The 72,089-nt window shown below is 41.0% G+C and overlaps 1 long non-coding RNA gene and 1 gene segment (V, D, J or C); both read left to right on the top strand.

The window, feature by feature from the left end:
• Positions 1-29,290: 29,290 nt before the first annotated feature.
• Positions 29,291-47,576, top strand: LOC140494438 (Ig heavy chain C region-like). The segment is given in 8 exon segments: positions 29,291-29,393; positions 29,522-29,833; positions 30,383-30,397; positions 30,618-30,653; positions 40,771-41,076; positions 44,164-44,475; positions 46,397-46,705; positions 47,161-47,576. Coding segments are annotated over 8 exon segments (1,731 nt in total).
• Positions 47,577-50,310: 2,734 nt separating this feature from the next.
• LOC140494367 (uncharacterized) lies at positions 50,311-51,046 on the top strand. Its single transcript, XR_011963928.1, has 2 exons — positions 50,311-50,447; positions 50,587-51,046. It is a non-coding gene; the product is annotated as an uncharacterized lncRNA (long non-coding RNA).
• The last annotated feature ends 21,043 nt before the right edge of the window (positions 51,047-72,089 follow it).

Here is a 72,089-nt window from a genome sequence, read left to right as displayed (position 1 = left end):
ACACACGCACACACGCATGGTCTTTCCCTCTGTCATGCACAGACATGGTCTTTGTCTGTCTGTCTGTCTCTTTCTCTCTCACACACAGGCATGATTTCTCTCTCACACACTCGCACACACACGCACTCGCACACACACACAGGCATGTGTTTTTATCTCTCTCTCTTTCTCACTCACTCATACACACACTCTCAGGCATAGTGTTTCTCTCTCTCTTCTCCACACACACATATGGTAATTCTCTGTCTCTCTCTCTCTCTCACACACACACACACACACACACACACACACACACACACACACAGAGGCATGGTCTTTTTCTCTCTCTTTCTCTCTCTCTCACTCACTCACTCACTCACTCACTCACTCACTCTCACACACACACACACTCTCAGGCATAGTGTTTCTCTCTCTTACACACACACACAGATATATGGTCTTTCTGTCTGTCTGTCTCTCTCTCTATCTCTCTCTCTCTCTCTCTCTCTATCTCTCTCACACGCACACAATGAACTATTATCTTTTATTCATTTTATGGGTTGTGGGTGTTGCTGACTGGCCAGCATTTTATGCCTCTCCCTAGTTGTCCTTGAGAAGGTGGGGGTGAGCTGCCGCCTTGAACTACTGTGGTCCACCTGCGGTGGGTTAACCCCCAATGCCATTAGGGAGGGAATTCCAGGACTTTGACCCAGTGACAGTGATGGAACGGCATTATATTTTCAAGTCAGAATAGTGCATGATTTGGAGGAGAACTTGAAGGTAGTGCAGTTCCCACACATCCGCTGCTCTTGTTCTTCTAGATGGAAGTGGTTGTGGGTGTGGAAGGTGCTGTCTGAGGATCCTCGATGAATTTATGCAGTGCATCCTGTAGATAGCAGCAGCAGTGTGTACTGAGCATGTGTAATGGAGAGAGTATACACTTGTGGATGTGGGCTGCTTTTCCTGGACGGTGTCAAACTTCTTGAGTGTTGATGGGGCTGCACCCATCCAGGCAAGTTGGGAGTATTCCATCATACTTCCAACTTGTACATTGTAGATGGTGGACAGGCTGCGGAATTCCTTGCTGCAGTATTCCTAGCTTCTGACCTGCTGTTGTAGCTACTGTGTTTGTGGTAAGTGCATTTGAGTTTCTGGTCAATTATAACCCGCACAACGTTGATATTATGGGATTCAGTGATGGTAATACCATTGAAAGCCAAGGGGCAGTGGTTGGATTGTCTTTTATTTTTGATGGAAATGTTACTTGCCAATTGTCAGCCCACACCTTGATATTGTCCAGATATTGTAGCATTTGAACATGGGCATCAGAATCTGAGGAATCGTGAATGGTGAACATAGTGCAATCATCGGTGAACATCCCCACTTCTGACCTTGTGATGGAGGGGAAGTCATTGATGAAGCAGCTGAAGATGGTGGGGAAAAGGACACTCCCCTGAGGGACTCCTGCAGAGACATCCTGGCCCTGAGGTGAATGACCTCCAACAACCACGACCATCTTCGTATGTGTCAGGTATGACTCCAACCATCAGAGAGTTTGCACCCATTGATTCCAGATTTCCTATGGCTCCTTGAAGCCACATTCAATCGAGTGCAGCCTTGATGTCAAGAACTGTCACTCTCACCTTCCCTCAAGCATCCAGCTGTTTTGTCCATATTTGAGTCAAGGCTGTAATGAGGTCAGGAGCTGACTGGCCCTGGCAGAACCCAAACTGGGCATCACTGAGCAGCTTATTGCTGAGCAAGTGCTGCTTTATCGCACTGTTCATGATACTTGCCATCACTTTACTGATGATCGAGAATAGGCTGATGGGGCGTTAATTGGCTGGATGGAATTTGTCCTGTTTTCTTTGTGTGTACAGGACATCCCTGGGCAAGTTTCAGCATTGTTGGTTAGGTACCAGTGTTGTAATTGTACTGCAACATTAATAAGAGACAAAGCTTATTTCATTTTAAAACCCTTAGTCTTAATCTATTATTACGCGACAATACACGCAAATTGCATCAACTGTAACCATGCATTACTGCATCCTGTTTCTGTCCATTTACTCCTGCAACCAAATCCCTCCAATTTACATTATCCAAGTTGTGACAACACATCAGCAATTACATTTTCTCATCCTGCCATGTGTTATCATTTTCAAATTGAACGGCTGCAGTAATAAGCTCCATGTAAACCATATGGAAGTACAGTCGTTACATTTCTCCAAAAGCTTTATTGGGTTATGATCAGTACAGACAATTGTACAAGACCCATTACTGACAATATAAATGTTGGAACACCAAGCTCAAGGTCTCGTCAATCATGGAATATTTCTGATAAATATTCAGTTTCCTGATGAAATAACCAATGGGGCATCCTATCTTCTCATCGTCGTCTTGTAAGAATACAGCACCAACACCCACATCAATAGCCATCTCGAGTAGCTTTGTGTAATTAGGTGTAGCTAACACTGGGGCAGTGGTTAACACAGCTTTCAGGCTGGCAGATGCCTTCTGACATTCTACTGTCCGCTAAAATACCCAGCACTTCTTCAATTAGTCAGTCAGTGGAGCAACCACACTACTACAATTTTGTACAAACTTCTGGTAAACTTGTTCACAGCCAAGATCATAGTCCTGCTATCTTTGTCAATGTTATGGTTGGGACCATATGTCCATGCATGACAACATGGCCCAGGCACATGACTTGGACTTTGGTGAATTCACACTTAGCCACGTTTATCACCAGCCTGCTTCCCAAAGTCAATTAAATAGTTCCAAAAAAGGCTGCAAATGTTCCTTCCCTGTGTGTGACTAAAAGATCACAAGTTTGTCGATGTACATCATACAATTGGATAACTCAGGAATGACTTTATTGGTTACCCTTTGAAATGTGGCTGGCACATTTTCCATACCAACTGGCATGACTTTAAGTTAGTAAAGTCCGTTTAGTGTTACAAAAGCCGAAATAGTCTTCACTCCTTCGGATGAAGGTACCTGCCAGTATTCTCTGAGCAAGTACAAATTACAAATCTAAGTTGCTTGTCCTACCTTTTCAATACAGTCTTCCCAATGTGGAATTGGATATGAATCAGACTCTGCAACCGCATTAACTTTGCAACAGTCTGCACACAATCATGGGTACGATCTGGCTTTGGCACCATTACTATGGCTGAGCTCCAGTTGCTGCAACTCACTTTGATGCTGTTGTTTTTGGAACATCCGTTCAGTCTGTCTTTGAACATATGCCTACTTTCTTTGATGTATGTGTGTCAGGATATTGCATAATTGGAGCCAACTCCCCCTCTCAATTTAATCATTCACAGTTCAAATATGTGGTCATTAAACTCTGACTCACTAATTTCTCCTTATTTATTTTCAGTGGTCCTCTCAGCTCATGCCCCAAAACTCAGTGATGTACAAATGGAATTCCTTTATCCAGTCGTTTGGATTGTCTTGACAATAAGCCCTCGATATGGTCTTCTCTAAGCTCACGAATGGTCTTTAAAGTTTAACGCCACCTTTCTAACACTCCCTTACCATGCTTGTTGGTAAGCAGTGGATAAGCTACCCTTACCTTCCATGTATTGGATGTAAAATTTGACCCTTGATCTGATTGTATCTCTGTGGGTGGTCTTTATCGAGTTAAACACTGGGGTAACTCTTCTACAATCTTTCGAGCAGTGGTATTGCACAAATAGAATGGCCTGTGGATATCAAATGGACTCATCTATCATTGTTAACAAATACTGATTCCCACTTTTTGTTTTGTGTAGGGGTCCTACTCAATCGAGCAAGACCCTTGTAAAAGGTTCCTCAAATGCAGGGATGGGCATTAAAGTTGCCGGTTTTATTATTGCCTGACGTTTTCCGGTTACATGACACGTATGACATTTCTGGCAATTTTCATCTCCACCTAAATGAAGTCCAGGCCAGTAAAAATGTTTTTGTATTTTTCCAGGAGTTCTTCTCACTCCCACAATGACCCACAGGTGGCTGATATGCTACCTGCCACACCTCCTTTCTATAAGTTCCTGGTAATGAATTTCTCCCATTTTCCCATCTGCCTGAATGTCTCATCAAGACATCATGTTTAAGTTAGTAACATTTGGGAATGCACTCAGATTCTTCTACCGTGTTTGCTTTTCAATGCAATTGCTTCAGTTTTTCATCTTTCTTTTGTAGCTGAGTTAATTTCTCTGAACTAAAAATATCCATTTGTTCTCCATCTGTTCTTGTTTTGTCTGAGCCATTCAATCAATTGTCGTCTCTGATAATTCTGCTTCAACTTGCTTTTCTGTACTCTTTGATTTCTTCTCCTGTTTCAACTGGTGACTTTATGACCTTGTTATCTCTCCGTTAATGTTTTCCAATTCTTTCATGATTCACATAACAATGATATTCATTGTATTTATTTAGAACATGAGATAATCCATCCAAACGTATGTTGAATTATTGTGCTCTGTTAGAATGATGATGAACTTATTGATTTTTACTGCCCAATTCCAACAGCAGACCTTGTCCCAACAATAGTCTTCACTTCTGACCGAGAGGTCGGTGTTTCGGGCAGGACACTCCATGGAAGGCTTATACCCGAAACGTTGACTCTCCTACTCCTTGGATATACTGCCTGAGCTGCTGTGCTTTTCCAGCGCCACACTTTTTGACTCTGATCTGCAGTCCTCACCTTCTCCTTTTCCCTCGGTTGTCTGGTCTGGTCTGAAGTAAGCTGAGAGGTACAGATGCACTTGCAAGGAGTTTTGTGGTCCTGGAACATGCAAAGGGAGGAGTGAAAAGGCTGTTGTATAGAGACTTGCAGGGGTTATTGGGTTTAATTGAGATGTGTGCGAGGGTATCCCAGTTGGAACGCTGAGATTTGGAGGTGACATGACAAATTCTTGAATTCTGTGTCCTCTCAAATGGAGAGTTCCTAAATCATCCAACAAGTGTGTCTTGGACATGTCAACAGAATGGAAGCATGTGACGTGTGAATTTACTTCCTGCATGGTGAGATTCCTACAGCCAGGCAGCTAGTGATGGACCAAAGGGTCCGCTTCAGAAATGCTGAAGAATGGTATGACAGCCTTGAACATCGACTATACATGGAGTGAGTCCCTATTGGCTGAGAGAAATGAATGGGAAGATTTCCATTGGTTTGACATGAGCTATCAGGGTGACCAGACATCACCTTAGGCGCTAAAACTAAAGGCATAAAATGACACGCTGTAAGTGTTAGTGAGAAATTGGTGATAAAAGCTGTCTGTTATGAATTAATATCTTCGTCAAGCAGCAAAGTTACATTGCATGGAGGCACACAATCTGAAATACATCAGAGCACCTTCCAGCAACTGGAGCATGCTGGTGGCCTCTGACAAAGAAAGTAGTTTCAAGGAAATACGATGTGCTTCAAAATGCCACGGACACACAAATGTACATCAGCGCGTGCGCGCGACACACACTCATACTCACACACACACACACACACACACAAATACAGACACACACAAGCAATCACAGAACAAAATGACATCTTGTGTTAAGAATGAACAAAGCTGCACCTCAACCATCACACCTTGACTCTTGGGAGGAGCTGTGTCATTGAAATTTGAGAGGTTACGTCTCCACATTATTTTTCGGGTGGGGTGCTGAGTGATATTTTGAGGTAAATAGGAAAGCACTAATAATGCCCACGGTTTTCTCAGGGCAATACCCTCATAAACATTGAAGTTAGGAGCAGGAGAAGGCCACTCAGCCCTTTCAGCCTGCTCTGCCATTCATCATGATCATGGCTCATCATCCAGCTCAATAGCCTCGTCCTGTTTACTCCCCATTACCTTTGATCCTATTTGCTCTAAATGCTACATGTAGCTGCATCTTCAATACATTCAATGCTTTGGCATTAACAAGTTCCTGTGGTAATGAATTCCACAGGCTCATCACTCTTTAGGTGAAGACCTGTCTCCTCATCTCCATCCTACATGATCCACCCCGAATTCTCAGTCTGTGTCCCCTGATTCTGGACACACCCACCATCAGGAGCATGTTCCCTGTATCTACCCTGTCTCGTCCTGTTAGAATGAGATCCCCTCCCATTCGTTGAAACTCCAGCGAAAACAATCCTAAGCTAGACAACCTGTCCTCATATGTTAGTTCCACCATCCTTGGAATCAGTCAGGTAAACCTTCGCTGTACTCCCTCCAGAGCAAGAGCATCCTTCCTCAGAAAAGGAGACCAAAACTGTACACAGTGTTTGAGGTGTGGCCTCACCAAGGCCCTGTACAACTATAACAACGCATCCCTGCTCCTGTACTCGAAACATCTCTCAATGAAGGTCAATATAGCATTTGCCTTCTTTACTGCCTGCTGCACCTGCATGCGTACCTTCAGTGACTGGTGCACAAGGACATGTGGGCCCTGCAGCACACTCCCCTGTCCCAATTTGCAGCCAGTCAGGTAGTAATCCACCACCTTCCTTTTGTTTCCAAAGAGAATAACCTGACATTTATCTAAAATAAACTGCATCTGCCATTGATTGACCTGCTCACCCAATCTGTCCAGATCATGCCATAGGGTCTCTGCATCCTCGTCACAGTTCACCCTCCCACCCAACTTGGTAACATCTGCAAACCTTGAGATGTTACATTTTATTCCTTCATCCAAATCATTAATATATATTGTTAATAGCTGGAGTCCCTGTGGCATCCCACTAGTTACTGTCTGCCTATTTGACACGGGCCCCTTCAGCCCTCCTCTGTTCCTTCTCTGCCACCCGGTTTTCTATTTATCTCAGTAGACTTACCCCAATCCTTTGTGCTTTAATCCTGTACAGTAATCTCTTAAATGGGGCATTGTCAAACGATTTCTGCAAGTACAAATATACCATACTGAGCAGTTCCCCTTTGTCAACTCTGATAGTTACATCTTCCCAGAATTCCAATAGATTTGTCAAGTATGATTTCCCCTCCATAAATCCATGCTGACTCTGTTTGATTTTGCCACGGCTTTCTCAATGCTCTGTTATAAAGGATAAAGGATTTGAGAATTTTCCCCACTACTGATCTGAAGCTTACTGGTCTAGAATTCCCTTTCTCTGTACCTCTCTTTCGGAGTGTTGGAGTGGCAGTAGCTGCCCTCCAATCTGCAGCGACTGTACCAAAATCTAAAGAATCCTGACAACCAAAGCATCCACTATTTCTAGAACCACTTCCTTAAGTACTCTGGGATGCAGATTTATCAGGCCCTGAGGATTTATCAGGTTCAATCTCTTCAATTTCCCAGTGCCATTTCTCTACTAATATTGACCTCCCTCAGTTCTTCCCTCTCACTAAATTTTGCATTCTCCAGTGTTTCTGGTACTTGATTTGTATCTTCTAGTCAGAGAGTCCTAAAACACAGAGACCTGTCGTTTGGCCCAAAGTGGTCCATACTGATCAAATTGTCCACCAATGCTAACCCCATTTCCCTGCATTTGGCCCACATCCTTCTAACTCTTTCCTATCCATGTATTTGTCAAAATACCTTTAAATGTTGTTAACGTACCCACCTCAACCACTTCCGCTGGCAGTTCATTGCATACACGTGCCAGCCTCTGTGTAATCAAATTGCCCCTCAGGGTCCCTTTTGTACTTTTCCCCGCTAACCTTAAACTAATGCCATCTAATCCTCGATTCCTCAACCCTGGCAAAAAAGACTGAGTGTATGCCTCTCATAATTTTGTACAGTTCTGTAAGGTCCCCTCTCAGTCTCCGAGACTGCCAAGAAAAGAAGTTCTAGCTTGTTCAGCCTCTCCTTATAACTCAGACCACTGAGTGTGAGCAACATCCGTATAAATTTCTTCTGCACTCTTTCCAGTTTAATAACATCCTTCCTCGAGCAAGGTGACCAATACTGTACACATGCTCCAACTGCAGCCTCACCAACCTCCTGTACAACTGTCCTTTTTTTGTGAAGACAGAACTAAAGTATGTATTCAGTTACTTAGTCCTTTGTTACACATTTCCCCATTTCCATCTGTAGGACCGACATTTGTCTTCACCAATCTCTTTCTCTTCACGTACTGTAGAACCTTGTAGCGTCAGTCTTCATGCTCCCTGCAAGCTTACTTTCTTTTTTACTGTGTTTTCCACATCTTAATCAATCCCTTGGTCCTTCTTTGCTGAATTCGAAATTGCTTTCAAACATCAGGCCTATTATTTTTCTTGGTCAATCTCTATGCTTTTTCCTTCAATTGGATGCTATCTAATTTCCTTTATAAGACATGGATTGGCCTTGTTACCCATTTTGCTTTTGTACCAGACAGGAATAAATAGTTGTTTCAGTTCCCCCATGATTTCGTTGAATATTTGCCAATGCCTATCTACTGTCACACCTTTACGCAACTTCCACTAATCTATCAACGCCAACTCATGCCTTATATACCTTCATAGTTTCCTTTATTAAAATTCAGCACCTTGTCTCCAAATCAGCTGGCTCACTCTCCATCTTGATAAATAAGTTGTATCATGTCATGGTCACTCTTCCCCAAGGAGTCTCAGGCAGCTAGATTGGCAATGATTCCCTTCTCATTACACAGTACCCAATCTAGGATGGCCTGCTCTCTAGTTGGTTCATCCATATGTTGGTTAAGAAAACCATCATTTATGTAGGCCAGGAATTCCCCCTAGTAGACATTGAGGCTAATTTGATTTGTCCAATCTGGATGCAGATTAAAATCACCATGATCACTGATGTCTCCATATCATAAGCTTGGTTAATTTCCTGCTTAAGGAGAAAGTGAGGACAGCAGATGCTGGAGATCAGAGCTGAAAATGTGTTGCTGGAAAAGCGCAACACGTCAGGCAGCATCCAAGATGTAGGAGAATCGACGTTTCGGGCATGAGCCCTTCTTCAGGAATGAGGAAAGTGTGTCCAGCAGGCTAAGATAAAAGGTAGGGAGGAGGGACTTGGGGAGGGTTGTTGGATATGCAATCGGTGGAAGGAGGTCAAGGTGAGGGTGATAGGCTGGAGTGGGGTTGGGGGCGGAGAGGTCAGGAAGAAGATTGCAGGTTAGGAAAGTGGTGCTGATTTCGAGGGTTGGGACTGAGACTAGGTTGGGGGAGGGGAAATGAGGAAACTGGCGAAATCTGAGTTCATCCCTTGTGGTTGGAGGGTTCCCAGGCGGAAGATGAGGCGCTCTTCCTCCAGCCGTCGTGTTGCTATGGTCTGGCGATGGAGGAGTCCAAGGACCTGTATGTCCTTGGTGGAGTGGGAGTGGGAAGGGGAGTTGACGTGTTGAGCCACGGGGTGGTTGGGTTGGTTGGTGCGGGTGTCCCAAAGGTGTTCTCTGAAACATTCCGCAAGTAGGCGGCCTGTCTCCCCAATATAGAGGAGGCCACATCGGGTGCAGCGGATGCAGTAAATGATGTGTGTGGATGTGCTGGTGAATTTGTGGTGGATATGGATGTATCCCTTGGGGCCTTGGAGGGAAGTAAGGGGGGAGGTGTGGGCGCAGTTTTGCATTTCTTGCGGTTGCAGGGGCAGGTGCCGGGGGTGGAGGTTGGGTTGGTGGGGGGAGTGGACCTGACGAGGGAGTCACGAAGGGAGTGGTCTTTTCGGAACGCTGATAGGGGAGGGGAGGGAAATATAAATCCCTGGTGGTGGGGTCCATTTGGAGGTGGCGGAAATGACGATGGATGATACAATGTATACGGAGGTTGGTGGCGTGGTAGGTGAGGACCAGTGAGTTTCTCTCCTGGTGGCGGTTGAAGGGGCGGGGCTCAAGAGCGGAGGAGCAGGAAATGGAAGAAATGCGGTGGAAGGCATCGTCGAATTTCCTGTTTAATACTATTACAACAAGACCACTGCAGTTTGGGGGTCTCTGTATGACACCCACTAATGTTTTTGTCCCTTGGTATTTCACAGCTCCATCCACACAGACTCCACATTGTCGAAGCTAATGTCCTAAAAAGAGATGAACAAAAATACGTGACCAGGAATTGAGATATTTCTGCTCAAATATTGATCTTGGTTTGATGCTAATTAGCCTTGTCGACTTTCAATGAATTGCTTCGTAAAATCTGGGACCACCAGCAAAAGGTGATGAGCTAGAACATTTGTGGAATTGTTTTCTCAGTAAATGAACATAGATACATTTTGTTGAGTTTTTCACAGTAGATGACAGTGCTTCTCCAGCAGTTGGAAGTGAGGGCTGATCGTAGATCCTTCACCCAACACCTTTACTTATAAAAAGTTAAGGCACACAAAAGATTGACTGAGGCTACTTAGTTTAACATCATTTATTGAAAAAAATGGTCGAGTGTTTAAAAAAGGATGTTACAGCAGAAAACTGAGAATGGCTTTATAAAATGGAAATCTTGCCTGATAAAACTATCAGAATTCTTGGAGAAAATGGAGGAAACTGTGATTGTAATGTGTTCTGATTTTCTGTAGGTGTTTGATAGCACCCATGCATAAGATTACTGAATAAGAAAGGAGCCTTGGCTTTGGAGGTACTGTATTAACATGGAGAGTGGATTTTTGAAATCTAAATCAGAAAAGTTTGATTAAGAGTTTTATTTTACAGAATGTCAATCTGTGGAGTACCACATAAATCTGTTCTGGGGACAAAAAAAATTACAAAGTATTTTGATGACTTAGAAGAGGAAAGTGAGTATATTGTAGGCAAGTTTGCGAATGACTCAAAAATTGGAGCAGAGACAAGTGGTGAGTATGACACAAAAAGAAGTTTGCGGAGGGATGCAGATAGGACAAGAGAGTGAACAAGGAGCTTTGTATAATAATGTAATGTGGATGAAATAAATGAGAACAGACATAAACAGTGAAGTTATGCATTTTAACAGGCAAGATAGAGATTGAATTCAGAAATCTACAGGGAGTCCACATCTCCGAACCACAAAAAGTTAGCTTTTAATTTCAACTTTCAATAAAGATGGCAAATGTCCTCTTGGGGTTTGTTTAAAAACTACTTAGATTAGGAACAGTCAGAGCAGCTAATATGTAGCTGAGGAGCTGCTGCAGGAGTTAGGATTCCCATTTTTCAATCATTGGGATCTCTTCAGGGATAGAAATAATCTGTATAAGAGGGAGCTGAATTGGAAGGGGACCGATATTATTGTGGGGAAATTTGCTAGCAGTATGCTGAAGATTTTAAACTAGTAAGGGGGATGGTGGGAACCAACAAGATAGTGAGAAAAGAGGGATGTTTGAGGTGAGATGCGGTGAGCAATTCTAGGGGTCAAGGCAGACAACAGTTTGGCAAGAGCGAGGTAAGACTGTTAAACTGCATTTACTTCGATGCAAGAGGCCTGACATGTGAGACAGATGAACATCGGGCATAGATGGGAATGTGGGACAAGGATATCATTACCATTACAGAAATGTGGCTCAGGGATGAACAGGACTGGCAGCTTAATGTTCCAGGATATAGATGCTATAGAATGTATAGACAGAGGAGCAAGAGACGAGATGGAGTGGTGTTTTTGGTTAGAAAGAACATTACAGCTGGATGTAGAGAGGATATTTCTTGGAGACTGCCCAGTGAAGTTATATGGATGGAACTTAAAAATAAGAAAGAGGTGGGATTGTAAAATCGGCCTCCTACTAGTCAGTGGGCAATTTACAAGCGATTATGCTATCTGTAAGAAAAAAGGATAATGGTAGGGAATTTTAACTTTCCAAACAGAGTTTGGGGGAGTGTTAAGATCTTGGAATGTGGAGAAATTGGTTAAGTGTGTAGAAGAAACCGTTGTTATTTAATATGTGGATGCACCTACTAGTCAGTTCACAATACTTGACCTTCTGTTGGGAACCAAGGCAGGGCAAGTGACTGAGGTGTCCATAGGGGCACGCTTCAGGGAAAGTGATCATAATTCTATTGGTTTAATAATAATGATGAGAAAGGATAAAATTGATTTAAAAATGGAAGTTTCAAATTAGAGTGTGGCCAGTTTCGATGGTATTAGACTTTGAGAAGTTGGTTGGTGGAGGTTATTCACAGGTAAAGGGACAGCTGAAAAGTGAGAGGCCTTTAAGAATGAGACAATGAGAGTTCAGTGATGGTATATTTCTGTTTGTGTGAAGGGCAAGGCATGGGAAAAGCTCAATGATGAAGGAAATTGCAACTCCTGTCCAGAAAATGAAGGGGGCATTCATCAGATATAGACAGCTGGGATTGAGTAAATCCTGAGAAGGGTTTAGATTACTTACAGTGTGGAAACAGGCCCTTCGGCCCAACAAGTCCACACCACCCCGCCGAAGCTTAACCCACCCATACCCCTACATCTACATTTACCCCTTACCTAACACTACGGGCAATTTAGCATGGCCAAATCACCTGGCCTGCACATCTTTGGACTGTGGGAGGAAACCGGAGCACCCGGAGGAAACCCACGCAGACACAGGGAGAACGTGCAAACTCCACACAGTCAGTCGCCTGAGGCGGGAATTGAACCCAGATCTCAGGCGCTGTGAGGCAGCAGTGCTAACCAATGTGCCACCGTGCCGCCCAGGGTATAAGGGCAGTCGGAGTATACTTAAACAGGAAGTCATGAGGGCAAAAAAAGGGACATAAAATTGCTTTGGCAAATAGAATTAAGGAGAATCCGAAAAGATTCTAAAATTATTTTAAGGTTAAAAGAATAACTAAAGGGAGATTACAGGCCTTAAAGATCAACATGGCTTTCCATGCATGGAACCACAAGGGATGGCAGAAACACTAAGCAAATATTTTGCATCAATATTTACAGTAGACAGGAGCATGGAAGCTAAGAAACTTGGGAAATAAATAATGTGATCTTAAAATGAGTTCATTTTACAGAAAAGGGGGTGTTGGAGGTCTTAAAGTAGAAAAATGGAAATAAATCCTGGAGACCTGATTAGGTATTTCCCAGAACCTTTTAGGAAGCTCGGGAAGAGATTCCTGGACCCCTTGCTGAGATATTTGTATCGTTGATAATCATAGATGAGATGCCAGAAGACTGGAGAGTGACTAATGTGGCAGCATTATTGAAGAAAGTTGTATAGAAAAGCCAGGGAACCATAAACTGGTGAGCCTTTCACGCCAGTTATGCTGCCAGACCTTCTGAGCATTTCCAGCAGTTTCTGCTTTTCTTTCTGATACACAGCATCCACAGTTCTTTCAGTATTTATTTCATAGTTAGAGGGCATTACCTTTTGAATTGCAGGCCTGTTAGAACATAACAACATCCGAACATAAGAAATACAATCAGGAGGAGGCCATCTGACTCCATGAGTCAGCTCTGCCTTTCAATAATATCGTGGATCATCTTTCAATGGACTGAGACTCCACTTACCCACCCTCTCACTATAACCCTTCATTCCTTTACTGTACACAAATCTATCTTCACCTTTAAAACATTCAACAGGTTAGCCTCAGCTGCTTCACTAGGCAGGGGATTCCAGAGATTCACAACCCTTTGGGTGAAGACGTTGGCTTGACCAGCTCTCCTTAGTAGCCAGACATGCAGATTTCAAGCAACATGAGTTCGACTGGGACAACACTACTATTATATGACAAGCCAAACAGAGAACAGCCAGGGAATTCCTAGAGGCATGGCACTCATCCACAGATTCAATCAATAAGCACATCGACCTGGACCCAATATAGCGGCCACTGCAGCGGACAGCTGGAACTGACAACCGGAAGCGGCAGGTACAAATCACGACAAATGCCGGAGGAAAGATCACAGAAGCGCTTCAGACGATGCTCCCAAGCACTGAGGATGTCACCTAGACAGGGGACGAAACGTCTGCAACACAAATTCCCAGCTCGGCGAACAGAACCAAAACAACGAGCACCCGAGCTACAAATCTTCTCATAAACTTTGAGCCTCCCTGCTTCTGCCTTATCTATCGGATTTATAATTTTACAATCCCCTCCCCCATTCTTCTGAATTCCAATGAGTATAATCCCAGTCTGCTCATAAGCCAACCCCCTCATTTCCGGAATCAACGTAGTTAAACTCCTCAGCAAACCCCACCCCAGTGCCATCTCATGTAAGGCGATGAAAAGTGTACAGAGTACTCCAGGCGTGGCCACACCAGCGGCCTATACAGCTGCAGCAAAAAGTCCTAATTTTAAACTCTATCCACTGGCAATGAAGGACACTATTCCATTTATCTTCCTAATTAGTTACTGGACTCGCAAACTATACTTTTGTGTTTCATGCACAAGAACACCCAGGTCCCCCTGCACAGCAGCATTCTGTAATTTGTCACCATTTTAAAGTAGACCACTTTGTTATTATTCCTACCAAAATGGATGACCTCATGTTTACAAACATTGTACTCCATCTGCCAGACCCTTGCACATTCACTTAGCCTGTCTATATCCTTCTGCACACTTTGCTCTACCAATCATTTAAGTGGATTCTGTGAACTACAACACACTACACTTGGGTCTCTTACTCGAAGCAATCTACGTGAAATGTAAACAATTGCAGTCCCAACAATTGTAAACAATTGCATTCTCAACACTGATCCCTGAGACACAATACTCGCCACTGATTGTCAACCAGAAAAAAAACCTTTTATCCCCACTTTTTGCATTCTGTTAGCTAACCAATCTTCTGTCCATGCTAATGCATTGCCCGTAACACTGTGCACCTTTATCTTATGCAGCAGCCTTTTGTGCAGCACCTTGCTGAATGCCTTTTGGAAATTCAGATACACCACGTTCACCAGTTCCCCATTGTCTACCATGCTCATTATAACCTCAAAGAATTCCAATAAATCAGTTAAAGATGACTTGCCTTTCATGAACCCATGCCTCATTAAATAAATGTAGGTGTTGCATTTTTGTAAGGCAAACCAGGACAGGACTTATACAATTAATGGCTGGGCCTTGGGGAGTTTTGCTGAGCAAAGAAACCAAAGGGTGCAGATGAATCATTCCTTGAAAGTGGAGTTGCAGGGATACAGGGTGGGGAAAGAGGTGTTTGGCATGCTTTCATTCATTGGTCATAACGTTAAGTGTAGGAGTCGAGATGTCATGTCTCAGCTGTACAGAACATTTGTGAGGCTACATTTTGAATTATTATGGACAAATCTGGCTGACCGTTTCTGTGAAGGATTTTGTGAAACTTGAGAGGGTGTAGAAAAGATTTCCAAGAATGATGCTGGAACTGGAGTGTTTAAGGTATAAGGTGAAGCTGAATAGGCTGGGGAATTTCTTTTCCCTGCAGTGAGAGAAAAGAAGGCTGAGGAGTGGCCTGAACAAGGCTTATAAAATCATGCCGGGCATTGATATGGTGAATAGCCAAGACCTTTTTCCTCGAGAGGGAGAGTCCAAAACTAGAGGACAGCGGTTTAACGTGAGAGGAGACACGTTTGAAAAGAACCTGAGGGGTAACCTTTTCACGTGTATGTATGGATAAAGCTGCCAGCGGTAGTGGTGGAGGCGGGTTCAATTACTGCATTTAAAAGGCACCTGGATGGGTGTATGAACAGGTAACATTTAGAGGAAGATTGGCCAAATGTTTGGCAAATGGTACTCAGTCAGATTGGGATATCTGGTCAGTGCAGTCGGACCGAACGGTCTGTTTCTATGCTGGATATCTGTATGACTATAATGTTTGTTAAAACTGAAGAGAAGCTCTACTCTTACCACAGCTGGAATACTGTGACCTGTTCTTGGGACTCATATCACTAAGAAAAGGTACCCTGGAATGTGAGACATCCACACGAGGTTTAGTCGACTGATCCTGAAGATGGAGGGACTGTCTTGAGAGTAGAGGTTGAGTCGTTTGGGCCTATACTCATTAGAACATAGAAGATTCAGTACTGACATTCTGAAACATCTATTATTTTCAGGAAACTTGATGGTGTAAATGCAGAAATGTTGTTTCCCCTTGTGGGAGAGTTTCGGACCAGGGAGTAAAATCTCTGAATTAGAGGTCACAAATTTCGGCAGAAGAGAATTTTGTCTCCCAGAATGTCGAGAATTTGTGGAATCCTTTACCACAGAAGACTGTCGAGGTTGGGTCATTCAGTATTTAGAAGGCTGAAATGGACAGATTTTGATTTGGGAATTGAATCAATGCTTACAGTTAAAACACTGGAAAATGGAGGTGAGGATTATCAGTTCAGCCATGATGTCATTGTTTGGAAGACCAAACTCCATTGGCTGAACAGGCTGCTTCTGGTTCCCAAACATTGACCTTTGCTCTAAGTTCGTCTTTTCAGAATTATATAGGCCTCATTTAAATTAACCTCCATTTCATGTTTGAAGCCCAGCTGCTTCAATCCCTCCTCATCATGAAAAAAGGGATCGCCTTTCTCCCTGTTTGATGGCATTGCATTCTGCCTGTAATGCAGTGACTACATTTATAGTCCTCCAGGTCTGTTGAATATTTGTCAAACACAACCACGGCTGTCACAGAAAAGGTTAAAGACAGATCAAAATTACATTTAAGCTACCGTATCAAAGACATTGTCGGTATGCATTGCATGGAATAAGCACATTGCATATGAAAGCTCTCTCAGCACTTATCCATTAAACACTGCAAGGGTTGTTCATAGATGATTTGCTTATATGTGTATGTATGTCTGTGCCTGTAGATGATAATCTACTTGTATAACAAAGTTTCGATGCATAGTGTTGTTCCCTTTTTATTCTGGTATCAAGCATTTTAAAATCAGAGAGACAGTGGGTAGGAGTTCAAGCCCCTTTATACGGCTACATTAAATGTTTTCTGTGATTGTACAGCTCATGTAATGTGCTGGGTAAATCTCCCTCCACATTGTGCTGTCCAATGCAAAAATGTCAAATATATTTTGGTTTAGATGCAGAGTAGAGCTGCATCCAGGATTCCCTAAAAAAAAAACCCTCTCAGAGCAGGTACAACACAGTGTCGACACAGAATAAATCACCCTCTACAATATTAAACATTCCGTGAGATGTGCAGTAAAAGTTAATTATAAACTAAATATGCATTGCACTGAACCATTAAACATTCCTCAGCCAAGAATAATACTGCTGAGTTACAATGAAAACACTATCACAGTAAAGTCTTGCAGTCTCATTCCGATCAAGCATTTACGGATCACTCAATACTCAGACAGATTTTTGAGAAAATCTGGCTGTACTGACTCAAATCTCTCGAAAGAAATGGATGAATTTGGCTGAGAGCATATGTTGGTGAGGTGTTGGCTTCATGTTATTTAGGAAAACGTTGTCCGATTATGGACAGGCAAAACAAGGCATCAGATATAAAGAAAAAAGGGGAGAAGGCAGGAGGGGAAGAGAGAAAAATGTATCTCTTAATTATAGTTTTTTTGACTAAACATGACAATTGATACCTCTGTCATTCAACAATCATACAACTTATGTATTTAAAAGTCCTAACATCAATTAGTATTGGAATCCATTGAGTTATTTGCATTTTTTCCACAATTCGTGTGCTGTGCTTCTGGGGAAATATAAATTGGGGTTTTGTTGTTCTGTAATTTATTCTGAGAATTCTATTTCTGTGTTTATTTGCATAAATGCTTAATTGGTTTCAAGGAAGTGATGGTGACAGCAAAGCCAGATGAAAGAAGTGATTTGTTGGTAAGATTCAAATCGAAACAAATTTATTTCAAGAATATTGACCATTTTCAGAAGTGAATACAAATTTATGAAGACTAATTGCAACAGATTTTATTTATTTCTGGATGATAAACACAATTTAAAACTTTTATTTAGGTTAAAAATTCAGTGCTGAAAATTCTGCAATTAAACTTAAATGTTGAACTGGATCTACTCTGAATGTTGCTGCTGAAAATGTGTTGCTGGAAAAGCGCAGCAGGTCAGGCAGCATCCAAGGAACGGGAGAATCGACGTTTCGGGCATAAGCCCTTCTTCAGATTCTCCTGTTCCTTGGATGCTGCCTGACCTGCTGCGCTTTTCCAGCAACACATTTTCAGCTCTGATCTCCAGCATCTGCAGTCCTCACTTTCTCCTACTCTGAATGTCCCACTAATTTATAGTGTAGTCCGTTTAGACGGTGCAATATCACTCAAAGTGCATTTTAGAATATTCACGTGAAATACTTGAAATGACATCAGGAACTGCGCAATAATTACATTTAATTGATATAGTTGTTGTGAGGTTTTGTTATATGTATTACTTTCTGGTAAGGGTCAGCAATGAGTCCCTATCCCCAATTGCCCATTCAATAGCTTGCTGAAGCCACTTCAGAACACAGTAAATTACTTCCCAGTGGGTCTGGAATCTCATGTCGGCCAGACCATGGAAAGGTGACAGATGCCTTGTCATTCGTGAACCAGCCATTTTTGTATTTTTTCCATTGACTCGGGTTACATGGTCACCATTTGGCTTTCTTTCCGATTCCAGGCTTTCTTTGAATTCAGATTTCACCCTGGGCAAACGATGGTATTCCAAACCCCGTTCATTCAGCATCAAACTGGAGTTTGGGAATACTGGTGTCATGGTATCACCGCTGTGATCCTAATATTGGAAATGCATAGAAATCGGTCACAAACAGAAATGCAATATATCTGACACTTTACATCATGAACAAATATTGGAGTGCAATACTGGCAAGAACTCTCTTGCTGTTCACAGCAACATCACAGGAGACTTTGCATCCAATCATCAATCTAAACTGTGTCCCGGCCTCTGTCTGAAGAGCCTGACTCACCATAATTTGTATTTTTTGAATTCTTCACTGACTTATGAAAAAGTTAGTCACATATCCCAAGGAGGTAATCATCAGCTACCTTTTTGAAGGCCTGCCATCTTGCTCGGCTAATTATGGTTGATCTTTCTTAAGAAGCTTTATTGCAATCAAATGGCTTCTCAGTCGAGACTGTCGTGCTGGAAAAGTACAGCAGATCAGGCAGCGTCCGAGGAGCAGGAGAATCGACGTTTCGGGCATGAGGCCTTCATTAGGATACCTGATGAAGGGGTTATGCCTGGAACATTGATTTTCCTGCTCCTCGGATGCTGCCTGACCTGCTGTGCTTTTCCAACACTACAGTCTCAACTCTGATCTCCAGCACCTGAAGTCCTCACTTTCTCCTGATGGGTTTCTTAGTCAGGTTCGGCACGGGAAAGGACCATCACCTTATTGTTGAACGGGTAGGGCAGGCCAGGTAGGAAGGTCAGACGTCCTCCTCTGAAGGACAATACTGAACCATGTAACATGCTTCAAACCTTTGGTAGGTCTGCCCTTATCGTTCATTATTCCAGCATTTTCATTTCATACTCTTTTATTAATTGAAGCTACCATTGTAGGGACTGATTCTGGAACTTTACTCCAAACCTTTTGATTGCTTATTACATACTCATAATGCTTCCTCAACCACTTTATCAAACTGTCATGTTAGCTTCAATTAGTTTTTTATTAACTCATGGAACATGGTGGTTGCTTTTCGTTGTCCGTAGATGTCCTTCAACAGATGGTAGTAAGCTGCCTTTCTGAAATAACATGTTCCAAAATGGCCTGAGGAAGGAAATTCCAGATTTTGACCCAATTACAGTAAAGGATCGGTGACATATTTCCATGTCAGGATGCCGAATGTATTAGAGAGGAGCTTACAGTGGTGCTGTTCCCTTGTATCTGCTGCTCCTGTCCTTCGAGATGCAAGTGGTAGTGGGAAGGTACTGTCTTAGGAAGTGGCTAAGTTACTGCAGTGTAGTGTTTTAGATAGTGCATATGGCAGGTACTAAGAATCCGATTTGGAAGCAATGGATGCTTGTGGATGTGCTACTGATCAAGTGGGATACTTTGTCCTGGACAATGCCAAGCTTCTTGAGTGCAGTTGAAGCTGCTCCCTTCCAGTCAAGGGGCGAGCTGTGCGATTAGCCTCCTGACCTCTGTCTCTTAGACAGTCAATTGGCTTTGCGAGTCAGGAGGGTGAGTTACTCGCCGCAGTATTCCTAGCCTCTGGCCTGCTCGTATAACCATTGTATTTATATGGAGTGTCCAGCTCAATTTCTAATGAACAATAAAACCCAGGGTGTCAATGGTGAGGGATTCAGTGAATGTCAAGGGGTTTTGGTTAGGTTGTCTCTTCTTGTCAATGGTCATTGTCTCGCAGATTTGTGGTGTGAATGCTATGTGCCACTTGTCAGCTCAAGTCTGGAAATTGTCCAGATTTTGTTGCATTTGAATGTGGACTGAGGAGTCACAACAAAGTGCTAGATTAATGCAGATTTCACTTCTGACCTTCTGATGGAGGGAAGGTCATTGCTGAAGCAGCTGAACATGATTGTGCCAAGGACACTTTCTTCAGGAACTCCAACAGAGATTTGCTTTGGCTGAAATGACTGCCCTCTAACAAGCAGAGCCATCTTCCAATGTGTGAGGAATGACTGCAGGCAGCAGGGAGGTTGTCACCTGGTACCCATTGAATCCAGTTTTGCTAGGCTCCATAATACTCTGTCGAATGTAGCCTTAATGTCAAGGGCTGTCACTCTCCCCTCATTTCTGGAATTCAGTTCTTTGTCCATGTTTAAATCAAGTCTGTCATTCAGACATGAGCTGAGTAGGCCTTGTGTAACTTACATTTACGCAGGTTATTGCTGAGCTAGTACTGCTTGATAGCACCTTCCCACATCTAACTCATGATTGAGCATGGACTAACGGGACAGTAATTCGCCAGGGTGGTTTGACCTATTTTCTGTGCACAGGACGTGCCTGGCCTATTTTCCACATTGTCCACGCCAATGTTTTAGCTGTACCGGGATTGCTTGGCTAGCATAAGTCATCAGTATTATTGCCAGAATTTTGTCAGGCTCCATAGCATTTGCACTAACCCCTGCTTCCCCCACCCCGCCCAACAGTGTCTTGATTTCACATGGAGAGAAGCGAATTCCCTGCTGACAGGAATCTGTGATACTGGCGATCTATGGAAGATGCCGAAATGGATCAGACAATTGGCACTTCTGGTTGAAGATTGCTGTGAATGCTTCAGCCTTAATTTTTGCACTGAAGTTTTGTGCTCGCCAAAGCAGAGCAAGGGAATATCTGTGGAGCTAATTTCTTCAATGAGTTGTTTAATTATCAACTTTATTTCACGACTTGATGTGGCAGCACTGTGGGCTCAGACCCCTGTTTCCTGACTGAATGGTCTAACCACAATATCTCCAGACTATAATTCCAACCCCCACTCCATGATGTGGATATTCACAACAGAAGATTGCTTATCCTGGGTATTGTGTAGATTCCAACAATGCATCGTATATTCGCTTAAATTGTTAGTCTCGAAAATACTTTACTTTACAGACTTTACGATATAATGTTATGTTTTCAATTCTTCTCTCCAACAGGCAAGGTCATCGATGTCACACTGGTTTTCCTCCTCACTAATTGCAAAATCAAGCGTTTTTCACCTCATCTTTGAACTTACTGATCAAAATTGCTACATTCTTGACTAGACTGTTCATATACACTGCAAACAGCAAAGGATCCAGCACCAAGTCATATAATAAGCCACTGGACACAAGATGTCTTCATAATGACAACCTTCGGCCATTACCTTCTGCCAACAAATAAACTTTCGATGCATTTGCCAAATTGCACCAGATCCCATGAACCCTTAACATATTAAAGATGTAAGATCTGGTCAAAAACCTGATTGAAGTCAAGAAGCATTACATCCACTTTTTGCACCTGATGTCACATCTCATTGCCTCTCCGGAAAACAGAATCAACCACTTCCGATATGATATCACTTCCACCAAAGCCATGCTGAATTTTATTGCTTAAACCTTACAATTCCAACTTTTAATGAATGCTGTCTCTTAGATTTACTTATTAACTTCCCTCAAGCTTTCTACTTTTAAACATAGGTTTATGAGTGAAACTACACATTGTCATTTAACTCCTTTTACCCGATGATCGCTCTTCTTATCTCTGTGACCGATAACTTACTCTAGCTGAAATAATCTTGTGTCTGTTCTGTTTCATTCTGGAAAATGGGAATGGAATTGAATACAATGTTGAGACCAACAGCAATCTGTCTGTTTGTTCTTGACCCTGTCAGTGTGTGTTCACCCTCAGAGGTAGGAAGACTGTTTGTGCTGATAATACGGAAAGTAGCGCCTGATGTATCATTCTCAGCTGGCACACAACTTCCTGTTTCTATGTGCCAGCAGCAAGCCACACATCTCACTTCTGATCAGAAAATAAACCCAGGGGATGCAATCTGGCGGAAACATCTGCCAATGTGGCCTATATCAGGACACAGAGTGTGAAGTGATCACATTGAAGTGACATTTGCAAATCGACCTTTCGATCGCTGTTTCATGGTCTGATTCCAGGACATCATTGGACGAGTCTCTCGACCATCTAACAAGCTCATTCGATCAACTAGCGTCTGGGACATATCGACATGCACCTTGTCATGTCTTTGATCTTGTACTCCTTGTTACTCTCTCTTCAGATTTAATGTTCCCAGTTTTTGATTCTGTCTTTTGTATCCATCACCTTCCCAGCCGAATACATTCTGTTTGATCTGTTTCCTAAATTTTTATCAACTAAACAAATAATACAGTTTTGTATAGACAGGTATGTCGGTGTGTCAGATTAACAGAATCAATATATGGAGAGATCACCTTGGCTGTATCTAACTCTGACATTGAATTCAAATAAAGCACAGCACTGTATGGTTTCAAACTTTGAAAGAGCTTGTTCTTGATTATTTCAGAAACTATGACTAAAAATCCCTATTTTTAACAAAGTTTCAAATATTATTAAAAGTTGCAGCACTGGCATTTCCTCCAGTGAGCTTTGTGGTGTTTAAATGTTCTGGTCAAAATTTTCTTCAAGCAGAAGACCTAAACATTGGTTTCTCCGAGTTCCCAGCCATTGCACTTGCAGTTCCATAATAACTGCAAGCTATTGATAAGCCCCAGAGGGAACAGAATGTCCAGGCCCTGTACACATCCAAACGCCATGATGTCGGCCTCGAAGCCCTCCGTTTCTTCCTGTCATGCCAACCCAAGCAGTACATGCTCAACCTCAACTACATTTCCTTTCAATTCTCCCACTTCCTCCAAACCAAAGGGGTAGCCATGGACACCTGTATGGACTCCAGCTATGCCTGCCTCTTCGTCAGATATGTGGAACAGTCAATCTTCCACAGCTACACTGGTACCATTGCCCACCTTTACCACCGCTACATTGATGACTGTATCAACGTCACCTCATGCTACCACTAGGAGGTTGAACAGTTCATCAACTTTACTAAAGCCTTCCACCCTGACCTAAACTTCACAGGGACCATCTCGGACACCTCCCTCCCTTTCCTAGACCTCTCCACCTCTATCTCCAGTGAGCGACTAAACATTTACTGCAAGCCCACTGACTCCCACAGCTACCTGGGCTACACTCCTCCTACCCGATCTCCTGTAAAAATGCCATCCCTTATTGTCAATTCTGCTGCCTCCACCGCACCTGCTCCCAGAAGGACCAGTTCCACCATAAAACATCCCAGATAACCTTTCTCAAAGACTGCAATTTCCCCTCCCATGTGGTTGACGATGCCCTTGAACCCCATCCCTCCAGTCGCAACAGGGAGCCCTCCTGGTCCTCGTCTTCCACCGCACCAACCTTGCATACATCATATCATCCTCCGCTGCTTCCACCACCTGTAAACAGACCCCATCACTCGGGGTATATTTCCCTCCCTACCCGTATCTGCATTCCGGGAGACACCATTCCCTCCGCGACTCCCTCATCAGGTCTACGCCCCCGACACCAGCCCACTCCCCACCCCTGTCACCTTCCCCTGCCACCACAGGAAGTGCAAAACCTGCGCCCACACCTCCCCGCTCACCTCCGACAAGGCCCCAAATGATCCTACCACATCCCAGAGAAATTTATCTATATTTCCACAAATGTCATCCACTGTGTCTGTTCCACCTGATGTGGTCTCCTCTACATCAGGGAGACAGGACCCTAACTTGCGGATCATTTCAGGGAACATCTCTGGGACACCCGTGCCAACCAACCCCAAGGCCCCATGGCTGAACACTTTAACTCCCTCTCCCACTCCACCAAGAACAGGCCAGTCATATTCTGTTCATTTCCAATGAATAAATACAAAATAACCGAGCCTGAATTTATTAACAGGATTTATTTTGATCTAAGCATGAACAGATTACTTTGACATAACAGGTGGAGAGATTCACTTCCTGAAAAAGCAGCTCAAGTGATATAAGCTGGCACCAAACCAAGTTTGGTCAATACTGAGGCAAAAATACAGCATAAGGTCTTGAGTGAAATAAATAAGAAACTATCTTAACACCGGAACAAGATAGAGTGTATTAAATATGAACAAAGACACAAGTATTTTAGGATATAATAGAAAAGTAATTTATAGTATATTGAAAAGCAACAGAGATGTGAATTTGTGTCTCGACATTCTTCCTAGCTAAATTAATCATTTCAGAAATGCCTTTGTTAAATTTCATGAATTGTTCGTTGGTCCATTCACGAACCTTGCTAGGTCCTTGTTAAATTCTGAACCATCGCCTTCCAGGTTCACAGTGGTGGGGAGTTACATGTTGCAGCAAATTGTGAAGTTGTGCACTGTATGCCAATGTCTTAGTTAAAAATTTAAAGCAATCACAGCTCCAAACATTTACAAAATATCACTATGGATCTTCCTTGAATCCAAAAAAAATTGTCCCTTTGATCAATGATTTCTAAAATTTCGACACATATCTGTTGTGAAGGAGGTTTTCAAATAACTTGAAGTGCAAATGGTTCCCATCAGTCGGAATACAGTAACATTTCATGTGTGACCCCACACAAAAAGAAATCAAGCAATATTCACGAGTTGCTCTAAGCAAGTCTATGATGGACTGTTTTATCAAACAAAATCATTTCCAATGTTGTGAGGGCTCGTCTATCTTCTGTGCAATCGTCTGAATTTTGTGTCTGACTGCAGTTGAAACTGGCTGATCTGGGTAAAAGTACAGTTTGTGCCTTTCACATTGTGAATGTCTATTGCTGACTTTAGTTGAATAAAGTGATGTTGTCCCAGGCATCATCTGGCATCATTGATTAGACCATTAATTTCCAAATCACTAGCCAGACTATCAGGTGGAATGTATTGATCTCATTGAAACGAATACTTGGAATATTTCCGGTATGAATCATGTGAATTAGAGCCTCTGAACGAGACATAGAACATAGAAAAATACACCACGATGTTGTGCCAAACATTTGTCCTAGCTTAAGCACCTATCCATGTACCTATCCAATTGCCGCTTAAAGGTCACCAATGATTCTGACTCTGCCACTCCCACAGGCAGCACATTCCATGCCCCCACCACTCTCTGGGTTAAGAACCTACCCTTAACATCCCCCCTATACCTTCCACCCTTCACCTTAAATTTATATCCCCTTGTAACACTCTGTTGTACCCGGGGAAAAAGTGTCTGACTGCCTACTCTATCTATTCTCCTGATCATCTTATAAACCTCTATCAAGTCACCCATCTTCCTTCGCCTTTCCAATGAGAAAAGTCCTAGCACTCTCAACCTATCCTCGTACGACCTATTCTCCATTCCAGGCAACATCCTGGAGACAAAGTAGGAAAGATGAATTTCGAGTAGTAGAAAGTTTTCACAACAGAGAGAGATCACTTCGCCCGTCATACCTGTATCACGTGAAGACAGAGCCTTCCAGCCAACACCCAATTTATAGTATGTTGTCCATAACCCTGCAGGTGATAGCACTGTAATCATTCGGGACCATTGTGTAGGGTCTAATCCATTATCAACATCTATATGATCTCCAATGCTGTAAATCCTGGCTTATGGGGAAAAAGTAGGGGCAGAACTGTATCAATATTCAAACAGTTAGTACGGCCCTGAGGAGCTAATAGGCCCATTTCTAAACGTTGTTTCTCAGGACATTTTGACTATTCTTGACTTAATATCATTGTAAACTGACATGAAAAAAAATGCAGACATGTTCCCCAGAAATGCTGACAGCAACATACCTTTATTCAGCCAAGATCAACATCATGAATTAAGAAAGTTTAAAAAAAAAACTTTCTTTTAACTGATTATTGACAACACGGATTTCAGAAAGTGCCAAGTACAGAGGGGAAGGGTGGAGGGGTGGAGGTGGGCGATGTTCACTATTCCCTGATGTCTGGTTGTGTTTGTGAGCAACAGATGAACCTGTGAACCAGACTCAGGGTGGTACTGCAGGTATTTCAGCAGATACTGTGCACACGGCATTCTCCCAAAAATCAGCAATGACACGAACATTTATTTTTGATGGTGTTTGAAGCCAACTAAAATTGAACAATATGGTGGGACAAGTTCCTTTCATTTCTTTGAACTAGTAACAAGGGGCGCTCTGTGGACCTGGGGTGGCAGGAGGATCTTTCACAGCAGACTGTGAGGGAACAGAACCACCGTTGGAAATCCAGATAGACTGGAACTTTTTCACTGGAGGGTGAGAGTGCGGGGTTGCGGGGGTGACCTCATATAAGTTTATAAAGCCATGAGTGGAAAGGTGAATGGCTCTAATCGACATGATTCTTACTGGAAATGTACGAAGCTTTCGTTTCAAAAATATCACATACCAATAAACTCCACCTGACCCTACGGCGAGCGATGTGGAAATTAATGGTCTAATTAATGGTGCCAGACGATGCCTGGGACAACATCTCTTTATTCAACTGAAGTCAGCAATATACATTCACAATGTGAAAGGCACAAACTGTACTTTTACCCAGATCAGCCAATTTCATCTGCAGTCAGGCACAACTTAAAATTCAGACCATTGCACAGAAGATAGACAAGCGCTCACAACATTGGAATTGATTTTGTTTGATAAAAGAATCCATCGTAGACTTCCTCAGAGCAATTCGTGTCAACGAACTTGTTTTTTTTTGTGTGTGGGGTAGCGCACGAAATGTTACTTTAATCCGATTGATGTGAACCATTTGCACTTAAGAAGTTGTTTGAAAACGTCTGTCACAGTAGATACACGAGTAAATTTTTCAAATCATTGATCAAATGGAAAATCTTTTTTGGACTCGAGGAAGATCCATAGTGATATTTTGTAAATGTTTGGAGCTGGGATTGTTTTCAATTTTTGACCCAGACATTGGCGTATTTCCCCTATGGTGGGGGATTTCAACAATAGGGAACATGTTTTTCCAATGAGAGGAGAAAAATTTTAAAAAAGACATCAGAGACCACCTTTTACACAGAGAATGATTTGTGTGTGGGATGATTTGGTGGTGGATACTTACAACCTTTAGAAGACATTTGGATAAGTAAATGAATATCAAATGTTTGGAAGGATATGGGTCAAGTACACACAGGTGGGATTAGTTTAGTTTGGGATTAGGACTGGCATGGACAGGTTGGACCGAAGGGTCTGTAACCATGCTGTATCACTCCATGGCTCTATGACTATTTACCCATTCTTCTCAATATTAAACAGTGCTGTAGTGATCCTTGAATGAACTGTTGGTGTTAAGGTTATGTCTGAGACTCTGCGAATATTTCCTTCAATGAGAGGAATGACTAGTTCTCCAAGTTACACAACTGAAAAATAAACTTTTCTCCAGCATTGTTGCTGAGTAGATTTGTTTCTGCGGAGGCGGTGGTTATGGTTTGCAGTTGGCTTTCCACCAACTGGTCAACAGTGAGACAAAATATCTTTGATCCACTGCAGAAACTCCACCTGCTTCCAGTAAATGAAACTGGGAGCTCAAGGACCTTTCCTGCAGTCAGCTTAATTGCTGCCAACTATTGTATCTGGCCGATTAAAGGGAAAATAAATCAACTAAAGTAAAATCCTTCCAAACAAACTATATTTTCCCATTTACTCACAATGGACACATTTCACTTGGCATTTCTTCTTTAAAAAGGAAAGTCACTGAATACAGCATTCACTGTATGACTATCAGAAAACAGAACAGTGAATGCAGTGACGTTCTGGTTAGTTCAGCCTGTTTACTGAGTATCTTTAAAGCTCCTGAATATGAAGTTAATGGATCCAAAATCCCACATTGCAGTAACATTTGTTATCATCTCAAAGTAAATTAGCAAAATTGAATTGGTTCAAACTCACATCACTTGTTGCACCATTCTCTGATTCATGCATCTCATTAAAACTGAGTGGGCCCTTTATCCATGGTTAACAGTGGTGTCGTGTAACAGCGAATTTTTGCTGATTTTTATGAGTTAACTGCCCTGTCAGAGCTATCAGTGAGCAGAGAAATGTACTGTTTATAACCTACATTTGTGGTAATTATTACTGTAATACTCTAATTTAACCAAACATTCCTGATGTACCCAGACTGTTACATGCAACGGTTTAGACGTTGAGGATTTAAAAAAAAACTTATGGACTGTCTTTTTCTAGTTCATTAGATGCTCTTTCAAAAGTTTACCTAGGTGTTATGTATCACTGCGGACTCACATTTTGTTTCTCAGGCACACAGCTTTCCTTTACTGTGCATTTTAGTGTTGGAGCAATTTGAAAAAAAAGGTGCAGGGAGAGACATTCTGCAATGTAAGGAGGTGCTACTAATCTCCGGGTCCAAACTGTTTAGTGACATACACTCACATTCTGAACATAATCACTTTAGACATGCTCCATATTAGGTTGCCTAAATTGAATTTAGAAACGCAGATTAGAAATGGTATGTTATTTTGTAATGTGAGAGAGACTGAGTGACAGCAAAAATAAAGTCATTCATTTTGTTGGCTAATAATATTATTGAAGTTCTTTTTAGCTTTATCTGCTTGTGGTGGAATGTAGGATTAAAGGGAGTTAACTTCTAATTGAATATTCTAAATATAATCACTTTGGACACGCTCTGTATTCAGTTGCCTAAATTGAATTTTGAAATGTTTCATATGAATTACATGTTATTTTAAGTGCGACAGAGACTTGCAGTTTCCAGGGAAGAAAAGCTCAACTGTTTTATTAGCTAGTAATAGGTTTTAACTTTAATTTTAGTTTTATCTGCTTGTGAATGAATGTAGAAATAAAGGGAGCTAACTTCCAGTTGAATTTGTTTTTTTAACAAAATACATTCAACTATCATGTGAAACAGAGCTGAAGCTATTCAAATTTACTTCCAAAGAAGCTATTCAGCAAAACAAATATCCCAAGATGTGTATGTGTCCATGTTTAAGCAGAACCTCATGTGAAGACATGATCCCATGTGTTCGGGCTGTACAAGCTGACACCAGCATCCAGTCTCAGCCTCCAGCAGGAAACCAACAGGCGGAAGCTGTAAGCCTGCCCTTTTCCGATGGCCATATAAATCCTGGGCACTAGACCGTAATTCAACACTCCCGGGTCGGCTCTGTTTAGAAAGATCTTGACAGAACCGCTTCCCACAATTTATCAGAATGATTGTGTCGACAATTTTTCTCAGTTTGTTACTGACTTTCTTATCATGTGAGTGTTTTTTGTTCAAGTCTCTCTTTGTCACTGTCTCAATGTTAGTCTACTGCAGGAATGTAAAAGACTCAGCCATCATTTCATCAGCATTAATGCTCATGGTTTATTTGTTTTCTTTTTTAAAGGTGTCCAGTCGGAGGTTGTTTTGACTCAGCCAGAGGCAGAGACTGGCCGTCCCGCAGGCAGCCTGAAACTGACCTGTAAAACTAGCGGGTTCAGTCTTCGCAGCTACTGGATGAACTGGGTGCGACAGGTTCCTGGACAGGGTCTGGAGTGGCTGGTTAGCTACTATAGTTCAAACAACAATTACTATGCAGCAGCGATTAAGGGTCGATTTACAGCGTCCAAAGACATTTCAAACAACATTTTCGCGTTGGACATGGGGAACCTGAAGATCGAAGACACCGCCATCTATTACTGTGCAAGAGGGTCACAGTGTTGTGCACAGCGACATCCTCATACAATAACCACTGACAAGGATTTATCTCAAATTGGTGATTTCTACCATGGCAGGAGCGAGAAATAATGTGAGATGCAATTTAAACGCAATCCAGTAGTGCTAGTTTGTACAAATGTATAATTTTTATCTACCTTCTTCGTGTTAATTGTCAAGTTAAATGCAGACCAAACCTGGAAAAGTATTCCAAGCTTTCAAAATACAACGAAGAGTAAAAGCTGAAATAATGCACCAAATCATTTTTAGAGGAGTCTGAATCACTGCTTTCTAAGAAGTGAAGAAATTATCTGCATTTTACAGTTTACAGTCTGTAATAGTATTTGACACAACGTGTCTCACAGTGATATAGCTGGAGTGACACTGCAATTATGATCAATACAAAAACCTATTCAGCCTCGATTGTTTGAAACTAGTCAGTGATTACTTCTACAAACCGTCTTAACTTGCAGTGCAGTATTAGTTCGGTGGGGTTTTATGCCAGTATCATTATTTACTTTGTAAAAGTTTTGGGTAATTATCGATGCACCAGTTGGGGATTTTGCGAATCAGCTCATGTGTTACTCTGTGAAGTATAAAACAGTATTAAAATTTATCAAGAATGATCAGAATTCACGAGCGCAATTATGTGATGAAGATTTATCGTGACTTTATTTTGCCTGTGGTTCTGAAAATTTAAAATGATGGTAGATTTTTGATTTGTTTTATGCAGAGCTAGTTATTGTGTGACCCAGTCCAGAGAATATAACACTGTGACTATCTTGATTACTGGGGCCAAGGGACCATGGTGACAGTGACTTCAGGTAAGAACTTTGAACTTTCTTAGTGACTTTTTAAAAACTTTCTATTCATGTGACTAATTTCTGAATTAAATGAAACTCAGATTCTGTGCTGAGTTTGGTTTGGTTCGGATTCATTTTTGTTCAGACTGATTATAGACTTCAGTTAAGGCTCAGCAAATAGTTACAATGGTGATGATGGAGTCAGTTGCTCGGTGTATCTCTTTTTTTGATCAGATGGGCATTCTGTGTGGCTGGGTTACGTAAAACACCTAATGTCTTTCAATCAGTCAGCTATAAATAATGTTTCATGTCAGTGACATCCTGACTGTGAGTTTTATAATCAACAACAAACGCTAAGAATTCAAAGATGTTTGAGATATTACCAAACATGATTAAAATATGCTAAAATATCATTATTCATTTCTTGAATATATGTTCTTACCCTGATTATATTTTCTCATTTATTTTGTTAATTTTGTTGACGACAAGCAGGTTAGAAACTGTCATAAAATTTTCTTGCGGTGCTATATTGCATTCTGCTGATTAGATTCTGAGTTTGTTTTACTTGATTCTGTTGAATTGAGTTGATTGGATTTTGGCTTTGTTTTCGTTGATTCGGTTGAATTCTGACTTTGTTTTTACTTGGTTTTGTTGAATTGTGTTGATTGGCTTTTGAAATTGTTTTATTTGATTCTGTTGAATTGAATTGGTTGGATTCTGATTATGTTTCATTCAAATCTGTTGTTTTGAGTTGATTGGATTCTGATTTTATTTTCATTGATTCTGTTGAATTGAGTTGATTGAATTCTTATTCAGTTTGTGAAATTGATCAGCGTTTTCATGCTTTCTGTAATTGGTGTTTTCTTTCTGGTGAGGAGATTGACTCTCTGGATTACTGTTCATTACCAATATTTGTGAAGTTCTTTTGTTTTTCATCAATCATTTCTGCATTTGTTAAACTTATATGACACATTTTTCGCTGCTTGATTGAAAACATTACATCCATTTGTAATGGTCTGAAAACAACTTAAGGCAGAAACCCGGAAGTGTGAGAAATGAAAAAAAACGAGTTTTTAATGCATTGACTTTTTAAAAAAAAAACTCAGTTCTAATTGTAAACTAACTGAATTTTGTTTTGAGTAGCCTCATTCAAAATAAAATTTGGGACTAAAATCTGAAACTGCAGAATTGATCAGATTATGTAATTGAAACTAACTTAAAATTATAATGTGGTCATATTTATCCATTCAGTAATTTTGTTTTGACCTTGAAGTGCTTAATCAATATATGCCTTCAACTGCTGTCCTGTACGCTGCACAAGATTGTCCTGATCAGGAAGGACATGCAGGTTGGAAATAAATTGAACTGTTGCCAGAAACGTTCCAGCGTTAAGTGTAAAGTCCCCTCACAAACAAGGTTGCTGTTATGACTTGTTATTTCTATTCAATGTAATCATTAGTTTGCTGGATTCTGAGCAGCTTTGTTAGACTTCAATTTGGGTTTTTTTGTGAGGTTACATCATGTTCTTGGTTCTGTTGAAAATGTTTGCAGAGCTAGTTCTGCTGCAAACACACCGTGTTGTGATCTGGTGATCGTTGATCTGTTGAGGAGGGACTGTACTTGGGTAACATTAAATGTGTTATATTTGGGAAACCGTTTCTGGTTTCTACATTGTTTTTGCAATGTTAACACGGTTGGTGACAGTGAACCGCTCCAGGTTCCTCATTCAAAGCAATCAGCATGCGAGTTGAAATTTCATAAAGCCTATTATTAAGTGAAAGGCAAAACGCAAAGGTTTTAGAAATGAAGGGAAAACAGATACTTTCGGGCGCCATTTTTACTTCAAATAAATAATTAAGGATTAATCTAATCCATGCTTTACAAACCAAATTCAGAACTCAACTATCTAGTTCAATCACAAGGTCTGTCTTTAAACAGTTTACAAGTCATAAAGAAATATATATAGAATTTCAAAAGTTAGAATTTCTAATAGTTATTGCTCTTGAGCAAAAATGCAATGACTGTGTTATAATTGATCAAGAAACACCTTTCAATTCCGCTGTACACTACATACATATTTTTCTGGCTGGAAAAGATCATTGGCAAAGACTATTTGGAAATTCTGCACAATTCTATGAAGAACAGATCAGTTTCACTGCTTTGATCAGTTTCACACGTAACTTGCGTTAATTAATTGGTATGTCCCTGATTAAACAGGATTTACAGGATAAAAATAAAACATTAACTGAATTATTTAATCTGCACAGTGCTTTAGGTGTTCCCAATCTGTGCATTTTAAATAAATAATTACATTTTACCACAAAATATCAATGAAGAGTCATTCTTTCGGAAACAACTGCTGTAGTGAATTATGTGACCAAGGCCAAATTTCGAATTAATTTAAATAATCTACCCATGAACTCGCAGGGCAGCATGGTGGATCAGTGGTTGGCACTGCTGCCTCATAGCGCCAGGGTCCCAAATTCGATTCCATCCTCGGGTGACTGCCTGTGTGGAGTTTGCACATTCTTCCTGTGTCTGCGTGGGTTTCCTTCGGGAGCTCTGGTTTCCTACCACAGTCCAAAAGATGTGCAGGTCAGGTGATTGGCTGTGCTAAATTGCACATAGTGTTCAGGGATGTGTAGGTTAGGGTTCATTAGTCAGGGGTAAATATAAATTAGGGGAATGGGTCTGGGTGGGCTACTTACTGTTCAGCGGGTCAGTGTGGAATTGTTGGGCCAAATGGCCTGTTTCCATACTGTAGGAACTCTACTCTTAAAACCATGGGAGTGCTTGCTGCAAATGCAGAGAATTCATTTTACGTCAATGTGTTCAGACGTATGCAGAGTTCACAAATTTGCAGAAGACATGAACTAGAGGATAACAGAGCACATTGTTCATTCAGACACTGAAAGTAGAGTAATATTTATTTTAATTAATATACTTGTCCGATTTATTGCAATGTAGTGATCAGAAGGAATCTGCTCACATTAGTTAAGTGTGACAATCATTTAGATTAGATTTCCTGCCATTTGGCCCAACAAGTCCACACCGACCGTCTGAAGAGTAACCCACCCAGATCCATTCCCCTACCCTATATTTACCCCTGACTAATGCACCTAACACTATGGATGATATAGCATGACCAGTTCACCTGACATGCACATCTTAGGATTGTGGGAGGAAATCCACCCAGACACAGGGGAGATTGTGGAAACTCCACATAGGCAGTCACCCAAGGCTGGAACCGAGCCTGGGTACCTGGATCTGTGAGGCAGCAGTGCCCACATTTACTTAGACATCCGTTAAAGTGGGCAACTCCAGACAGAAGCATGTTTTCAATTCATACCTTTTTAAACATTTTCGTTCATTAAAAGCAGTTAACAAGAAAATGACCTTGCCCTAATTCCTTCAACAGAAATGCTTTCCACACTGGAATGCAGTATTGACTTTATGCAGTGCATGCAAAATCTCCACAGTTCAAGGAACGTTTTAAGACTTTATAAAAATAATTTAGAGAATAATCCATTTCCTCTGGATCTGTGCTTTAATTGGCGATATTTCCCACCTCAATAATTTTGTTAAATACAATGACTTATTATATTTATTAACTCAGTGGTTATTTATGTTCATTGTGAACACATTCTCGTTCACATTAAATCCTCTGGTTAGTTCCTCTGATGAATGTCCAATTACAGTGAATATATTTGACGTGAGGAGTTGAGCAATGTATCCTCTAGGATTAAGTCTGTTGTGCAGTTTGTTTCAGTGCTATCTCTGACTAACTTGTCAATGGTCCTGACCATTTGTAAATTGTCCAGTTCGGATACCTGAATCTCAGACAGTTCAATTTCATCTCTCGCTTGAAAACCACTTTTATCTGCCAGAAATACAATATTCGATTAGGTGCCTCAGAATTGAGAGCCCTGACTAAGTTGTTCCAATCAGAACGAACGTTTCAGGAACAAAAGGCAGATAGCAAGAGTTTTGAAATCGGTTGTTGGCAACAAGAGATATTTGATTGAGTGAGGCAGAGGGAAATATGCTGCATATTTTCTTTGTGCCTCAGTTGTGCAGGACATGTTTCGTGGCACAATGTAGAATCAGAATTTGTTTGCATCTTATTATTTGAAAACCTATTATCAGCTTTGAATGTCACTGGCAACGGTCATATTACACTTCAAAACATTTTAATCTTTTCCAAACTAAGTACACCGTCTGGTGCAGCAACATTCACAGGGGAAAGAGGAAGGGAGTTCGAGGTTGGAATCCAGTGACAGTGAATTGATGGCAATGCAATTCCTAGTTTTATTCCTCTGTAGTTCCCATAGAGTTTGAACAATTTGGAGCTGCTGTCAAAGTATTCTTGGATAAATGTTGAAATGTTACTTTCATTGTACAGACATTCTGGAACAATCCCTGGTTGTTGGAAGGTGTTAATAACTAACATGGTTTATGTACTGTCAAAACAGGTGGGCTGTGTTCTCTGTGATAGTGTCGAGCTCATTGTGTTCAGGTCTGTTGTGATTTGTAGTAGTGTCCCTGATTCTGTGCCAGGTGGCCTGTGTTCACTTATAACCTGTTAGAGAGGTATGTAATACCATCTCTTATCAGGTTACTTCAGTGCAAGAAAGCAGATTGAGATGTTTGGGTGTTTGTTGGAATTCCACTCACAGAGACCAGTGAAATCTATTCAATCGCTGTCCTGACTTGTGTCTCTTAGATATTAAACAGAATTTTGGTGGTTAGCAGCTTTTTCCAGATCAATATTTGTTCACAAGCTTTTGGGCATCGCTAGATGGGGTTAATGGAATAAGTGCTCAAAGAAATCCCAGCTTTTGACTTGCTGTTATGACAATATCATGTATAACTAATCCAGAATGAATCATTTTTGAAGCATATTTGATGAGATGATGCTTAGGCTGTTTTACTTTATATTAAACCAGTGCTGTAGCTGAATTTGATTGTTCAGTACGGTGGGGGTTCCGCTGAATCCAACACTTACAGCAGATGGTGATAGCTTTTCAGTTGATCTTCAATTGCGATCTCAGACCATCCAGTAGCTCTGTTAGAATTCTTTTTCCAACAGGAGTCAAGCCAACGTAATCACTGTTTATCTCAACAGGTGTGAGCTCTTGTGCCAAAACATGAAAACAATTTGGTGAAGACGGGGGCCTCTGGATGCGAAAGGTTAACCTTGCCTTCTCTCCACAGGAGCTGCTAGACCTGCTGAGTTTGTTCAGAAATTTCTGTCTTTATTTTGGTTTTCTAGCGTTTAAAGTTTGTTGTTACATTAAAAAAAGTTCTGTTCGATGAAACACGTTCTTCAGAGAAAAGATGCATTTGAACAAATTGCGAATGTTCAGAGATATTAAATATCAGAGAATCATTGAATTTGCGTGGCCTGATCTCGAGCTGTAGTTTCACAAGAAACTGTTATGAAGTGACAACACACTCCAGAATGCAGTGGCTGCTGTAATTGGGTGGAAGTTATTTTGATCACTCAGATAGAGAATGTCAATAATCCCGTTCCAAATAATCAACAGAAGTTTGTTTTTAAAGCATGTGTGAAACAATTAATTTGTTGAAATATTTTAATAAAAAGTGTTCACCACCAGTGCTAGCTTAATGAATGACACAATGATAGGAAGGTAGGGGCAAGAGGAGGGCACTCAGCCCCTCGAGCTGTTCCACCACTTACTTAGATCATCGTGCATCTGTGAACTAAATCCACAGGTCTCCCTTTGGCTAAAACTCTTTAACACCTTTGATTAACAAGCAAAAACTATCCCAGATTTACTGATTCGACTGGCCATAACAAAGGGAGACACCATTTCTGAAAGACATTCCTGTGAGTACTGTGACACAATGAGGCTGGAATTAATTGCTCATGAAAGTAAACTTTAAATCTCTGACAATTTCCAATTGAAACATCCCAATCATCATATTTCATTAATTTAACACTATACTTCCCTGGAATAAAGAAATATAATGTGTGATTGCCTTGCTAAAAATGAGGGAAGCTTCATTCCTATTATATGATTAAGAAAAGCTCTGTTCATTCAGTGAAAATACAGTCAAATCACACAAAAGGAAACCATGTCATCTTGTGTAGACACACAAGTGCCTCAAATAGTTTTCAATTCTTCCAGTGGTTGTTTGAATCTCTAGACATGTGTGGAAGTGTCAGACTTTTTATATCGCCTTGAGAAACCAGTTGTCATCAGTCTATTTGAATTGCTGAAGTTTGTGTGGTATTAGCACATTCACAGCGCTGTTAGGAAGTGAGTCCCATGGCTGTGATCGAGGAAGAGGAAACGGGCAGGGAAATTGTTGAGAGTCAAGTTGATGTCTAATTTGGAGGAGAGCTTTCAGGAGAAGCATTTACATGCATGTGCGCCCTTATCCTCAAGGATCACAATTTTGGAACATGCTGCCGAAGGGACATGTCAGCATGCAAAATGGAAGCGGAAGAATGCACCTTGGCCCTCTAGAAGGCTATTCCATTCATGGGATCATCATTAATCTTGCTGTTCACCAGTCTTCCCAACACACTGATAACATTGAACTTGATTGTTTACTGTTCAACAAAAGAATGGTGAACATTTGGAATTCTCCACCACAGAAATTGATTGAGGACAAAACATGAAATGATTTCAATATGGAGATAGATTCCTTCAATCCTTAAAAAATGCTACGGATATGTGGGAGAAAGGCAACAGGGTACAATATTGGTTGAAAGCCATGAAAACATTAAATGGGACATGGTTTGTAAGTTTGCACGTAACGCCAACATTGGTGGTATAATTGGCAGTCAAAGTTATCTAAACGTACGATGAGATCTTGATCAGCTGGGCCAATGGGCTGAGGAGTGGCAGATGGAGTGTAATTTAAATGAATACGACGTGTTGTTTTTTGAGAAGATAAATCAGGTCACAACTTACAGAGTTAATGGTAGGGCACTGGATAGTGATGTTGAACACAGGGGACCCTGAGGGTTCAGACTCATAGATTCTTGAAAGCGTTGTCTCAAGTAGCTGGTGTGTTGAAGGTGTTTGGCACATGTACCTTCATTGGTCAGAGCACTGAGTGCAGGAGTTGGGGCTTCATGTTGTAACTGTCCAAAACATTGGAATGAACTGCCAGAGGAAGTGGTAAATGCAGAGATAGGTCCAACATTTAGAAGACATTTGAACAGCTACAGGAACTGGATAGGTCTGGATGGATATGGGCCAAAGGCAGGCAAGTGGAATTAGTTTAATTTGAGAACTCTGGTCAGCATGGATGAGCTGGACCAAAGGAACTGTTTCTGTGCTGTACGACTTTATGACTCACTGACTTTATGGTGGAGTAGGCTCAAAGTTGGAAGGTGGTGAGCAAGTGAGGGGCTAGATTGGGCATGTGGGAAAGTTTGGGCTGGTAGGCTGTGAGGTGTTGGCTGGCTGCTGGGTAAGCTTGCATGCACTCTGTCTGGCAAGGTGGCATCAAGGTAAATGGTAATGGTCACAGGATAATTTCGTCGAATTGTGCTTGGTAGGTGAGGGGTAGTTTGAGCTGAAATGCAGGAGGTCTGTCTTTGCCAGGCTGGTTTATGGAGAGGTGGGAAGGATGCCAGGCTGGTTAGTGTAGAGGTGGGCAGAGTGCCAGGATGTTTCGGGGGTGGAAGGTCACTGTAATGAAGTGACAGGTGGACGTGTTGTCAAAATGCAAAGCTCAGAGTCTGGCAAAATGGTAGGTTGTAAAGCACAGATGCGAAAGGAGCTAGCATGCAATGTTCACAGGTTGACTTGGGTAAGATGAGAGGTCAGTGATCAAGGGCTGAGGTCATGTCTTGGGTAGTGGGCTTTTGTCAGAGGTTGTGAAAATGATGGTGCCAGGTCCAGTCAGGGTCAGATTCACCACGGGCCAGGTGCAGGGCAGCAGGAGTGTAAATGACTGAAAGGAATTGAGATCATATGTCCATCTGGAATATAGAATATAGAACATTACAGTGCAGTACAGGCCCTTCAGGCCTCAATGTTGTGCTGACCTGTGGAACCAATCTGAAGCCCATCTATCCTACACTATTCCAATTTCATCCATATGTTTATCCAATGATCTTTTAAATGCCCTTAAAGTTGGTGAGTGTACTATTGGTGCAGGCAGTGCGTTCCATGGCCCTACTACTCTCTGAGTAAAGAAGCAACCTCTGACATCTGTCATCTGTGTCCTCTCCTGCTAGCCATCACTATTCAAGGAAAAAGACTTTCACTGTCCATCCTCTGTTTATCTTTTATGTCTCAATTAAGTCACCTCTCAACCTTCTTCTCAAATAAAAACAGCCTCAAGACCCTCATCCTTTCCTAATTAGACCTTCCTGCCATACCAAACAACATCCCGGTAAACCTCCTCTGAACTCTTCCAAAGCTTCCACATTCTTTCTATAATGTGGTGACCAGAAAGTACACAATACTCCCAAGTGCGGCCACACCAGAGTTTTGTACAGCTGAAGCCTAACCTCGTGGTTCTGAAACTCAGTCCCTCTATCGATGAAAGCCAACACAAAGTATGCCTTCTTAACAACTCTATCAAACTGGCTGGCAACTTTTAAGGATCTATGTACATGGACACCGAGATCTCTCTGCTCAGCTACACGACCAATATGGATTGCCTTGGATGTGTTTCGTGTGATAGGGGTTGTGTGTTCCGGGCATGAATGGGTGTAGAGCAGGGTAGGGTTTGTCAATGTGAGTAGGAATTTAGGTCTAGACAGAGTAAGTGCAGTGGTTAGTCTGAAAGATGAGGTTTGGTGGTGAACTGCGTGTCAGTTTGATAGTTATTAAAGTTCAAGATTACTTGTTCATTTCTCAAATCATATTTACGTAAATACTCAGCTGTAACACTCCAAAGTCTCTGAACCTTAATGGTCCTCCATTTTTCAGAGGCCTCCAGAATTCAGATAATTGTAAATTAGATGTTTCAACTTCCAGACAATTGGCCTGAGTTCAGCCGTGACAGCCCTCCTCCCAGTCCCAGTGCTCAGCTCCTGCCTGTGCTGCTGCTGCAGTGACCTTCCTCCCAGAGAGAACATTCTGCCTTGCATTGATAAGTGAGGAAGGCTCACTGGACCTGATTTCCAAGTATGGGGACAGCAAACACGAGGGGACACAACTTTAAAGTGAGGGGAGATAGGTATAAGACAGATGTCAGAGGTAGTTTCTTTACTCATTGAGTAGTAAGGGTGTGGAATGCTTTGCCTGCAACGGTAGTAGATTTGCCAAGATTAAGTACACTTAAGTCATCATTGGACAAACATATGGACGTACATGGGATAGTGTAGGTGGGATGGGCTTCACATTAGTATGACAGGGCAGTGCAACATCGAGGGCCGAAGCGCCTGTACAGCGCTGTAATGTTCTATGTTCTATGATTCACTCTGATTTCTCTCCGGGGGTACTGCCAGCTGTTGGGTATATTTCCAGCAGCACGGTACCTCGTCGGGCAGCACGCTGCTTCCGTGGTTAGCGCTGCTGCCTCACAGGGCTAGGGACTCAGGTTCCATTCCAGCCTCGGGTGACTGTCTGTGTGGAGTTGGCACTTTCTCCCCATGTCTGTGTGTGTTTCCTCCCACAGTCCAAAGATGTACAAGCTGGGGGAATTGCAAATGTTGTGTTCAGTGATTGGGAGGTTAGGTGCATTAGTCAGGGTTAACTGTAGCATAATAGGGTAGGGGAATGGGTCTGGATGCGTTAATTGTCAGAGGGTGGGTGTGGACTTGTTGGGCCAAATGGCCTGTTTGCACACACTGTAGAATTTTGATAAATCTGCATTTCCTTGGTTTGTATTTTGTGAAACGTCTCTGCTCTTCACAGCAATCCAGTGAAAGTGTCAGTTGGTAAGATCTTCAAACAGTTACTGGGGTGGGATCAGGATGTTCTTCTTCCTAAATTATATGGTAATGGTCAAGGTCGAGGGCATGTTTCTAAAGAGGGAACAATGACCATGATCAACAACTGGTAGGAAACAAAAACAAACTCCAGTTATGCTGTAGACTCAGCGGGAGCATACTGGCAAAAGTTTACAGCTGAGGATACATTTGAGTAACTGATAAGGTCAAATGAACAGAAGCTAACATGCTCAATTGGTCATTCTGTTGTAGAGACACCATCTCCCCCCACGCTTTATGGCCTGGTCTCCTCCTGTCAGGAGCACAACACCGGTTCTGTGATCTTTGGTTGTTTGGCGATGGACTATTCCCCTGACGTCACCAAGGTAACCTGGAAGAAAGGTGCGGAGCTAATCACGACTGGATTGAAGACTTACCCATCAGTGAGAAACAAGAAGGGAACCTACACCCTGAGCAGCCAGTTAACCCTGCCCGGGTCAGCGGCAGATTGCCCCAGCAAAATCTACTGTGAGGTTCAACACAGCGGGTCACACAAAAGCAAAGAAATGCCATGTCCAGGTACGTGTTGTGGGAACTGAGATAAACAGAGCGTCTGGGATTAACATGAAGAAGGCATTATTTATAACCGTTTTCACAGAATCACCTTATACAGCACAGGAAAAAGGCCCTTTGATCCATCCAGTTCACGCCTATCAATAACAACCACCTAACTATTCCAGTCTCATGTGCCAGCATATGATCCATTGCCTTGTGTGACTTGCCCTTGCAAGGATACTTCATACTTATTATGAGGGGCTCAGTCTCTACATGACTTATAGGTGCTGAGCTCCAGGCTAACACCACCTCTGTTTGATTTTGTTTTCCCCTGAGATCCACTTGGAACCTCCTTGCCTTACCTTCACCCTGTGCCCCTGAGGCATTGATCTCTCCATGAAAGGGAAAGGTTTCATTCAGTTGACCCTGTCTATGCCTAAAATAATTCGAGACATCATGATAATCTTCTCCCTAAATCTCCTTTGCTCCAAGGAAAGCCCCTGTCTATCTAATCTAGTTTCATAACTAAAACCTTCCAACCCAGGCAAGATCCTGGCAAATCTCATCAATACTGCCTTCAGTGTAATCACATTCCTTCGATAACATGCACACAATGCTTCAGCATGGCTAACCAGTGTTCTATTAAGTTCCAGTATCATCTCACCACTCTTCATTGTCAATGTCTCGGCTAATAAAAGCAAATATCCTCCCATTTTGTTAGCCTCTTTATCCAGACGACACAGTACTATAGGGGATCGGTGGGTACATGCACCAAAGATCCTCAGGCCTTTCCAGGGTTCCACCATTCAAAACGTCATACCTCACAGATACTTCTGCCGAATTACATCACCTTACATTTATCCAGAATAATTTCCATTTGCAACTTCTCTTCACATTCAACCAATCCTGTATATCCTCCTGCAATCTAAAGCCATTATGCTCATGACTTACCAACATGACAGTTTTCATTTCATCTGTGAATTCACTGGTTAATCCTCCTAAATTTGAGTCTCAATCATTGGTGTGTAAGAGATTGGTATGCAAGGAAATCAACACCAATCCCTACAGAACACCAGCAGACATAGATTTCCAGTCACGCAGACACCCGATGACTATTATCCCCTGCTCCAACCACTCAGCCAGTTCTAGATCCAATCTGTCAATTTAACTCGGATCCCATTGGCTCTGATTATTGCTATCATCTGGACATCGAGTTATCGCTCTGAAAACTACTATCAAATTCTTACACATGATTTCCTCTCAATAAAACCGTGCTGAAAATTGTTGATTTATCTTCCAAATGAAGACTAATTTCACTTCTCAATAGTTTCCCTACCACTGAGACTAGCTTGACAGATCTGTGTTTTCATTATTTATCCCTTCCTTCGTCCTGAATAACAGTGCAACGTTGGGTGATCTACACTCACTTGCTGTGGCCAGACAGGAATTCTAAATTATTGTCAGTGACTCAACTATTTCATCCTTTGCATCACTCAACCGCTTGGTATACTTTTCATCTGCCCTGGAAATATAACCACTTTTCATTCAGCAAGACAACACAGAACATCACGTCATGTGTCCTAATTTCTGAAAACTACATCGCCACACCCCTCCATGATTTCTGTACCCACATTGTCCCTCTTACTAGTGAACACTGACACAACACATTCGTTTTGACCACAACCTAATCCTCCAGCTCCACTCCAATGATAACACTTAACGGGCATTACTGTTTCCAGAGTAATTCTTTTATTATGAATGAGCCTGTAACTTTTAAAAATATTTTCCTTTATTTTGACTGCTATTATTTTCTCATGGTCCCTATTGTTCTTCTAATTCCTTTGTCTTTCAAACTCCCCCGGCACGTTCTGTACTCCATACTAGTTTCTATTGTTTTGAGATTTCAGTATAGACAGGAAGCCTCCCTTGTTTCTCTTTATCTCACCCTCCATGCCCTTTGGTGTCCAGAGCCCGCTGCATTCTTGGTCCCACGCAGTGGCTTCCTGGGAAATGTCCACCCTGTGATTTTCCTATCTCTTTCTTAAATGTGTCACACTGCTCTGACTCAGATTTACCAATAAGTGTCAGCTTCCAGTCCACTCTGGTCAAGTCATTACCTGATCTTACTAAAATTGTCCTTCCCCTTTTCAGAACTTTGGGCCAATTTCTATTCCTTTGCAGTACAATCTGAAATCCAAATGATTTACGATCACTGTCTGCAAAGTGCTCCACCATTGATGTTTTACCCACTGGGTCGACTTCATACCATAAAGTTAAGTTCAGGTTCACCCCTCTCTTGCAAGGTCTGGATTAAACTTCTCTGTATTAAACACATACTCTGTTCAAATATTCTCTTGGGGGCATTTTCAGAATTGTGCTCCCTCTAAATTTTTGACAAAATGAATATCCAAGCCTATGCTGAGGTAGTTAAAAACCTCTTTTCTCATTCCCCTATTTAATTTACATTTCTCTGAAATTTGCCCATGTATTTGCACTTGGTCTTTTGAACCTATGGTAAGGTCTATCGTGCTCTCCCAGTAGTTATGTTTGCTGTATTTTGGTTTTGAAGTACTGTCCATTTGCCGTCATTCGAGGAGGTATCCATGGTTTCATTTCTCTTTACAGCCTAAAATACTCTTGTCAGAATGGTGACAGAAGCAACATTCTGTCCCGCACACCCTCCCACCCCATCCTTTTCCATCTTTCCCTGTCTCACCTGAAGGCACTAAATCCTGGAATATTGAATAGCCACTCCTGCCCGGCTCTCAATATGTCTCTGATAGCAACGGCATCATTTTCTCATTTATGCCGGTAATTCATCTGCCTTGCTTATCAGACTCTGTCATTAAAACGAATACCATCCAACGTTGCTATCTCCCTTCTGATTTAACCGGCCAATAGTTTCTCTACCTCCTTGACTCCCTTGCTGTGTCCTCTAAGTTTAGCCTTTCACATTGTCCTGCTGATCTTTCTGTGTGGATCCCAGCTTCTCCAGCACTCTGCACAATTATGATTCTTGTATCCGTCAACCACAAGAAACCTTGATATATGAGAACTGATTGTATTTGTTATGAAATTTGTCGGATAATGTATGTGATGTGTTTCCTAAAGGTTCAGATATTCTCCCACCAACTCTTCTCCTAACTGTGAGCTCCAGTGAAGAAATCGCAAGCAGCAAGTTTGCAACCGTCGTCTGTTCAATCATCGAGTTCCATCCGAACTCAATCTCCGTGAGTTGGTTGAAAAATGGCCGACCCTTGGATTCTGGCTTCTTAACGACTCCTGTGTGTGAGGCAAACGGGAACTTCTCGATGACGAGTCGGCTGATGGTCCCTTATGGTGAATGGTACAACAGCGCAGTCTATACCTGCCAGGTCACTCATGGAGAGAACATTCAAAGTAAAAACATCACCGCACTCCAGGGTAAGAGACACATACTGAGAGAGCTACAAATCATTCTGAACTCTGATATGAATCAAACACACTAATTTATCAGGCATAGTAAACAGCACAGTGCAGCTTCTTGTTCCCCAACATGCCACGTATCTTATTTCAGTTTGAGTGTTACATTAGCATTACTCATAATTCAACATTTTGGCAAGTCAGAAAAGCATGTTTCCTCTCTGTTGAAGATAGACATATAGACAGTGAGCTTTGTTGAATAGTTTATTGCCTGACCATGCTGGGAGAGGCATTCAGAGAGCTGAATCCTTGCCTGGTAGCTGCTTCAAGGATAAGTTTGGGGTGGAGGGGGGATATTGGAGAGATATCTGATTGAAACATAGAAAATACTGAGAGACTGAGGTCGAGTGAATGTAGAATAGATGTTTTGACTGGTAGGCGAGACTAGGACCCAAGGGCACAGTCTCAGGGTCAAAGGGGCACCGTTTAGAACTGAGATGGGGAGGAATTTCTTCAGCCAGAGGATGATGAGGCTGTGGAACTTGTTGCTGCAGAGGGCTGTGGAGGCCAGGCCATTGTGTGTATTCAAGCCAGAGATAGATTGGCTCTTGTTTAGAGACGACAGTAGAATGGCTTTAGCCCGAAACGTCGATTTTCCTGTTCGTCAGATGCTTTTCCAGCATCATTCTGAGCTAAACTCTGGATTGGCCGAATAGCCTAATTCTGATCCTCTACCTTATGATGTTGTGGTCTCAAAATGACGTGGTTAAAATATGCAGTGACCCTTACTTGAAAATAAATCAAAATGCGTTCAATGCTTCATTCCCTGCTCAGGAATGACCTGTTGGCCTTGGACACTGTACGACATCGATGTTTATCTGGTACTGAGCTCTTTAACTTCACTTATGGGATCAGACCACAGACCAAGTGGGTATCACATTTGATGAACTGGGATAAATGTGATCTCACTGAGCTTCTTTAAGATGCTCTCTGTAATTAGTGGATGAGGCAGAAGAATAAATTCTGGTGGGAATGCTACAATAGGGATGAATGAACGAGGTGCTCGAGACAGGCTGATTTAGCCTGGTTTGGGGTGGCGATGTTTACACAGTGAGTAGTGGATGTCTATAAAATTAGTGTACATTTCCATCGTGTTTGTAGATTAATTTAAGACACTTTTGTGTGTTTTTTTTCTCCCCTGATCTCTGAAGAAATTAAAAAATGCAGCTTGGTAAATAAAGTGAAAGTACAGACCAGTCATGAACTAACTGAATGGAGGGAAAGACTTAAGGAGATGGGTGTCCTTCTCGATATCCAATGCTGTACTCAATGTCTTGTTTTCAGATCTACTCCAAACGCAGCCCACGAGGAACAATGACATAAATTAGAGAATGACATCACACCAATAACGCAATATAATGAACAGAATTTCCATGGCTGTTCACCGTTCCCGTAACACTTTAGAACTCTGCAAAGAAAATAATTATTATTTATTATAATTTGTCCAAAATTTAGGATGTGATTTGGCAGTCAGCGTGACCAGCAGCACTTACACCTAAGGGTTATGAACATGGAAATGAACTCATTATATTCAGATTACTCTTCTCACAAGTATCAATAGATGGTCTTAAGTGAGACAAACTCTGAAAGAAAGGTAATTCCATGGGTTACATGATGGTATCTTTGATGATTTTACTTTTTTCACAGGTTTCACTTGTGACAAAGCCAGTGTTCTTTAGGAATAATTACACAGGGTATGTCCTAGGTAATCACAAATGCTTTCACAGATCAAAATACATCAACATTTGTAAGCATTGTTTCAGCAATAGTTGGAGGTGCCATTTTGAAGGTGGTGTCTTCACCCTGTGAAGAAGTAATCTGAAGATTTGCTGTTTGTATCAGAAAGGGGCATTTTTCATTGACTTTGATTTTTATTTCATAGAAGATACCGAGTGTCATCCTAACACCGTTAAAATCCTCCCACCGCCAGTAGAACAAGTCTTACTGGAGGCGACGGTGACATTAACCTGCGTTGTGTCCAACCTTCCTTCTGGAGTCAACGTGACCTGGAAACAAGAAAAGAAGCCTCTGAAAACAGAGATTGCTGACCAGCCTGGACAGAGTCCCGACAGCGTGATCAGCAAATTAGACATTTCTACTGAAGCCTGGCTGAGTGGCGTTATATTTGAATGTGTGGTGTACCATCAGAATCTACCGACTCCACTGAGAGACTCCATCCACAAGGAGAAAGGTGAGCGGTGAGATTAAAGCACAAATGATCCCATGTGTAATCTAGATCCAGTTACATCAATGGCAGGCTTTGATTGGTAATGAACAAACACTCTTAGGAACATTAATGATGCATCTGAAGGCAGGATAGCTAAGTAGCGGCTTAAGAAAAAGATGGACCAAAGGATATTGTATTCTGATTTAGTCAGATAAGGTGGGAAGAAGCCTGGGTTTTGACGTCACCATCAGCAATGACAGTTGGACAGAATGCCCTTGTTGTGGGCTGGAAACATGGAGGCAACTTTCACATTAAATTTTACTTTTTTTACTGAACAGAATGTGTACCATACTGCTCCTTTAGAAAACGAAAGTGAATAAATCCCAAATTAAACATGGCATATTTTAATATTTAGTGAAATTGTGATATTGGTTCAGGATTTTTTTGGTTGACTTATATTTGTCTCAAATATTCTGCAGTGATTAATCCACTGGAGCCATCAGTGTCGGTCCTCCTGCCACCAACAGAAGAAATCTCCGCTCAGAGGTTTCTCTCCCTCACCTGTTTAGTGAGAGGTTTCTCCCCCCGAGAGATCTTCGTCAGGTGGACAAACAATGACAAGCCGGTGAATCCCAGTAACTACAAGAACACTGAGGTGATAGCGGAGAGTGACAACATCTCCTTCTTCATGTACAGCCTGTTATCCATTACAGCGGAGGAGTGGGCCAGCGGTGCTTCTTACTCCTGTGTGGTGGGACATGAAGCGATTCCACTGAAGATCATCAACAGAACAGTTGATAAATCTAGCGGTAAACCGAGTTTCGTAAACATTTCACTTGCACTGATGGACACTGTTAATTCATGTCAATAAAAATCTCAAAGTTGCATTTAATAATTCAACAGAAGTAATGAAGTGGTTTTTTTCCTCCAGTTGTGAGTTAAATACTGAATTAGTTGTTTCTCACTCTGATTTACATTCCATCTGTGTAGTTAAAGTGGTTATTAACAGGTCTAGGACGAGTGTCTTATGCAGTTAGTGTCCTCTGCTCAGCTACACCCTGGGTCAGAGACAGAGTAAAGCTCACTCATTGCAGGATTCCGCCAAGTACCTTATCCATCCTAAATCCCTCTGTGACAAAATCTGACAATGTCCATTTTATGTCAAGGGTAGAGCACGAGTTTTGAACTTAGTGTTCTTGATTCCCCCAATTGGACATTCTTACAAAATTCATGTCAGTTTTAAACTGCCACATTGCACCAATTGGAAATGTAAATTTAAGACACTTTAAAATTAAATTTGATTAGAACATACCAATCGTAAAGAGTGCAGAACAGTTTGAATGTAACCTTTGTTTCTGGGGAACTGCCAAGGATCTTGCGCTGCGCATGAGTTGACAGAATGTATCTTCACTTTCACACCAAAGAGAATCGACAGATAAGTTGTCGTGGAGCAGAGGGGAGGGGAACGATGAATGGTCTGTCCTCTTGCTCCCTGTGCAGAGTTTTCATGGTAGATGTCCTCTGTAATGTAACCCAGTTACGAACAGGAACAGTCAGCTTCTTGCTTACTGTCCAAAGATTTAATATTTCCATGCAAAATAATACCTTTGAAGCATGTTGGATATGCTTGGCTCTGTTAACAAATGAATAACATTGATTCCCATAATCCAAAACTGGTGTTTGCATCATCCCAGTTTGAATTCCATAGTTTTGTCTCAGTTTTCTGGAGCACATGGGATCAATTCTGGTGTTCGAATACGTGATATCATTTTGTTTCACATACAGAACACAAGTAGACATTTTCTAATAAACATATTCAGAAATGTTATCTCTGGGGCAGTGGGGATTCGAACTCACGCCTTTTCTCTCAGAGACAGAAGTTCTATCACTGCAACAGAAGAGTTGCTCATAAAATGCTTATCTCTCCACGACGATGGGAAATGTTTCCTACAACACCAAGGTCGAATCTAATTATAGGCAATCCATTAAAATTAGAACAATAAATTAGAATAATAATAATTGCAGTCTGGTATAAGAACAGATACAGAGAGATGATCACAAATACACACGTAATGACACATATACGGGCTCTCACCTAAAGACACATATTTATGTGCACACTCAAATGTGCATATAGATAAGACGTCACACACGCATACTCGCACAGAGCCACACATGCACGTGGTACTTGAACACTCACCTAAGCTCATACAAAAACTCACATACACCGAAAGAAAATCATTTGCACAAATGAACAGGGGCACTCACACATAACCATGAGAAACATAGACACACGGTAACACACAAATGGGTATGCATACATATACATTCATACAGCACAATGTGGACAGACATACACGCATGAACACACAGATACAAATTCCAAAAAATGTCCTCCCACATGTCAACTCACACAGGCACGTAAGTGCACAGAGATAAGCATTAATATCATTATTTTCCCATTTTCAGAATCACAAACATACAATGACAGAGGCAGCTTAATTAGTTATTTTTAAATCACATTGATCAGTATGCATACAATGTCACATGTACACTCAAATTCAGAGTCTCACATGCAGACACACAAGTGCATAGGTCAACAGATAGAGGGGCATTTATTAAATAAGGATAATGGGCACAAGCATCAGCAAGCATCCACAAACAATAACACAAACAAGCTTATCAGGAGATGGTTTGGGAAAGATTGCCACACAAACAAACATCATCATATAAATATTAACATCCATCAAAACATAACATTGCATGATAACATTTATTCAGCATAAACATGAAAATAACCTAGTTTAGGTAGGATCTGAAACAGACACATAAGCACACATTTTAGACAGCACTAATAAAAAGTGAACACTCACAAAGACATTACAAGATAAGCATAGGCAGCAACGAAGTGGCATATTAGCATGATGATGTTTACACAATGTGAGAAGACAAAACTTTAGGTGCACAAACACATGAGCACACCAGCAGTAAAGGAACAGGAATATGTTTATTCATGCACAGACTCCAACATGGGCAAGAGTGAAGTAAGAGACTCTCATAACCACATCCACAAACATTAAAGGAAAACCAAACACACCAAACAGTAGATCAAATAAATTAAGGGACACATGTACAAAAACTTATTCCTAAATATACAGATCCTACAAAAAAAAAGAAATAATGTCCTGACTGTGATGTCACTTATATTCACGATTTGCCAAGCAATTGGTCACCAATACATAAAGATGAGAATCACATTTGAACTTTTATTCAGTGATGGCCACAATTCTCAACTAAAGTGCTGTCACAGCCTATATTTAAAATGTAATGATATAATTAAAATAATCATTCATAATAAGCATTCCTCAAACAATAATATCCTTAAATAATAGATTAAAAGAAAAATAATTTAAAACGTTCTGACATGGACAATGAAGAAAGAACATGTGCAGTTAGTATTTGTAATTTCTTGCTGAGAGTCAATAATGCACTAATAGACACAGAGAAGAGTCACATTTAAGAAATACCTGACTGCTTTATGAAGATGTAATTGTCCCTAATTACATGACTTGGATGCAGATAGGTCGATCTGGATCAAAAAACAATCTAAATGCGTTCTCTCGGTTTTATATTCATAGATTCAATAGATCGCACTTGGATTGAAGACTATGAGGATGATAACAGCAACATCTGGACAACCGCTTCCACGTTCATCACCTTGTTCTTCCTGAGTATTTTCTACAGCGCTGCCGTCACTCTGGTGAAGGTGAGAATAATCACATCTTTGTCACGCTAAACAGCCCAATATGTTTTGTGAAATCTCTAAGTGTGCCATTGAATAAACATTATATCTGAAACTCCCTGATCATAAATATCTGCATCATTGCTTTATCTCTCTGTTCCAGGTTAAGTGAATGAGTTGTGGACCCCTTTGATTTTCCTGATCTGCTTATCAAGGTCTCTGAATTCCCAATCTACAATCTGTCCTGTTGCTGACTCTAACAGTGAGATTACTTCAGTTTATCAGCGTGTAACTGAGACAATTATTGATGGATTTTCCTTTTTACTTTGATATCTTTGAGATGGTTGTGGTTGGAAGAATGTGTAGCTTCCCAGGTGTTTGAAGCCCATTTGTTTTGATTTATTAGTTCCTAACTCAGAATGGTTACCTACCGTTTCTGATGAGCCTTTGTATTCCCTTTCTTGTGACTGTTACTGATGTACAGAAAATTCCCGGCTCACAGCGCATGTGTTCTTGTCTCAATGTGGCATCCAGCCATTATATTCACTTCTGTTATCTTTTACATCAACTTTTTGGATAAAAATGCTTTCTGAAATGGTTAATAAATCTCGAATGAAAACCCACTAACCTTGAGTTTGCTTAATTCTTTCTTCAAGGCCAGTCAGTAATAATACATTTTCCCACATCCTACTCCTTTCCCAGCCAAATACTTTCACTTGTTCTGTTTGGTTGTGTTTCATCCAGTCACTCAGTTTAATGCTGCGCTACCATGCAGCCCACTAATGTAAATGCGCCTTTCACACGATATGCCTGATGGAACACTCCAGAGGCAGAATGATTAGGGAACATTTCCTCTTATGCACCAAGGGTCATGACCTCAGGTCACTTAATGATACAAATGAGGAGCTTTGCTCCACCAGAAGCTTATAAAAAGGCAGGCAAACGCGTTTGGAAGTTTACTCTACACTGTCTAACCTAATAGTACTCCCAATGTGGGTACAGCCTGGGTTAGTAATGCAGAAATCACCACCTGAAGCGCCCAACGAAACATTCATCAGCCAAAAATGTCAACGTTCAATCAGGTATTCAGGCAACAACACGTGCACAATCCAAGGGTGGATTTTCAGAACTGGAGTTTTTCTCACACATAAATCTCATGGAGCACAATTCCTGGGATCAATGTGACACACCACACCTGTCAAACCCCAGGAAATGAGACTGAAATCTATCTGAGACAGGGATATTACTGAACAGCAACCCTCACAAATAATAAATCAGAGGTCGATGTTGATCAGGCAAGGCAGAGCTCATGAGGACTTGAAATATTCAGCCATTGGGATCTATATGACGCAAGACGGAATTGAGAACCACTCAGAGCAACTATTCACAGAGTCTGGAAACTATCAGCAGAGGAGAACAGTCCCAATTTTTCAGAGTCGATGAGGTATATCATCCCGGGAATAGTGTTGTGAATCAGTCACGCACCCAATCTCATAACTTCGCATTTTTTTTCAAAAACGTGGTACCTGAAACTAGATGCAGCATTCCAGGTGAGACAAGAGACTGTTTTATTTCAGTTTAACATAATTGCTTTGTGTTTGTTCTCTACAGCGTTATTGATGAAGTCGGGATTATTTGCTCTTCTGTCGATGTGCCATTGTACATTCCCTGATTTGTGCACATACACACGGGGGATCCTCTGCTCCTTCACCCCTTTGGGTTTACACCCTTACTATTGTATGTTCCCCTGAGTTCATCACAAAACAAAGAAGCACATCACACCTCCCTGAGACTGAGATCTATCTGACACACCGATATTAATGAATAACAATGTTCAAAAATTATAAATCACAGGTTGCTTTCAATCAGGGAAGGCAGAGATCAGAAGTTCTGGAAACCCTGCTGCTTTCCATGTCCTTTCCCATAAGCCGTCTGTCAAGCTTTGAAGATCTTAGCTGTTCTTCCAATATCCTAACATTTTATTTTAAATTGCTATTAATATTTTTCTGTAATTTTGCATTTTAGACCAAAGCACAGATTGAGCCAACAAGGACTCCAAACACTGAACTCTGACAACGTACACGATAAGGTAACCGACATTCTGAAACGGCAAACACCCGTTAACAAATGGTTGACAAGTACAAAACCGACTTACCAAATTCCTCACCATCCAAGCTCTTAAGACCATGGCTGTCCCACTTTTTTTTGGAAGGTTAAAATTTGCTATTATTACAATCCTATTATTCTTACGTATAAATAAGATCTCTTGACACATTTGTTACTCAATTTCACTCTGACTACTGGGGGGACTATTACAATTGCATCAAAGTAATCATGCCCTTCTTATTTCTGAGTTCCATCCACATAGCTTCACTGGACCATCCCTCAGAAATCCCTTGTGTTAGAACAGCACTTATATTTCACCACAAGAAAAATTGACTCCAATCTCCTTTTAGCTCTTCCTATTTCTGCCGTACCTTTGATGATGGGAGGGGCTTTGAACATAAATTATTCAATTTACTGATGATGGTTAGTAGCTGAAAATAAAGATACTATGAGTGACTTGGTGATGGGAAATAAAAGGTTACATTGTGTGGAAGGAAAATTCTGGATATAAACAAGAATTTTAAAAAATGAACTCCATTCTGTCTGCTCAGGTCTTGCCTACACCGCTGTACCTCCAGAGGACTTTCCTTTTATTTTGATGAGTTCAAGTTAATCTCAGCCGCTAAAGTCAATTTTCTTCATTAATATGCAGATGTAACTACCACAGAAGGAGCAAACCTGACCTACTCTTGTGATATAAGGCAGGGCAAGTGACTGAATGGTTCGTACGGGTGCTTTTTGGGGCCGGGTCATAATTCGATTAGTTGTAAAATATTTATGGAAAGGATTGGCATTATATATAAGTTAAAGTTCTTAATTGGACAAATTTTGATAGTATGAGACAAAACCTTTCAAAGGTTGATTGGAGTAGACTGTTTGCAGCTCAAGGGACGGCCGGCAAGAGTGAAGCTTTCAGAAGTGAGATAACGAGAGTTCGGAGACGTGATGTTCCTGTTAGTGTGAAGATAAAGGCTGGTAAGAGGAGGGTACACTGGAGGGATAAATATATTCAGGCTCTGGTTCAGATTAAGAATGAATTGTATATTAGATATAGATAAATGAGATCAAGTGAATCTCGAAGAGTCCAAGAGGTGCAGGGACATTCTAAAGAGGGAAATGAGGAGGGCAAGAAAGGAAAATGAGATAATCTTGGGAGATAATGTTAAAGATAATCCAACGAGATTTGACCAGCACATTAAGAGCAAAGTGGTAAATCATAGAGTCATAGAGATGTACAACTTGGAAACAGGTCTTTCAGTCTCACTTGCCAATGCTGACCAGATATCCTAAACTAATCTAGTCCCATTTGCCAGTACTTGGCCCATACCCCTCTAAACCCTTCCTATTTGTATACACACTCAGATGCCTTTTAAATGTTGAAATTGCACCAGCCTCCACCGCTTCCTCTGGCAGTTCATTTCATACACACCATCCTCTGCATGAAAAAGTTACTGCTAAGGTACTTTCAACTTTTTCCCCTCTCACTCTAAACCTGTACTCACGAGTATAGGTTTAGATGAAACTCCACCCACCCCAGGGAAAAGACCTTGTCTATTCACTGTATCCATGCCTCTGATGATTTTATAAACCTTTATAAAGTCACGCCTCAGCCTCCAACGCTCCAGGGAAATCAGCCCAAGCATATTCAGCCTCTCCCTATATAACTCTACATGGCTGTGAATATGGAGGAGAAAGTGAGGACTGCAGATGCTGGAGACCAGAGCTGAAAATGTGTTGCTAGAAAAGCGCAGCAGGTCAGGCAGCATCCAAGGAACAGGAGAATCGACGTTTCGGGCATAAGCCCTTCTTCAGATTCTCCTGTTCCTTGGATGCTGCCTGATCTGCTGCGCTTTTCCAGCAACACATTTTCAGCTCATGGCTGTGAATATGTATAAGCCGAGAGGGTTGGCTTCATAAATCATGTTGCATTTTATATAAATGCTGTTTATTTTATTATCATTTAGTTTAAAATGGAGGCTGGGTGCCTTTGCAATTTCATACCAGTAGCACAGCAAGACTTGGGGAAATAAACTGCAACCAAAAAATGGACAAAAAGTTATTGCACTACGGATAATCTAACCTTATCATTCGTGTAAAAAATAATTCCCTGTATTGACCTTCCAGTTAATAGAGTCTATTAATTAGTCCTGTGTGTGTAATAATTTTCATCTATCTGTCATTCTACATTTAGTTGTTATAGTTAACGTGTGGATTACTGCACCTCTCTAAAAAGTCAAAACAAAATAAAGTAAAACTGCAAATTAATATAGTATCTAATTACGACAAAAAAATAGCAATTCAATGACACCAAATTGGAAAGGAATGTTGAAATGTAGCCAATTCTGAGGAGTACAAGAAGTTGCAAGAGATCATTAATTAATTTATGGTATGTTCAAATAATTAGCAAATGAAGATCCACACAGATAAACGTAAGGTGTTACATCTTGATACGAATAATGTGCAGGTCACTTATTCAAAGATGTGTGTCTAAGTGAGGGAGACAAACAAAGGGATCTCAGACAATTACATCAGTCACTAACAATTTCACCACAGGTTCCAAAGGCCATAAAAATGCAAACAAAGCTCTAAGCTTTATCTCTAAAGGGATAGATTTGAAAGTAGGGTCACTATACAAATTTGGTTGACTATAATTAAGAGTATTGCCTGCAGTTCGAGTTGACATATTATAGAATGTATGAGAGACAGTGAAGAGAAGATTTATAAGAATAATACACAAGTTTCTGGCTGTGTATATCAAGGAAGAATTGTTGTGCTGTTCACTTCTCTCTTAAAAAGAAGGCTGATAGTTCTAAAATGATGAAAGGTTTTGAAAGGAGAAGGTATAGAGAAAACATTTCACTTTGGGATAGAACATAACTAGAGGCTGTCAATATAAGATGGTACCTCAAGAAATCCAAAAGGGAATTCAGAGGAAACCTCTTCACTGACAGAATGATGAGATTGGGGAATATGTGACCAGACAGAATAGTAGAAATAAATAGTTTCGATGTATTTCAAGGAAACTAGGCGAGCACTTGGAAGGGATGGCGATTTAGATGAGGAAATATGTGAAACACCTTGAGTGGAACATAAGCACTGGTATGGACTGATTGTGCCAAATGGTCTGTTTTTCCTCTGTAATCCTATGTAGAAAATCACCATTGTATGAAACAAAAAGTGTATTAAGAACATCTAGAAGAATTATAATGTTTCTCACAAAAAAAGTCTCAAGTGTTCAGCACTGAATGTAAATGATTTTATCACATGGCCATTCTTCACTATTTGCTTGATAGCACTGAAAAAGCAGTAATCACAGTACTCTTACTAGGAGTAGGAGTAACCCATTGTCCATGCACCAATTGGGGGATCTTAATGAATTATTAATGGTCTCAGTAGGACCTGCCAACCTGGTCCTGGGAATGTTGTGAACACTGTAGCCCTCACGGCTTCTTTCACTCACTTACACTGATTTCCAGTTCCCATAATGATCGCCACCATGGACAGGAGACTGTTCCAGTATGCAGATGGGATACCTTGTTATGAGCCATAAGGTACTTCATTAGGAGGGACATACTCCAGGCGTGTCTCTAGGATGCTGGAGGAGGTCTCCCACACAGTGGAGGACCCACCTACTGCTAATAAACTGCCAGCATTGGCGGTAACAGACTCTACATTGACCACCTGAGTGGCCATCCTTTCCCTAATTTGGGATCAATAAAATACTACGGAGGTGGAAATATGAGAGCCACTGAAACTCCTTCCTTCCCTTATTATTATCCACCTAATGACCTTGCTGCCTGTCCCTAGAGAGCTGATAGAACCCAGTCCCATTCCAATATTCAAGAACATGAAGATCTGGCAAACTGGTCAACAATGATAAAGCTTAACACAAACAGTCTTGGTCTGTCAAATTCTAAAGTGTAACTTGAGATGAGTTCAATAAAATGGCAGAAATACAGAACAACCACTTCCATCCATCAGAAACAAATTTCTATGATTGGGAACGGGTGGTCCGCTTTTGGAATGGAGCAGTGCATTTGAAAAGTTAATGTGGAGCAGCAATGTTATGTGATGGATGTGTGCACAGTTTGAAGCTGTTTGCTGATTCAGTTTTGCTGAAGCTTTGGCAGATACATTCCAATTAGAATCAATTAAATCTGCCAAAGTGGACATTAAATACTCACATTTATGAGATGCTTTAACATCGAACATAGAAAAGTACAGCACAGAACAGGCCCTTTGGCCCACGACAGTGTGCCGAGGTTTAGTCCTAATGTAAAATATAATAACAACCTACACACCCCTCAACTCACTGCTAAACATGTGCATATCCAGCAGTCGCTTAAAAGTCCCTAATGACTCTGCTTCCACCACCACCACTGGCAATGCATTCCATGCATTCACAACTCTCTACATAAAGAACCAACCTCTGACATCTCCTCTATACCTTTCTCCTAATATCTTAAAAATATGACCCCTCATACCAGTCAATCCTGCCCTGGGGAAAAGTGTCTAGCTATTGACTTTATCTATTCCTCTCATTATCTTGTATACCTCAATCAGGCCTCCTCTCTTCCTCCTTCTCTCCAGAGAGAAACATCTGAGCTTATTCAACCTTTCTTCATAAGGCAAGCCCTCCAGTCCAGGCAGCATCCTGGTAAACCTTCTTTGCATGCTCTCCAAAACCATCTTTCTTATAGTAGGGCGACCAGAACTGGACACAATATTCCAAGTGTGGTCTCACCAGGGACTTGTAGAGCTGTAGCAAAACCTTGCGGCTCTCAAACTCGATCCCCCTGTTAATGAAAGCCAAAACACCAAATGCTTTCTTAACAACCCTATCTATTTGGGTGGCAACTTTGAGGGATCTATGTACTGCACACCCAGATCCCTCTGTTCCTCCACACTGCCAAGAATCCTGTCTTTAACCCTATATTCATTCGAGTTCAACCTTCCAAACTGGAAAAGGATGCACCAAATGCCAAACAGGAGAAGTTTATTGACATGTATCAGAAGAGTTAGGACCAATACCAAAAACATGAAACCGGCTTTTAAGCAGGCTTTCAAAGAGAGAATGAGTACCAGAGGGCATCTGAGGAAGTTTATCAGTAAAGTACAGCTAATTCAGGGGACTTGACCATACTCATGGACAAAAAGATATAAAGCAATCAGAGAACCAAAGAACAGAGTGTGTATATAAGGGGTACAAGAGACAGTGTGGATCAAGGCCTTGAAGAATTTAGAGATAGACATAAGTTTAAACTCAATACATTAGATGATAATGAGCCAGCTAAGATCTAGTCCTTTCTCAAAAGCAACAGTTTTAAGTTTACCAGTCTTGTCCAGGCCAGCAGTAAATGGGATTTTTATTTGCACTGTGCACATCTCCTGATTTCACAAGATATCTTAGTTTTGTAAATGTAATAGAATGTATTTTCCACCATTTCAACAATTCATTAAAATAGAAATTAACCAAACTAAACAACTTTCCAAAGCTGTCTTTCAACAGCCAGACTGATACAATATTCAAAGAGGATCTGCATGAACAAAGTGGACTTGTCAGGGGGTTAAATCATTTCAAATTCTAAAACTAGATTCCATTATAATCATATCAGCTGGATGTTGGATACTCCATTAACAAAAAGTTCCCAAATTCAAACGGTTGTTTGCAAATACAGAAATATTTTGACATAAAGGGAAACAACATTTTATACTGAACAATAAAACAGTTATGATGCTTTGGAAAGTGCACAATGATTGATCGAGATGTCCCCTATGGAAAAATGGCCTGGTCAGATGGTGATGGACAGTTGACAGCTGAACTTTGTTAAGTTTTTAATTGGCAGGTTGCCTGAGTGGTCAAGGTATTGTCATGACAAATGAGGCAGAGAATGCTATCACCAAATTAGCCGAATCACAACAAGCATTGGCAGTTAACTGTCAACCATCTCCTGGTCCATTCTCCATGCCTTTACCAATCATTACCCAGATTAAATGCTTTCTCCCTTTCCATTGGTATTCTTGAGAGTGTCCTGATAAGTACAATACTAAAGACTTAAATTTAAAAAAAACTTTTATTTTCATCAATACTCAAATTTCCATGTTGTACCAGCTGGCAGAGGTGAAACTTAACTATAATGTATCAGGCCTACAATGAACTGTTAAAGTTCTGCACTGGTCTCAGAGGAAAACCAGCAACAATGTCCTTGTGGAGATATTACTTTGCCTTTGATCCTATACAACAACAATTTCAAAGCCATTGAGGAACAGAAATAAATAGAAACAAACCACATGCACATACACACAGCACACTATTTTTTAAAGTAATAGAGAGAAATTCTGCATTAACAGAAAACCTCATTGTCATTCTGAATACTGAATGTGGCACCAAAAGCACCTTTGTGATAATGACAGTTTGAAAATCTAGCCCATATTGGTTTGTAGCAGTTGAAGAATTAGTCATTCTATTATGAGCCCCCCTCAGTTCCTACACCAGTATGTGACCATAGATTCAGATTGTTTTTAAAGGCAGATAATAATATGAAGTTGCACAGTGGCAGGAGCACGGCTCTCCTATGGACAGCACTAATGAGATCTCACACACATTGGCTCTTTAATAAAGAAATGGGGCAAACCTCAGAGATAGGGAAATGTAAATAAAGGAACCACTAACTAGATTTCATCCAATTCGATGGTAACTGATACCTGATCACCAAATTCAGCTGGCACTTGAAAGGATGAAAGAAGCCCCATAAGGAGAATTCCAAATTTCACTTGATTCTGTGTCACATTATCGCAAGAGAGCTTTGTAGTTGCCTTCTAGCAGACATCATTTTTTTTCCACAAACCACAGAGATCAGAACCGAATAGTGCAGAACCGCATCAAATCTCATCTCCAGAAGCTGTGTCAATGGGTGTTTGGGTTTACAGTGCCTCTGTATTCTGAGCTTCGGCCCCAACCTCTCGCTGATCCCTAGTTTTCTTGATAAGTTGCAGTTCCAGTCAGTTTCTATTTCATCATTGTCCCAGATTATAGAGGTTTCAGTATCAATGAGTCCGCCAGTATAGCACATTGGTTAAATCAGCAGTGGCTCCACTGAAAAGGCTTTTAAATCCTGAGGTTCATAGAACAGCATATAAGTATCCATGTTAAATGACCTAATAACAATTAACAACATTATATTTGATCTGCTATATTTTCCATTACTGATTGCAATGAATCTACCTCATGGGATGCAGAAACTCACCAATGTCAGTAAGAGCCCCTTAAACATTGGGCAAAGTCCAGGCTATTGACTTAAGAGAATAAACTCCATACATTAATGCAACAAAGAAAGCAGATTGAAGTCAAATGATGCACAGGTTTGATAGACAGCAAAACCCTCTCTACCCTAGCAGAGTAGAAAAGTTGCGCATTTATATAACATCATAATGCCACCTCAGAGTATCCTAAACATCTCTTTCCAGATCCCTGAAACAAGTGCAGAGCCCCTGGGGCCACTGTCAACTACATACTACTAAACCCAGGGAATCATAGACGGAATATCAGCATGTGTTCATGTAACAGTTTAAAATGTGTTTAAGACCTCCGCTCGAGTAATAAGCAAAATATTTTCAAGGTATGAACAGTAAATGAGAATAGGTCACTTGGCCTTGGAGCCTGTTCCACCATTCAATAAGATCCTGACTGACCCGATATTAACAAGCTTATAAAACATTCCGCTGACAATATCCCACTTTAGCTTCTCTCATTCTATCATTTTAATATATTCCACTACACACCTATTCTAATCTGGAGAATAATTCTCCTGCTGTTAATCACTGTTCCACAATGTACTCCTTTCCTCATTCTCGAATCTTGCCTATTTTTTAGACAGGATAAAATAGATTGCAACAGACTCCACTGTTTGCTTGTACTTGACACAATAAGAACTACTGAAATATTTCAATACACTCCTTTGGTGTAAAATATGATTTGTTTTAATCCTTTAAAACTGGTTTAGTTCGTTTTATATTTGCATTGAATGGTATTTCAGTTTGATCCAGATGTTAGTAAGTGAAATATTACAGCACTGAGCTTTGTCTCATTCTCCTCTGGTGGAAGTTGGAAAGGAGTGCTTTCTTACAACAGGGGGTCAAGAGAGTGAAAAATGAACGGCCAAGTTGAGTAATAATACATGCAGGTTCTGACAAAGTCAGTTTTCAATCAGAGATGTTCTATGCAACGACCGAAGTACTTTTGATCATGTAGTCACATGTCGGAAATGTGATATCTAATTTGTGTACCGTGAGAAAACCAGGAAGGAGATGATGACCAGGTCATCTGCTCATCGGGATTGAGCAATAAATATTGGCCGGGACACCAGATATAATCTCACTTTAATTCAAAATAATAAGGGTCCCTTTAGAGGGCAGAGTGGCTTTGGTTTAATGCCTCATACACGTCTGATATGCAGGATTATCTCAGCACTGCACTGCCGTGGCAGTATCAATTAGTCTATTCTAAACCTGATAGTAGATCTTGAACCCTCAACATTCCGACTCAACGACCAACGTTATACTTAGTGATACCTGAGCAGCACACAATACTCTGACAAGTGGCTTATTATTTACATCCCCAGGGATTAATGAAGCAATTAAGGGCAATTGCATCAATTCTGTATGAGATACAAAACAGACCTCTGATGATAGAATGATCATCTCCCTACCCTTGGTCAGTAGGCTTATTTTCCTCGATTAGATTTCGTAGACTTAGATTCCTGACCCACCTACTCCAGAGGTGTGTCATACATCGCTGAATATTTTAATTTTAAGAAAAGGAATACTTCTTCAACCAATGGGCTGTTGTCATTTGGAAATGCAATATGTGTAATTAGGAACCAGCACTTTGGGTCACCTTTGCTGATTACCTGTGTGTTCTACGGGAGTCAGTAATTTCTATCAGTGTCCACCGTTAAAGCTACAAAAAGTTCTCTAATATCTCTCCTCAATAGGTCATTCTTCCCTTTTGAATATGGGCAATGAGCACTCAGTCCTCTCTCTTTTTTAGCAACAAATGGCTACCTTGCTTCCAGTTTGCTATCAGCAAGAGGTTAACTTGCACTGTAAAAGTGTGGCAATACAGAGAACAACCTCCCCATACATGACCCAGGCGAAGATCACAAGATGCAGCACAAGCCAGTGTTTATGTCCAGAATTAGATAACCAGGAAGGATGTTCTCCACGGCTGGGGAGTCCCGAACCAGGGCTCACGGTTTAAGGATACTGGCTCGGGCATTTTGGACTGAGATGAGGAAACTTTTCTTCACCCTGACAGTGGTGACTCTTTGGAATTCATTGTCAGAGAAATTGATTGAGTCCAAAACATAATAGTTTTTTTTCAGACTAAAGGAATCAAAGAATGATGGAACAGGGTACTGAATTGGATAATCAGCCATCATCATTTTGAACAGCAGCGCATGCTGAAGGGGCTGAATGGCTTACTGCTCCACCTATTTCTGTGACCATTCTGTGGCTTGAAAAGATGTACTTTGTTCAAAAGCTAATCAAGATGATTGTGATTTAGACATTCCTCAAATTAAATTGAACAATGAGGAAGTTCTAGAAAACTGGGATAAACTGCTGAATTATCTTCCAGATGAAAAACAAAATGACCTGAAAGAGTTGGTATAATCACATGGGGAGATATGTGGGAATAACCTGGGAATTACTGATCTCACTACACATAATATTGATTGAAGAAATGCTGCTCCAATCAAGCAACATCCTATAGATCTAACCTTTGAAGGTTGGCACAGGTTCAGAAAGAGACTGAACACATGCTGAAGCATAACATGGTCGTACGTTGGATCAATCTTACTTTGTGACTGTCACTTTCTTTTCTCGTAAACTTAAATTGTCAACATGCTCAGAATTTGGACAGAGTTTGGACTCCATGTTCATTTCACAGATTCGATTGAACACAAGGACAAATTAAGACACTTCAAGCAAACACTTTCAACTACAATTAAAGAGGCAGCTTGATACAGTACTTGGGGCAAATGGAACCGAATGTTATGGGGAGAAAGCATGATTAGGCTATTGAGTTGGACAATCGGCCATGATCGTGATGAATGGCAGGGCAGGCTCGAAGGATTGCATTGCCTCCTCCTGCTCCTATTTCCTACGTTTCTAAACCGGCTTAAATATCCAAGAAATCTGAGGATTCAGAATTATAAGCTGTCATCAGATGATTTAGGTAAACAGGTTAGACATTAGATTTTCTAGTTAGCATATAAAGTTAGTGCATATGATCTCCCATTATTGTTGCTTGAGGCTGAGATGACAGTTCATTAGAAGCTTTCCCACCACTAAGATGAATCTGTTTGCTGGATTTATCCAGACAATTTTGAACAAAAATATTTTAAATGTTGTGATTCTCCTGTCTTTGATTCCATGTCTGTATTTGAACAGGATAAGGCTGTTGTGGATATTACCGCTGCAGCTTCAATGTTCCTTTTCTCTGTATCCTCAAGTATCTCCAATCCAGTTGTTGTCAGTTACCAACACTCAATGACAATCAGCCTTTCTAATTGAAGCAGTAATTGCTGGAGAAGCTCAATAGGTCACAGGACTCAAAAAACATTAACTCTGCTTTCCCTCCACAGATGCTGCCAGACCTGCTGAGATTCGCCAGCAGTTTCATTTTTGTTTCAGATTTCTAGCATCTGCAATTTTGTTATATTGTAGCCTTTCTAAAATTCTGTCAAACTTCATCTCATCCAAGTCTCAACTACATTTTTGTTTCACCATGAACTGGACATCAACATCCTCTTCATAATACCTCAGCCAGGCCCCTGCCCCTATGAAGTTTAAACAGGGGATTTATGATATTTGGCCCCACTCATTCTTTTGCTACCCTTTCACTGTTTGTGACGAATGATGACTTTTGGATTCCCTTTTAAAGTTAGCTGCCAGTCTCCCTTACTCTTTATTTCCCCTTTGAACTGTCTATATTTAGCATCGTTCTCACTGGGGTTAACAATAATCCATATCCTTTGGAATATCATGCAGGGAATTAGTGTATTGTTTTTGCCACCATTTCCTGCTTGTGGAAATGTTAAGCTGTACTGTACAGCTGTAGCTGAACATTGCTCAGATTTGTGCACAAATGTCCTTGCTCAAATGCCCTCTTGCCCCATTGAACTCAACCCTCCTCCAACTCAGAATTATTCTGGATTGTTCCTTGTTCATTTTATACACAAGCTAAAATATTTTGATACAATGACCGATGCTTTCTTAAATGATCCCAGTCTAATATTTAATGCACTTTATACATATTGTGTGTATGTACACAAATTATGAAGTTGGCAGTGCAGATTGAAGATACCATTAGGATTCTGAACATTATAAATAGGACCGTGGCATGCAAAATAAGGAAATTATGACAAATGGTTATAAACAGTCCTGCTTTTCCCTCATGTCTAGTCTTTATGCAGCACGCTTCAGGAAGGGATTTGAGAAGGTGCACAAAAGGTACACAAAAATGGTACCAGAGATGAGCAACTGGATAATTATGTGAATAATTTGAAGAAGCTCGGGCTGCTCTTTATGGAGAACAGAAGATGAAGAAGACATTTTATACGTGTTCAAAATCATGAGGGATTTGGATAGAGTAGTGTAAAAGGATTGGTTACTTTGTGGAGGGTTGGTATGGACTTATTGGGCCAAGTGGCCTGTTTCCATACTGTACGGATTCTATTTAAAAAAGCTTGTGAAGAAAAGGATGCTGACTTAAGATGATCAGCAAAATAAAACAACTGCTACAAGGAATTTTTTTTAAAAAATAGCATAGTTTGGAAACTGGGATGTTCTGCCTAATAGTGTAGTGGTGGAGGCAGCTTCAACTGAGGTCATCAAAAGGAATCTACAATTTTCATAAGGAGAGGTTTTGCAGTATCACATAGTAAAAAGACTTGGGAGTGAACATAGACAAGTTTCTCTTTGAGAGCTGATCAAATCATTGCCTCCGAGTTGTTACCATTGATCATTGGATAACATTGCACAAACTGCAAGCTCTCCAGTTATTTCCTAATGGTTTGTCATATTCTGAAATAATGACTAACTTAGTCATGCCTGCAACTAAACTTATTTTGCAATTACTTCACTTGATCCAGGAGAACCTGCATTCCCATTTTCCGCACTGTTTGCACTGACAATGTTTCCAGAACTGCAATTCATCAAAGAACACATATTAAGTCATTTAACATCAGTAAACTTATCCAGAATTAAGTCCAAAGCAATTTAACAAAAAAAAAATCGCAGACTTGAGATTCAATATTCCAAGCCTGGTCGACTAGTTTTCTTAACTTAGTCAATAACTACAATTTTAATAAATCGCATTATTTTGCCATAGTGATAATAAAAGAACAGAGATATCCATGCAAAGTGAGAATTAGGTGTAACAGACCTTTAGCTGATTGTTGTTCTCATCAGAAATAGTGATTATAGGCAGGAAAGGTCCTTTCAGTGTAAGTCGAATGAGTTGCTACAGTTCATTCCGTAGAGTGTAAATGCTAGGTAGCCCAACATCGTAGCTCAGTGATGGTGAAGGGAGTGGAAATTAGGTACGTTAGTTCTTTTGCCAGTCAATCAAACTGCTCTCTCTTTGATCATATTGAGCTTCTTGACTATTGTTGCAATAACCAGGTGAGCAGTGAAGATTCCAGCTCCCAATTTTAGCATTGGAATGGTGAAGTTAATGAGGGGGTAATGACAAAGTAGTATACCTTGTATCCCAGTCTTGTAATCTTGCTAATGTAACTAGTTATTGCTGTCTTCACTACCCATCCCCCTGGAGTGTATTGACAATGCTGTCCTATGATCTAAAAAATGTTGCTGGGACTTTATTTGTTTTCAAGATGCATCATGAACCATCTTGGTCATGATGATATGAAGTTCTTTTGACTTCCACAGGATGTCTACAGTACACCACAATAAGGAAATGCTGTGGTTGGGGTATGGAAGACACAGTACAGAGTGAAAAGAAGAGAAAACCATTTCTTTAGTATGTCACCATTGTTTATAGCCATTTCTGGGCTATGCAAACCTTCATACTGAAAGACAAGCAACATTCAACCGACCACTGAAAAACTTTGGATGTTTTATGCTGATTCAAGATTGGTCTCTCAAAATAAGCCAAGCATTTCTGAACCAGTCAAGCAGTTGTTTTCTGTGATTGTTCTCATCTGTGTTGTTGTTCACCACACTGCCATGGGATGCTTTCGTGAGGCAATCCTGACAGAATCTTACAACAGCTGCCACCACTTCCCTTTCACATTATTGGATCCCTAATATAGCAGATTTAAATCTGACATTAGATCAAACTTAATTGCCAATTTGTTTCCTTTAGTTTCTGACAAACTTAGGTTTCCACCTAATTCACAGTGTGAGGTATCAACATTTTCACAGCTGGAACCAATCATAAAGTACCAGTTTAATCATTTTAAATATGTGCATGATCACAAAATTAATATTTGGCACTTCTTATCAACATCGAGAGTTTTGGCTGTGAGGGCAGGAGCTGGTGGGTGGGGAATAAAGAGGTCAAATAAAGACTTGTCTGCACTGGGACAGAGGGAAAACATCACAAATGCGAGGATTCAAGTTTAACTGCCTTATCTCTGAAAAAGAAACTCAAGGTTTTATACACTATTGCTAATTTAAACCTTACAAGCACAATTTGTAACTCAATGTTTGATTCAGAATCCAAATATAGTAATTTCTCATTATTCAAATTCAATGAACGGTCATGTCATATTAGTCAGTATTGGCTGTTTTGTTGAAAAAACAATTTTATTCCTTTTCCTTTCCTGCTCCTTCATCCGTTCGGAGTTTACTGAAAGATCTGACCATAATAACCCCGGGAGTAATTACAGTTCTCTGATCCAGAGCAGTGTAATCACCTCAGTATTTAGGCTTATATTCATTGATGATATCAGTGAAACGGTGTGGATGTGATGCTGCCTGTATTGAATTCACCATGAAAGCACTTTATGAACTTGATTCAAACAAATAACTATTATTAGGGAATGTGCCTGACTCTGTGGATGCACATGGCCTCTGGCCAACTTAAATTATAAAAAGTGTGAAGCATTCAATGGCGACATTGTATGGGAGATAGACCAGGGTGAGGAGACTAGGAGCTGGTCCCGATCCATAGCCATATTTCTTCAAATATGTAGCCATATTTCATCAAATGACACCGAACTTTGGAGATCATGCGTTGATTTGGGAGGTAGTGTGGAATGGGGGGTGGGGGATTGAGGATGAGCAGGAAAGAGATACAAAGGGAAGCGATGAGGTGGAGTGAAGGAGAGGAACCCAATTCTTCAGTATTTTCACTGTAGCTCCAATGTCCAGAAACAGAACCACATTATCGATCAACAAGCAATTTCTCGTCTTAGCATTTAGGGTGGTGGTACTACTGTTTAAGACAACTCTGTCATTAATATTAAATTCCATGGGAGGCAGTCTAGCAGCCTCTTTAATGTAGCTGCTGTTATCTGAACTGGTATTCGTCGCATTGCATAAAACATTTCAAAGGAATCAATGGTTCTTCAACATTCCCTTTTCACATTGTTGTATTCCAAATGAAGCATAATTAAACCACATCAAAATCAGATCATAATCAAACTTGCTTCCTCATGTCTGGCAAACTTTGATTCCCATCCTCCTGACAGTCTGGTCTATCAAAATGTCCCCAGCCACAAGTCATTGTGCAACACAAATTAAACAAAAGACTTACACCTATAAATGTCTTGCAAACATTTGAAAATAAACCCTGAAGATCAAAAGGCTCTATTGAGCTGATAGTGCTTTTTTTTTAAAAGAGGAATCACTCTCATCACCATGAGTAATGCAAATATTGGGAGGGGCTGTGGTCTGGAATGGTGGTGTTTGCTATAGCACAGAGAGATGTTGTCAAGAGGAAGTTCCTCCAGAAATCTTGCAGAAATTCCTGCTCTCTAGAAATTCCTTTCCACATTACATTCTGTTAAAAAAGGCCACTTTCAAAAGCTATGACTGCAATATATGTTGATTTTTTTTTCAACTTTCACAGAGGTTTGCAGGACACCATGGTCTGTTCTTTTTGAATAGATGGGGATGAGGGGAGATGGCCAATGTCATAGTATTGGGAAGCAGAGAGTTTGGTAGTCAATGTGTTTTCAATATGTTTAGCCTCATTGCACAGTCCAGTGCTTTACAGTGAACAACTGAAGGCCTGAACATTGAAAGTCTGGAAATGATTCTTGAAATACTTTGTGTTAATGCATGCTCAATTAATCACTGGCTTTTAACTGGGAGGTGGTAGGATTTGGGAAATAGCAGATTGTGAGTCTGGCACCTTCTCATTGCTAAGCCATGCTTACATCGACCAGTTCTCCTTGACATCGTGACTCTCCATGATCTCTCAGGCCTGCCTCCCTCATTTCCCTGATTATGCCCACCTTTGCTGCCCCAGCAATGATCAGTATGAAGAGTAGGGCTCAGAAATGTGTTGATCTGCCATCACTCTTACTGGAGTAGCAACTCTTGAAACTAAGCTGCACCATCAACTGATGAGTAACCCTGGCAAGAATCTCTTCATTTTAGATTAGAATGGAGCGAGATAAGCACAGCAGGTCAGGCAGCATCTGAGGAGCAGGAAAATCGCCGTTTCGGGCAAAAGCCCTTCATCAATGAAGAATCTCTTCATTGGTCACTGCTGGCAACATGCCATCCTTAGCATATGCCGAAACCTCCAGGTTTCAGTCCCAGCATCAGGTCTGCAGCATTCGCTGCAAGCTTCCACCTAAAATGTCTTTTTACAAGACTAACGATAGAGCAAAGATTATACGCCAGTCAATAATTTCTTTAATGTAACATAACAAACTGTGGAATTTGACAATCTGAAAGAAATACAGAAGTTGCTGGAGAAACTCAACATATTTTGCAGCATCTGTGGAGACAAAGCAGAGTTCACCTTGAGTCAAGTGACCCTTCTTCAGAGAGATCTGAAGTTGTGAACATGAGTCATTCAACGATAAACATTAACTCTGCTTTCACTCCACAGATGCAGCCAGATCTGCTAGCTGTTAGACAGTCACACATTGTATTCAGCTTACTTTTCAATGACCTTCTTAGTTACTGGAGAACCAGAATCACCAGCTCCCTTGCATTTTCAGCAGTTGATGTTTTCAGAGCTGTAAATGGTCATCAAGCGCCATTAAGTCAATTGAAGCAAACATTTATGTTCAGAATAAAAACATTTTTAGAAACTTGAATAGGAGTGTCAGGATTTCGAGCCACTGACAGTCAGGCTGGAACATGGAAATGAAGGATGTGACAAACCCATTTCTTCAATACTTTACACGTGTTGCACAGTCTTGAAAAGTCTCAAATAAAGAGCTTAGGGCAATTAGAGAAGGGCAACTAACTGTCCAATTTCTCCATTTAAGGGCTTTGGATTCTGGTTCTACATACAAGATTGACCTTACCTCATCAATGGGTATTGGCTCAGCAATTGCAAACATTAATGGTGGCACAGAAAGGTTTGCCACTCTGCTATTGTCCCAATTGATCCAACAGCTCTTTAGATTTGGCCGTTTCATTCTTGGGATAGTGACCCAGCAACAGCTTCTTGATCAGTCCACATCAGCAGCATGTGAACATTAGTGGTGCCATCATTCACAGCAGCGCTGGCTCCAGCTCTCAGTCCAAGCAGCAGGGTTCCACCACAATTCACAACATTATTGCTGCAAATGTCTTGTTTAAAAAAAACCCACCACAATCTAACTTCTAGAAAAAATACACACTTGGGAGGCAGAGCCCAGCAGTTTCCGTCATGTGCTAACTATGGCCTGGAATAGCGTATTTGACATTGTTCTCGCATGTATGTAGAAGGAAATACCTACATAACTTCACAGGAATTGTTTGTTCTCCAGCAATAACCTTTATTCCAAATACAAAATTAACCAGGAAATAAATTGCACTTTGGATCAAACTGACTCTTTAATTTCTTCAAGTTGTTCCTGACGGACTATAGGTTTCATTTCTGTCGCAGTTTGGATTGTCACACTTACTATGCCTACAATTGGTCATAAAAGATAAATGAGCATTTGCCTCCATCCCACAATTGTGTGCCAGCTATTAGAAAGACTGAAGATTCTAGATTCAGGACTGCAGCCTGCATTCAGCGTTTGAGTGAAACTGGCCACACTCCAGATGGGTGACTGCAATAGATGGTGAATTTGTTTTTCAAAACCTTTGTTGATGGTGATAACGATTAGAGACAGAAATGGGATATCAAGTTCTTGAATGTATTCATATTCAGAGTTGAGAAACTTCTATAACAAAATGCAAGCAAACTTACAATGAAGTGTCTTTGATGTCCTCTCCTAATGCAATATTTTTGAACCAAAATTCTGAAGCCCTAATTCTAATGCAGATAACAGAGAGACAGTAATGCAAATGCTCTTGCCTGGAATGGTGTTCCCTGCGCTGCTGGGTGATGTTTCCTGAAAAGTACCTAGACAGTAATTTCCTTTCTATTTTGTGTACTCTGAATGAAGCAAAACATTAATCACATATTGTTTTCAAACTTACTTTTTTCATGATAGATTTTGGAGTGTACAGTTTTCCATCCACCTTGCACTTTGGACTGTCAGGTGATCTGCAAATGGTCAGAAAAGTGCTATTCAGTCATGTTAAGCATACATCTACATCCACAATAAAATCATCATTATAAACCTGAAAAATGGAGTAAGCATTTCAAGCCATGGACAGCTAGATTTGTAAAATTAGTTCAAGGCACAATTACAGTAGATGGTGATTTATTACCCAAAAACCCTCATTGGCTGTTTGCAAGACAAGGTAATGAGGCTGGAGGGTGGGAGCAAAGAAAGGGAGATATGATACAACAAATTCATTTCTTCAATACTTTATACTTGTTGCAACGTCTCAAAATATCTCAACTAAAGAGTTCCAGGCCCAAATGGAGACGAGGCAACCAATTTTCCAATGTCTCCAATGAGGACCTTTGGTACTGTCTCGACATACAGGGCTGAATTTTCCACCTCAACTGACTCTTGCCAAGATTCTGATGAGTCAGGCCAAGTGGAGGGGAATTCAGGAGCAAAGCCCAATCCCTTCAGCACCATTATATTATCTTGTCAGTGGTGGGCAAATGAAGGCACCAGTTGAGAGCCACTCATGTTTGTCTGTGTTGTGAGCAATAGAGCTCCTCAACTCACGCAGTGAGCTTTTGCCTGCAAATCTCTTTAGTACAGGCTCAGCAATACCCATCACTAATGACAGCAAAGGAAAGGTCATTGCCCTGCTTTCACTCTGTTATTGCTGTTAGCTCTTGGGATCATGCCATTTCAATAATGGTTTGTGACCAGGCAGCAACTTCTGTATTAGCTACTGGCAGTACCGTGACACCCTTGGCACTGCCAACCATCGCATTATAATCCAGCTCTCAGTTCAAACAGCAGACTTCACCAGAATTCATAAAATTATGACTGCAAAGGTCTTGTGTAAGAAATAACACCATCTTCCAACTTCTGGATGTCATACATATTTTGCGGGTTAAGCTGAGTGTGATAACTAGGGCCTGCTACATGGTTCCTGGATGCAGAAGGAAATATCTACATGACTTCACAGGAACTGCTTGTTCTCCAGTAATTGCCTTGGAGAATATAATATCAAATGAAGCACGAATTACATAGAAGATCAAACATAGAACATAGAACATAGAACATAGAACAATACAGCACAGAACAGGCCCTTCGGCCCACGATGTTGTGCCGAACTTCTATCCTAGATTAAGCACCCATCCATGTACCTATCCAAATGCCGCTTAAAGGTCGCCAATGAATCTGACTCTACCACTCCCACGGGCAGCGCATTCCATGCCCCCACCACTCTCTGGGTGAAGAACCCACCCCTGACATCTCCCCTATACCTTCCACCCTTCACCTTAAATTTATGTCCCCTTGTAACACTCTGTTGTACCCGGGGAAAAAGTTTCTGACTGTCTACTCTATCTATTCCTCTGATCATCTTATAAACCTCTATCAAGTCACCCCTCATCCTTCGCCGTTCCAACGAGAAAAGGCCGAGAACTCTCAACCTATCCTCGTACGACCTACTCTCCATTCCAGGCAACATCCTGGTAAATCTTCTCTGCACCCTCTCCAAAGCTTCCACATCTTTCCTAAAGTGAGGCGACCAGAACTGCACACAGTACTCCAAATGTGGCCTAACCAAAGTCCTGTACAGCTGCAACATCACCTCACGACTCTTGAATTCAATCCCTCTGCTAATGAACGATAATACTCCATAGGCCTTCTTACAAACTCTATCCACCTGAGTGGCAACCTTCAAAGATCTATGTACATAGACCCCAAGATCCCTCTGTTCCTCCACCTGACCAAGAACCCTACCATTAACCCTGTATTCCGCATTCTTATTTGTTCTTCCAAAATGGACAACTTCACACTTGGCAGGGTTGAACTCCATCTGCCACTCCTCAGCCCA

Source organism: Chiloscyllium punctatum, chromosome 24 (assembly GCF_047496795.1).
Source record: "Chiloscyllium punctatum isolate Juve2018m chromosome 24, sChiPun1.3, whole genome shotgun sequence".
Lineage (NCBI taxonomy): Eukaryota > Metazoa > Chordata > Chondrichthyes > Orectolobiformes > Hemiscylliidae > Chiloscyllium > Chiloscyllium punctatum.
The sequence above is the reverse complement of the archived record's forward strand: the minus strand, read 5'-3'. Positions and strand labels throughout refer to the sequence as shown.